The sequence below is a fragment of the Prunus mume genome, linkage group LG2 (assembly GCF_029339155.1).
Source record: "Prunus mume cultivar Tortuosa linkage group LG2, ASM2933915v1, whole genome shotgun sequence".
NCBI classification, from domain to species: domain Eukaryota; kingdom Viridiplantae; phylum Streptophyta; class Magnoliopsida; order Rosales; family Rosaceae; genus Prunus; species Prunus mume.
Window position 1 is genome coordinate 3,076,429 of NC_142699.1, and position 64,309 is coordinate 3,140,737.

The following is a 64,309-nucleotide window of genomic DNA, read 5'->3' on the forward strand; positions in this document are numbered from 1 at the left end:
AGGCGGCCGATTTTTCGAAAACTTGAATGGCTTTTTTTTTTTCAGATTTCTTTTTTCCTGGCGGGTCTGGCATCTCTGCAAATACATTTTTGCCAATTCTCAGTAATGTAATCTGGGTGAAATGTAGCTTTTGGATCCATAAGATGGGCAAAAAGAGTAAATCAAAAACTCCCAGAGAGATGTAAGATAATACAGCTGGTGTAGAAGAGGAAAAATCCTCATCTTCGGCCAAGAAATTGCTGAATCATTGGTTGAGCTTCAGTTCAAGTTTTACTATGCATATATTTTGGTTTTGATTTATGTTTCAATTACTAGGCATATGAAGCCTCATCTGATCCTACTTTCTGCAACAGGAACACTTGGAGAGCAATGAGGGTGATCCTGTGCTACTTGTTTACATTCCGTGAGTATCCACTTTTGTTGTTTTATGCGTTATCTTCAGGAAATGAGTTAAAGAATGCATGAACATGAAATGGATGGGGACAGGGAGATCCATTGGTTGAGTACTTGTACCCATTTTTCCATATTTTCATTCAATTTCAATGCTAACATGTCTTGTTAGATCTCCATAGTCCGATCTCTATCAGTTTGAGTATGGGATTCAACCTTAGTAGCATCTCCAGGTTCACCTAAAACAAACATAACACTTCATTTGTGTGTCATTTATAATTATCTTTTGTTCTTGTGCTCATCTGCTATATCTGATGTTAAACATAGCTGTACTTATTTCTGAAACATTTGTGTTGCATCTTGAGAAATTTATTAAAACCTACCATTCTAAGACCAAGTTATCTCTGATGTCGTTATTTTACGTTCTGATTAAGTTATATTTTGTTCATTTATTTCTGATAGATTTACATCAGATGTCAAGATCAATAGCATTTCAATTATTGGTGGTGCTGATGGAACAAGTCCTTCCAAGATGAGGGCATAAGTTCGAACTTTAATATTTTCTTTTAGCTCCTTCATTTTAGGACCTACCTGATTGGAACAATGAGATTGTCTGTGTTCATGAGTTTATTTCAGTGGCATAGTTCTTGAAGGAGGTATGCATTCATCTGTTAAAGACATGTAGAGAATCATTTTGTATTTGATATAGCACATAGGATTTTAGGACATGGAATGCTTTTGCTTATGCTTTCAAATTTTCTTTGTGTTCATTTTTTAAAGCAATCTGTATTCTGTGTGTTGGTTGTAGTTGTGGTGCTTGAAGAAACATAGCCCATATTCAGGGACTATGTTAGATGCATTCTCTGTATAAATATTTGGTTCTAGTCTTGATGTTTCTGGTCTAAGGGTATTCTAATAATTTGTTTTCCCCTGTGTGCGGTTTGATCCTACTGATGTTGCCAGAAATATTGCAGGGTCAAAACCAGAAACTATCCTTGAAAGGCATGAAGTTTATTTATATCACTAAATATTGACTTTTGTAATCTAAGCTCTATGTGGGGTTTCTTATCGTTCATTCATATTCTTTTGATATTTGCAGTTGTGGTAGTTTCGAAGACCTTTACAATAGCTGAAACTATGTTCAATGCTCGAACCCCTAGGGAATGGATTTCATCTTCTCTCGGGTTAGTGCAGCGCCAACACTTCTTCACGTATATGAACAGGTTGTTTCAGTTCAGGATTTGCTTAATAATCTTTGGGTTAATTTAAACAAACGTGAATGAGCTTGGGAGTGGGTGGAATGAATCATATTTGGAATAGCTTAGTAATTTTATTATTGAATAATTTAGTAATCAAGATGGTATGATGGAGTGAAGGGTTGTTATGTCTTTGTATTTAATCATTGATTTTGTCAGATAAAATGTAGGTTTCGAAGATCTGCCTGCGTCTCTTTCTTTCTCATGATTGAGCGTGACAATTTCAGGCCTTATGTAGTTGCAAAGCATATGGTAGTAGTCAGCACTATTCTTACAGTATGGCTGTTTCCTTTGTTCTGTTGCCTTTAGTTGCAAAGCACAATCTGTTGAAATATTCTATTTACAGCGTATAGCCGCGGCTATACAGTAGAAAATTTCTATTCATAGCGTCTAGCTGAGCGGCTGTACTTCTGAAAATTCTATTTAGACCGTATAGCCGCGCGGCTATACTGTTGAAATATTCTATTTACCTAGTATATCCATGCGGCTATACTGTTGAAATTTCTATTTATAAAAGTATCGCTGCGCAACTATACTGTTGACTGTTGAAATATTCTATGCTCGAAAGATATTTCCACATTGCACCAACAATAAAATATGAATTTATATTTGCCAGATTAGACCTCTCAGGACAAAATTTCTTCGGAAGAGGTTTCTTTTAAAAAGAAATAATATACTTAGTATCTTTAGGTGAGTACGGTTTTTTTAAAATTTTTTTAAACTTTCTTTTTATTAATTAAATTATATCTTAGCCTTATTTAATTACTTTCTTAGTAATCATGTTTTAATTATTTTTTAAATAATAATTAGTACTAATTATTTTAATTAACTTTACAAATTATATTACTTAATAAATAGTAATTAATTTTTATTTTATTTTTTCTTTAATAAAATATTTAAATACTAATTATTCACTAGGTAAATAATAATTAAAACATAACTACTAATTAAAGTAATTAAAAAGGAGAAAACCACATTATGATATTTATAGGTTCTAGCCGAGCGGCTATACCCAGTTCGTTCTAATTTTTTAAAAGAAATCGTACAGCCAAGATGCTACATGAATTTTCCACCCCATTTTTTGTAAAAAGAAATAGTATAGCCGGACGGCTATACTCGGCTTTTTCCTAATTTTTTAGAAGGCAAACGTACCATACTCATATCGAACATGTAAATAAGAACACAAAATTAACGGATTATACACATAATTCTCAGATATTATTGAATGCAAATAATATTATTAAAATATTATATAGTCGCCGAACTTTTAAGTTGCAATTTGCCAAAATTTTGTCCAAGAAAACAATTACGTATTTTATACATATAGCCGTGCAGCTATACCAAATTAATATCTATAAGTATAAGCTAATGCAATTAGGAGGGTACTTCTTTCTTAATATATATTTTTTTATTAAAACGTATAGCCGCATGGATATACTTAGTTTTTTTTTAAAAAAATTTAAATAGTACCGCCGTTTGGCTATACTCTGTTTTTCTAACTTTTAAAAAAAATATTATAGCAGTGCGACTATACTCGAATCAACATGTATGTACGTATATTTCGTATTTAATACACTTATTTTTTACACAATTTTAAATTATACACACAAAATTCACATATTATACACATAATTCTCAAACATTATTGAATGCAAATAATATAAATTAAAATATTATATAGTCGCTGAATTTTTAAGTTGTAATTTGTGAAAATTTTATAGAATAAAACAATTACATATTTAATATGTATATAGCCATGCGGCAATACCAAATTAATATCTATTCGTTTGGTACGTCGGACTGTACTCGACTAATTTCATTAGATAGTATTAATTTATTCCGAGAGTACTGACTGTTTATCCATAATATTATAAGGCGTTTGGTGTTGTTCGGATAAATAGTCCGACTAAGTTATACTGTGTTTGGTGCTGTTCTGGATAACATCGGATCAGACTATTTTTATAAATAAAATAATAAAAAATCTTTGATAATTTAAGTGGAAATTGAAATTCAAATGACATGAAATATAAATAATCATGCATGAATTAGATGTTTAGCACTATAATTACACAACATGTAAAATTGGAATAGTACAATAATAAGTAGGAGTTTGCACATGACAGAAGACTACAAAATAACATCCCGCTTGCATAAACCTGACTAGAATCAATTTCCTAACAAGTGCAGACTTCTATATATTGTTCACCCGTTTTGTGTTTACTCCTATGATGGAAGGGCAAAGTTCCCCAACGCCTTGAGAACCATAGACTGGTCAACAAGTCAGCTTTCTTTGGTGTGCGAGCGTGCACGCTAGTAATGAAAGTCTAGCAGACTTAGTCTGGAATGGATAACTTGCGCCTAAGTTACTGATTTCTTAAACAAACGATTGTGAATTTGGGTGAGGAATATCTCCCAAGTAAGTTCTTTTCTTGCCTCAGACATGGTGAGGACTTTAATAATTTATCTCAGTATAAAGAGGTTGTTCCGCCGAATAGTTGATGAAATTTAAGTCGCTTTTTGGGCGGAAGTGCCTTTACAAAACTACAAAAATATATGTCGATGCTAAAAAGATAAAAGGTAGCTGGATCTCCATTTACTGGATGGGCGGCTCTGTGATGGTCGGACTGGGAATGTCTGGACTGGACCGTTGACAACTCGATTGCCCAATTTTCAACTACAAATCGATACCAAAGGTTGATTCTGCAGAGCTTTAATGTACCTTAAGCTTTTGTGAAGTTTCGAGTGGGCGAATCGCGGTTTCTTCAAAAGGGCGTATGGTCGCTTGAGGGCGTTGGTGAGCTAGAGGCTATTCCGTGAATTTTGCCGAGGTTTTCCATACTTGGAGGAGATTCAAACTCGCTTGTTTTGGTTTTTTGCTGAACCAAATTTGTAACGAGAGAAATCTCTTTTGAATGACTTGCTTCTAAATCTGGATTCGGCATTCGATCCGAGTCGGTTTTTCACTTGAAATTCAAGTGGGCTTGTTGGTTGACTTTAAGCTTGCTTATTTGACGGTTTACCTGTGTAGGACCTTTGTTTGGTTGAGTGATGAAATTTTTGTTGTAAGATTGATTGTCTTTTGCCCTGTTCACTCCTTCTTGTATTTATAAGAAATGTCTTCTGGAGTAGGGCAATTCTTTTAATAATGGGCGGCAAATCCTTTCAAAAAGATCTTCCTTTTTTAAAATGGAAAAGAAAAGGGGATTTCATCAATTTTGGTAGATAGGTTCTCAACAGATAGGCAGTCACTTATCTGATTTTCTTGAAAAGGAACCTAATCTCTTTCCCAATTTCAATTGCCCCTTGTGATATTTTGCCCGTGATGGTTAGTTTGACTCCTTTTCTGACACTGCTTTCCTGCTTATCCTCTCTCGAGATTGTAACTTGCTTATCTCCTTGGGAGAATTACCTTCTCAAAAGACAGAAGAAAAAATCTCTGAATATATATATATATATATGTATGTGTAAGAGGATTTGATCTTCAGCTTTTTCAGAATCGATCTTGATGTCATGAACCCTTCAATCACTTCTCCTATGACAATCGCCATTGCGACTTTTCTTCTTCCGAGATGTCACGTGGGATTGTTCCTACTGGCTCCTTCTTTCTTTGGGCTGTGAGGCCCAGATTAGCTTTGTTTGCTCTGATGAGCCTTGGGCTGGTCTCTTCTTTCTTGGCTTCCATCTTTCTTTGATTTTTTGCACCATTCTGGCCCAATTTTACTGGTGTGTCAATTTTATTAAACATATATATATATATATATATATACATATGTATTTCACTAAACTACCAACACTAGCACTAGCATGTCTGTTTTTGGACGAAAACTAGCACTACTCTGTTTAATACCAACAATCTGTTTTCCTACCATTCATAGGTTTAATAAAAAGTATGGCAAAGTTAATCTTACCAACACAAAGCTTGCATGATATATACTATATGATTCGAAATAATATGAGGAAGAGAAGTTTGATATAGGATATGTTGGTTAATTCATGTTAGCCAATGAAAAACATAAACAGTATGCATAAAATGATGAAAAGAAAAAAAAATCGAAGACAGAAAATAAAACAAAACAAATTCTCTCTCTATATATAATATATTATTCTTTTCAATTGTTGTCTTAGTTTCTAGTTCTCAACAAAGTGGAAAAGTGGAAAATAACAAACAAAAAGTAAAACATGGACAAAGAAATAATTCATAACCTAATTTTCACAAAACTTTAATAAAAGATGAAATATATAAAGAAGAGAGAAGAAGCATATTGGAGAGAGTATGAAAAAGAGAGAGTGAGAGATGGATAACTAGTGGAGAAGAACCCTAGGGAGAAGAAGATGAAAAGAGTAGAACGCGTGTTCTTTTTCGTTAACCGTATAATTAAGCGTGTATTATCTAAACCGGGGTGTGTAGGTTGTATTAGTTAGTCAGGTAAGGAGAGTATTAAAAGCCCAACCCGTATAAAATAGTCAGGTAATTAAGTAATACAAGTTAACACCAAACACCTGACATTGACTATTTACTCATATCCAGAGTCTAATACGGTGTACCAAACAAGCAAAGTATAAACTAATGCAACTACGAGGGTCCTTCTTTCTTAATTTTATTTACTAAATAGTATCGCCGCCCGGCTATACTCTGTTTTTTTTATTAATTTTTAAAATAGCCACTCGGCTATACTAACTTCTCCCCTAAATTTTGTAAAAAAGAAACAGTAACCGCACGGCTATACTCTGGTTTTTCCTAATATTTTAAAAATCAAACCTACAGTACTCATATCGAACATGTATATACGTATTTTTCATATTTAATATACTTATTTTTCATAAAATTTTCAATAATAAACACAAAATTCACGTACTATACAAAAAATTTCACATATTATTGAATGCAAATAATATATAGTGGCTGAACTTTTAAGTTGTAATGTGCCAAAATTTTGTCGAATAAACCAATTACGTATTTTATTCGTTTAGCCGTGCGGCTATACAAAATTAATATCTACAAAGTATAAACTAATGCAACTAGAAGGGTCATTAATATACAAAATCATGGATGCAAATAAAAGAAGAAAAAAAAAAGGCAAGTAATTAATATACCAAAATCATTATGGTCATAAGCACTTAATTTGTTTATTAATTATGGTCATAAACAATTCTTTTCCGTAATTATCACATAAATTACAATTATTCAATTCAAGGCACAAGGGACAATATTGGAATAAAAAAAATTACATCATAAAATATTAAAAAAGGAATGTAATTTTATATGACTCAAAAGTCAAAGGACGTATCAAAGTCACCAACTCCGAGGATTAAAACAAACTTCTCAATAGGAATTTGGATCTATATCAACTTTTTTATTTATTTTTATTTATGGATCAAATCGTAATTTGCAGAAAGTATGGAAAAGAAAAATAATAAGAGGGATATAGAAGGTGTGGAAGAGAAAAAAGAAAGAAGTCACGTTTTTTCTTTGGTAAATTAAGAAGATAAGACGTGTTGGTGGCCCGGCATTATAATAGTAAGTCAATATATAGGTTGTCTTTTGCCCGTGATTCCACGCACCCTCCTCCACTCTGTGCCCTGCTGGCCCTGCAAACAAGTAAACTTGAGTTGACTTGCGTTCTTTTTAAGGGAGGAGCCGGACTCATATTGCAATTCTTGGAAGCACTTGCAGTCCCTAGTGCCAATGGCTACCAGCACAACCCAAGAATCCTTCTCTTCAAAGCAATGGATTTACGACGTGTTTTTGAGCTTCAGAGGTGAAGACACTCGCAAAAACTTCACAGGCCATCTCTACATGGCATTAAAAGAGGCCGGAATCAATGCCTTCATTGACGACAATGAACTGAGGAGAGGGGAAGATATAACAGCAGAACTGGTGCAGGCAATCCAAGGGTCTAGAATCTCTGTGATCGTCTTCTCGAGGCGGTACGCGGATTCCGGTTGGTGTCTTGAGGAGCTGGTCAAGATCATGGAGTGTAGAAGAACAGTGAGGCAAATGGTTTTGCCAATATTCTATGATGTTGACCCTTCAGATGTGAGAAAACAGAATGGCTGTTTTGGGCAGGCATTTGAGAAACATGAAGAGCGGTTCCTGTTAGATGTTGATAAGGTACTGAGGTGGAGGTCTGCTCTCACTGAAGCAGCCAATTTGTCTGGCTGGGATCTTCGGAATACCGCAGATGGGTAAAATCACTAATTTCCTTGGCCATTTCCTGCTCTCTTTGATTTTTTTTTTTTGCTGACCCTGTTTTAGTTAGTTGAAGCCTCTATTTTTGAAAATGTCATTTTAAAACCACACAACCCCCCTCCCAAAAAAAATAATAATAATTAGAAGCTGAAGTTGTTAGGTTGTGGCCAACATTGTTCAATGTCCTAACAAGATGAACAACTGTAACATGAGTGATATTTGTAGTAGACAGAATCTATTGTCATAAGGAATAAGTTTCTGATTAAGTTTAATCTTCTAGTTTCATAATGAGTCTTAGTTTGTTCTTCTGAGTTTCATTAACAGGCATGAAGCAAGGTTTATCAGGAAAATTATTGCCGAGATTACTAGACAGCTGAACAACGCGTACTTGTTCGTTGCTGTCTACCCAGTTGGAATAAATTCTCGCGTGGAAGATATGAGTTCTTACCTAGGTGTTGGATCGAATGACATTCGCATGGTTGGAATTTTGGGGATGGGAGGACTGGGTAAAACAACGATTGCCAAAGCCATCTATAACCAATTTTATCACAGCTTTGAAGGTAAAAGTTTCGTGGCAGATGTTAGGGAAACGTCAAAGCAACCAAATGGTCAGGTTCGTTTGCAAGAACAACTTCTATCTGATGTTTTGAAACCAGCCAAGAAGATAAAGGTTGGATGTGTTGATAAAGGGATCAATATCATAAAAGAAAGACTTGGATGTAGAAAGGTACTTGTCATAATTGATGATGCAGATCAAATGGAGCAACTAAGGGCAATAGCTGGAAAGCGTGACTGGTTTGGTTCAGGAAGTCGGATTATTATAACAACAAGAGATCAACATTTGCTAAAGCAACTTGAAGTGGATACAGTGTTTCTGGCTCCAGAAATGAATGAAGAAGAAGCTCTCGAGCTCTTCAGTTGGCATGCCTTTAGAAATAGTTATCCTAATGAAGGATATCTTGATCTCTCAACAAGTGTAGTTTCTTACTGTGGAGGTTTGCCACTAGCACTTGAAGTTTTAGGCTCTTTTTTATTTGGAAGAAGCATACCAGAGTGGACAAGCGCATTGGAGAAATTGAAAAGAATTCCTCATGACCAAATTCAGAAAAAGCTCAGAATAAGCTTTGATGGGTTAAGTGACGATAAACAGAGGGATATTTTCCTTGATATATCTTGTTTCTTTATTGGAAAGGACAAGAACTATGTCAAACAAATATTGGATGGGTGTGGCTTTTTTGCAGAAATAGAAATCAGTGTTCTCCTTCAACGATGCCTTGTAACTGTTAGTGAAAGAAACAAGCTCACGATGCATGATTTGCTTCGAGACATGGGAAGAGAAGTTGTCCGTGAAAAATCCCCCAAGGAACCTGGAAAATGCAGTAGATTGTGGCATAAAGAAGACATAAAAGATGTATTAGCAAAACACTGTGTAAGAACTTTCTCAATCAAATTCTTTGCTAAATTAAATGCACGTTATACAACAGAAGCACATGCTTCCCACATCTAACAATTTATCATCTTTCACATGCTTTCTTGTTCAGAGGATATAAATCTTGTTCAGCTTTTGATCATGGATTCATGAATATAAATCATCTCACATGGAAATAACTCCTTTGTTTACTTTTTTATTTTTATGTACAGGGGACTGAAGAAATTGAAGGAGTATCACTGAATTTGCTAAGATCTGATGATGTAAGTTTCAGTACAAAAGCATTTGCAAATATGCAGAGACTGAGATTGCTCCAACTCAATTACGTACAACTCACTGGAAGCTACGAATATCTTACCAAAGAGTTAAGATGGCTTTGTTGGCATGGTCTCCCTCTAAAGTTCATACCAAACAGCTTTCACCAACAGAAACTAGTTGCTATGGACCTGCGTTATAGCAACCTCACGCATGTTTGGAAGGATCCTGGGGTATGTATCAGTAAAGATTTCCTTTGGTTTTGTACATTTTCTTCATGTTCTATTTAAATTTTGATTTCTATCTTCCCTTCTGTCTAACAGTTGCTAGACAAGTTGAAGATTCTTAATCTCAGTCACTCTCATTACCTACAACGCTCGCCAGACTTTTCTAAACTTCCAAATCTTGAGAAACTGATGCTCAAAGACTGTAAGAGTTTGTTCGAGGTGCACCCGTCTATTGGACATCTTGAAAGACTTCTTGTGGTAAATTTGAAAGATTGCAAAATGCTCAAGGATCTTCCAAGGAGTTTCTATGAGTTGAAATCTATTGAAACTCTTGATCTTTCTGGCTGTTCAAAATTTGCAAACTTGGATGATGATTTAGGGAAGATGGTATCATTGACAACTCTTCTTGCAGACAACACAGCCATAAGAAAAGTACCTTCTACAATATTACGACTGACGAACCTGAAATATTTATCTCTGTGTGGTTTGAAAGCATCACCATCTAACTCATTGCCCTCTCTTTTCTGGTCTTGGATATTGCCTAGGAAAATTACTAAACCAACTAATCTATTGCCCCCATCATTACGAGGCTTAACCTCTTTACAAAGATTATCTCTTGAAGACTGCAATTTAACTGATGATGCAATTCCTAAGGATCTGGGGAGTTTATTTTCCTTACAAGAATTAAATCTACAAAGCAATAGTTTTCGTAGCCTGCCATCGAGCCTCAATGGCCTTTCCAAGCTTCGAAGGCTAATATTGGATTATTGTGCAAACCTTAATGCAATCCCAGAGTTACCAAACAATTTGAAATCCCTGGAAGCGAGAAACTGCACTTCACTGGAAAGAATACCAAATTTATCAGAAATCTCGAATATGGATACTTTGAGTCTGACAAACTGCAGCAAACTCATTGAGATTCCAGGGTTGGTTAAGTTGTTAAAGTCCTTGAGATTCATTCGAATGGAAGGCTGCAGCAATATCACTGATGCTCTTAAAGAGAACATCCTGCAGGTTCTCTCTCTCTCTCTCTCTCTCTCTCTCTCTCTCTCATAACACTCACACAAAAACATGCATTGTTTGCTTATACAAATCTTACTCTGCCTGTATAGGGATGGACTGTGAGTGGATTTGGTGGCATTTTTCTCCCTGGAAATAATATTCCTGAGTGGTTCCCCTATGTTGATGAGGGCGCCTCAGTCTTTTTTGAAGTGCCTCAAAATATTGGTTGTAATTTGAAGGAGTTGATTGTGTGCATTGTTTATTCTTCATGTCTCGACAACATAGTATCTCAATATCTTACTAGCATTTCAGTTATAAACTATACCAAGGGCACAATGCGTACCTCGAGGCCAGTTGCAATAGACGTGGTAGCATCTCATGAAGATCATCTTTGGCAGGGAAATCTATCAAACAATGTGTTCAATTTGGCGGCCTGTGATGAAGTTGAGGTTATCGTAGATTTTGGACCCCAATTTAGTGTGAAGAAAACAGGGCTCAGTCTAGTGTGGGACAAAGTTATCAATGACAAGATGATACAATATGCTTCTGGCTCCAATGAGGATGCTAATGTTCTTGGCGAGGACAATGCTCAGGCAGACATTAAGTCGAAGAGAGCGCTTGCTGATGGCGATGCAGGACCAAGCCATGGCTCGTCTGACGAGGATCGACCTCCCAAACGATTGAGGTCCGATCCCAATACTGAAATGAGCATAGATGAACATGTGGAGCATCAAGGCTGAAAGGGTGGTGTGTGTTGTGTAATATTATTGCATTATATTTCGAAATTACAAAGCTGCTTCTATTTTGCTCTTAAATGTTGCTACATTGTAGAGCTCAACAGATCACTTGGGAAAACTATGTAAATAGATGTAAACAAATTTGGGGATAATTTACCTCAAGTCATAGAGCTCATCCTCAAGATCATGAAGGCCGAAACGGTTCGTTAATCTGACGCCTACAACTGAAGTTATGAGTTACACAAGATTTGATGAATCTGGAATGGTTTTCCATTTCAGGTCGCGCCAAGGAGGAGAAGGCAAACCAGCAATTATGGGATATTACCCACTTCTCATATCTTTTATTCTATTCAAGTAGGCCAATCACCATCTGCCACGTGGCACACTACAAATGGACCAATTTCAGAAATTCCTTAAAAATACATCCAGGACTCTTATTCATCCAGGACAATTTGGATATGAACCCACTTCTTTTGTCTTTTTGTGAAAATATATAACACAACATGATATGGATATGAAGTCACTTGTTTTTTTTTTTTTTTGTTTTGTTGGGAGAAAGGATATGAAGTAACCGAGTTGGTGTAAAATTGAACCATCCCTTTTAGGTCTCATTGGTTATCTCTCCTATTTATAAGTAGTAGAAATCAGGCATGACAGAGGAATCAGAGTATAAGAAGATTTATATGCTCTGAAAATGGAGACCGATGTTTCTATCCGTCGCAACTACACTAATATATATTATCATTTTGCTTCTCTGTCCTTTTCTGTATAACTACTTGAAGAGTTCAATTATCAGGATTGCTAGGGTTTTTGTTTCGAGATTGATGATCACAATGAATCTGGTCGTGGTTTTGGTGGTGTTTCTGTTTGGGCAATTTTCTATGACGAAGGCCAACGTGGTGCTGATCGGGAACAATGTCACTCTCTCTTTCGACGACATTGAAGCTAATTTTGGTGAGTTCTTGATTTTCTTTTTAATTTTTAATTTTGGGTTTTCTTTTCTGGTTTTAATTTCTGTTTGTTTGCTGAGAAATTGTGGGGAAGGAAGGGGAATTGGTGTTTGGGGTATTGAAATCGTGCGTCTTGTTAACTTTTTCATGTGTTTTAAGAGGAACAAAAGTAGCTGGAGGCAAACTAATAATGAGTTTCTTGATTTTTGTGGTGGACAATGATGTTTGTTTCAGCTCCAGCGATTAAGGGTTCTGGGGAATGTGGAGTATTGTATTTGGCAGAGCCTGTGGATGCATGCTCGACATTGACTAACAAAGTTGAAAAAGGCACGAATTATAGCTCCCCTTTCGTTTTGATCATAAGAGGAGGGTGTAGTTTTGAGGAAAAAGTTAGAAGAGCTCAGAAGGCCGGGTTCAAAGCTGCAATTGTCTATGACAATGAAGATGGCGGCGTCTTGGTTTCAAGTAATGACCTTTTTCTATTACAATTTTCATGCATAGTGTTTTAATTTGGAAAGTTTAATATTTGTTCAACAATTCCGGATCAATTAAATTTAGGTGCTAGTAAAGATGTAAAAATACACTAGTCTGTCTAGGCTCACATAATTCTTATTGTGGGAAAGAAGAAAAAATAGAAAGAGATTCTGTTGGTTTGTGAGCATGTTTGTGGGATGAACATCTCTGCTAATGCTAAATTTAGTGATGAAGTATCAGCCTAGAACACATACCTCTGATTAGTTTAGTTCATCTGCACCATATACTTTTTTTAATTTTAGAATTCCATGTTGAAGAGCCATTTGGGAAGTCAAAAAGGATCATTTGGTGGGATTTACTGTCTTGCTCCCAAGACAAAGGAGGATTCCGTGTGGGAAACTTCATCAAAGGATCATTTGGTGGGATTCACTGTCGTTTAAAAGCTGCTCTGCTTGTTATTTTCGTTCATAACATTTTGTTTCATTTATCACTCGATGGCCCTCCAAGCTCTTGCTCCCCTCCAACCCCAAATTTGGTTTTTTCTATCCTTATTTCTCTTCCCAGCAGACGCAGATTTCCTACAATCCTAGCCTACCAGTTCCAGTTCGTGCCTCTCTCTCTCTCTCTCTCTCTCTCTCTCTCTCTCATTTATGCTTGAATAATAGATTAACACTTTGTTACAATAATTCAATGCCCTGTTAAATATATTATATTTTTACATTACAATAATTCAATGCCCGAATGGCTCACGTCTCAATGCCTCAAGGCTCACACCTCGCCTTGAAAGATATGAAATGCCTTGCTGTTGAAAACAATGGGCACTACTACAGTTCCTTCTTGACAAGGTTTTACCTTGTAGACTCTTTTTTTGTTGTAATTTTCAAGTCATTCCAGGAAAATTATAAATGCTGGCATGATGTATCCCTGAAAGAAATTTCCATTGATCTAGAACAGAACTGTACTTTTAGCCTTAATGATGAAGGGTGGAGAACTGGAGTTAAGGGCAATACTATTCTTGACCTGCTAGCATGGTATTTTGCAGCTCAGCACCCAATCTGCTACTCTTTGTAGTGCTGTTGAACCTTCCATGAGTAATTTAAGAATACAAATATGCAGTAGAAGATACACCGACGCCCCATCTTCTTGTTCTGAGATTTGTGATCACATGTTTATGTGTGTGCGCTTTCTTGTCTATTTCTATATAAACATTTTTGTCCTCCCAAGTGGTATAACTTTTAAATTCTTTAGTTTAAGTGTAATTTTATTTTTCCCTTTCTAGAATCTCTAATTCCTATTTTTGTGGAAATATAGTGGCAGGAAATTCAGCTGGTATAAAAATACATGCTGTTTTCGTTTCAAAAGCTTCTGGTGAGATACTGAAAAAGTACGCCGGACTTACTAACATGGAGCTGTGGCTAATCGCAAGTTTTGAGAACTCAGCGTGGTCAATCATGGCGATCTCTTTCATTTCCTTGCTTGCCATGTCTGCAGTGTTGGCTACTTGTTTCTTTGTTCGCAGGCATCGAATAAGACGAGAAAGGCCCCAAGCTTCTCGTGTCCGAGAATTTCATGGGATGAGCAGTCGTTTAGTAAAAGCAATGCCAAGTTTGATATTTACCGCTGTTTTAGAGGACAACTGTACTTCAAGAACATGTGCTATATGTCTTGAGGACTATAGTGTTGGAGAGAAACTCAGAATTCTGCCATGTCGTCATAGTAAGTTTCTTTTTTGGTTCTTATACCATATCAAAATATTGTTCTTTACAGTGCATTTTTTGTTTGATTTGGTGGCCTGGTGTTTCTAGCATTAGCATTTTGAGCGCATGTATGATATAGCTAATGTTTATGGGTTGGACACATTTGGTTGCTCGTTGTTTCCCAATTATCATTATTCAGAAGGTTGCGAAATTGTTAATATGTGACCTACTCCAATTGTATGGTACAGCTGGTCTGTCTTGATGGGCTTGGTCTTAATGGGATTTCAAAGTCACTTATCTATTTGAAGAAAACATGTAGGATCTCAGAACTTTATCTAGCTGAGGAAAGAAGAGCTTATTTTCTGCATTCTACTAACCCTAATTTTGGCGTCTTACAAGGCTGGAAATTCTGATACAAATTTTGGGCAAATATCTATTGTTATTTGAAGCACTGGATAGTGGATTCCTAAACCTGGAGAGACTATAAAGGGTATACTAGGGGTCTATACAGTGGCACAGGAACTAATGTTAACATATTGTGGCAATATTAATTTGTTATTTGAATGAAGTTGTATGCTGAAATGTGCAAATTGGGTCCTGTATGATACTGGGAGGTAGTTTAATCTTACTATGGGAGTTATTGTTAGTAAAAACATTGAAAAGTTTAGGATCAAATCCAGACCTCAACAGAGTGTTGGTGAAAATTATGTATTGCATATTCATGTTTAATTAGGCATGCTCAGAATTTATTGGACATACTTTGTAGATTCCAAGAAAGCATTATAGTTTTGCATTTGTAACATGGTTAGAGAAAGTTGACACTCGAAGATTAGGATTTTTGAAACGGTTTCAACACTAAAGAAGTGTTGAAAAGGAGGAAGCCTTCCTAAATTTTATATCATTAGTATGTTATTTTCTCTTTCAAATTTGGCTTCCATTCGTGTATCATTTTCATAGTTGCAATTGCTGCATACAGGCTAGCACCACCGAGTTCATTTACTGCATTCTGTAGTTGATTCTAGAAAAGATATTGAGGCCCTGTCGCCTGTGTCTTGATTTTGTCAGTCAATGTCTCTGTTTGCATGAGTCTATCCAGAAGTAGATTGATTAGGAAAATTGTGATAAATTGTTGATTTATCTGGTGTCTAATTATATGACTTATTTAAAGTTTAGTAGATCAAAAATTTCTGTTTACAAGTTTACTACAAAGTACAAACTCTTGATAATACTTTTTGAAATGGCAATTTAAATTTCTGCTTATGCTGAGAGTTCAGCTACCTTTCCAGTAAAGTGAACGTTGTTAGTGGTGAACATTGAATAGTGATAAATGTGAAGTAGCTGTTAGGAAAAACATTTTAAAAATCTCCCACTCTGATTACCTGCTATGATATAAATCTAGATTAATGCAAGTTGTTCAATGTCGAAGGTACTTGTATACAATCTGTAGAATATTGAACAACTCTCTTCAGCTGTAGATTTTCATTAATAATAATCTGACAGTAATTTTCCTTGGATTTTGACAGAATTTCATGCTTTCTGTGTGGATTCTTGGCTTACTTCATGGAGAACCTTTTGCCCAGTTTGCAAGCGTGATGCAAGAGCTAACACGAGTGATCCACCAGCTTCAGAATCCACACCATTGCTTTCATCCAGCCCATCATCATCTGTGGCCTCTTCTGTACTTTCATCTATGAGATCATCTCTAGCATCTTCTTCAGCCATGCAGATAGTTCCAGCTTTGTCGCAGTCTCCATATTCTCTTTCTCACTCTCATGCTAGCTCAACTCACATTCAGCAGTCTCTTAGGTCCTCCTACCGCCAGTCCCCTTCTATTAGTGTCAGCAGAAGCTCAGTGGACCTCCGTAATGCCTCGTCCCAAAGATCTCATGCTTCCTATTTTGTCTCCCCCAATTCCTTTGGTTACCCATCTTTGTCACCCCTGAACTCAAGATACCTGTCTGTTGCACACATTCCAAGCCCTAGCAATGCGTCACCAAGCTTCATCAGCTCGTCCAGTCATCAACATCATCCACTACATTGTAGTGAGTCAGCTGCAACATTTTCTCCTTTTGCTTCGGCCCAATCTCTTCCTGAATGTTGATCGAAATTTACAAAATAGTCTGAGAGGGAAGTGAATCCAGATGCCTTTCATCACTCTGACCTCACGTTACTTTTTGAAGTATTGTGATTGGGGTCATATGATGTGAATGCTTGTATGCTAGAATTTATACCTGAATGTGTCTTGTTACCACCTCACATGTATATTAAATATTTACGTTGTCTATAAGTTTAATTTGCAAGTTATGTTTATGGTTCGTATTTCTATATTGGATGTTTATCAAATTTTCACAAAGTCAAAGAGTGAGTTGTGTTGTGCTGTGTTCGATATTGTGAACATTGCGTTTGATATTCGGCATTGGTGAATGTTATTAGGGGGCATTTGGGATTGTTTTCAGAAGAAATAATCTACTTGCTTTAAAAGTGTTGATAATTCCAGTGTTTGGTAAATGAAATCCCCTTTCTCTCACATTAGAGTAGTCGTCTTTGTTTGTGGGTATGGTGTAGCTTTCACTAGTTAGCAGACGACTCTTCTTCTTCATCTTCACATAGTTGCTGCAGATCTTTAAGCTCATCAGAGACAAATTATTGCTAACGGCGACTACCCACTCATCAAGTCATCAGTAAGTTTATTAATCTCATTACAGTTTTTATTTTGAAGGCATGGTAGCTCTCAATTTTTCTACAATCTATGAGATTCAGGGGAGGCTACTTCATGATTAGATAAATGACATCTTCCTCTCAATTAAATTATTTAAGTTTCAATTGTGTATGCCATCTGAGTTTGTGCTTATATCCTAATTGTTGTTTACATCGGGTTCACTAACTTCATGCGCTTAACAAAAAACCATACTTTTGTGTCTGTGAAGTGTTGTAACCTTTGTGGCTTTTCCTGTATTTCTCTTGGGTTTTGTTAATATGACACCTCCTTTGCTCTAGTCTACTTGGGTTATCATTTTATTGTCCTGTGGGATTAACATGTTCTAGTTGTCAAGTTTGACTTAATTTTTTGGAATTGAATTTTAGCCTAGTTCTGGCAAAGGTTTTATGGTGTGAACGTAGATGGTGCCTTGCACATCCACATGTATTTGTGGACCTAATTTCAATTATAATTTTTCTGCACTTCATTGATTAAGTGAGTTATTTGCATTACCATATTTATGCAATTATTTTGTGGTTGATTCTGCACAACTAGTTATTCTTCTTATAGTTTTCAAAATGATATACGGCTGTACAGGGTTACTATCAGAAAAGTCTGTTATACTGATATTCATAACTCAACAGTGGTTTGAATTATGTGTTGTTCTCTCTCAAGACTTAAATTTTACATTCTCAAAATCTTTACAATGTTATGCTAATAGTCATTCCTAGATGTGCCAGGCTTCCTGTACCACCTTTTTTTTTAAAAAAAATTGCAAAACATTGATACATTCATTATACATCGCAAAGTAAGCATATACGTGGGTTGATTGATTTGCATGCAAATATTACATTTTGTTTCTGTTTCATGCTTAGGTTAAGTTTTCTAGAGAATTCAGGGTTTAGTCATATTTATCTAGAAGCATATACCAAATGGGAAGGAATAACAATGTGGCAAATGGATCAAAAGTTGCGGCTCATGGAATAATCGTAGTGTAGCTATATTCTGTAACCTGTGTATCAAGGAGGTGGAGGCAGGAAATCGTCACGGCACTGTTTGAAGAAAGTGGGATGGAAAAAATGAAAGGTTAAATCCACTAAAGAGACAGGAAAATAGTATGATAAAACAGAATGGAAAAACAAATGGGATGCTCCCAAAGAGCAAAGGAAATTGTGGAAAGAACTAATTGGGAAGGAAATTGGCTTTGGGGGTGAAATCCCAAACTTTGTACAATTGACGCTTCTGATGAATGCTAGTGCAATAAAATTCGGGTGTGTAAACTTCTTTTAGTTTTCTTTGTTATATTTTGTAAATTATCATGAAACTCCTTATAACAGTAATGCCTCTTTAAACTATAGGTAAATAATTGCGTAACAAGGTCATTAGTCTTAAATTGGACGAGCAGCTCGATAGGATGTTCATAAACACGACGACGACTGGTGGACATGCTTGGGCACCCAGTTCTGGTGTACTTCCATCTGACATTCCGGAGGCATCTAAAGTTGACGACTTTCTGCAAGAAAGCAGTGGTGATCTAGATGATCTGATCGCAATAGAATAAATCTACCAACACTAGTTTCCATTAACATGTATTATAGAGAAGCTATTTGGAAGGGTTCCGGGGTACATACAATATAACCTCAACCAAATTTTTCACCCTTTCCTTCTGTTGTTATACATAACCTCATGCCCCGTTTCTCTTCTTTTTTTTAATTTTAATTTCCATAATTCTTTAGGTTTTGTACAACAGGTGCTTTAAAAGTTGAAGGTTCCCAACCTGATTCACATTGCCTAACATGATGGCCGAACTTTTCAAAAATCCCAAATCTTGAGAAATTGATGCTACGGGATATAGGAATAGGAGTTTGGCTAGGTTCACCAGTCCATTGTACATCTTGAAAAATTTGCTTTTGTAAATTTGTAAGACTGCAAAATGCTCGAGGAAATCCCGTGGATTTTCTCTAAGTTGAAATCTATTGTAACTCCGGAGAGATAGCATCATTGTGAACTCTTTTTGCAAATAATAAGGCCATAAGGAAGATACAATCTTCCATGGTACGGCTTTAGAACCTTGAATCCTTGCCTATATTTGGTCTAGAACGTTTAACGTCTAATTACTTGTATGATAAAGTTACCAATTGATTGTTAGAATTAGAATTGAATCATTTGTGTCAAAGGGGTCTAGCCTAGTGAAAAAGAGTCTTGATTTGTAAATGGGGTCTAGTCTAGTGGGAAAAAAAAACACCTTAATTTGCATACTAGTGGTCTCATGACACTTTGATAGTGTGAGAAACCTCTTCCCATGGCACCATTGTAGTTTAGACTATCACTTGAAGTAAAAAATAAAAAATAAAAAAATTATTGAATCATTTGTTGCAGGTGAGCAATGTGATGAAAATACATTATACGGCAATTAGGCACCATATGCAATACTGCAAAAATACGTTATACGGCAGAGCATTTTATTTTTCTTGCAAAACCTTTGGGACGGAACATCAATACAAGAAAACGACTTTGCTGTCTCTCGGAAAACGAAGTGTAATCCAGTAAACACAAAATTGCAAAAGGGAGGTTGAACTATATTTGAATAAATTGTATTTACATGCATTATCGTACAGCTACTTTCTTTGATCCTAGTCATATATACAAGCATGATTCACTCAGTGTTTGCCTCTTAATTTCATTTATCTTTACAGTTAATAGTCGAAAAACAATGAAAAGCATAATATATCTGAGAGCAGATTTCATAAATATAAGCTGAACAGAGTATTTCTTCAAACCCTTTGCACCTTCTCTTCCCCAATGATCCACCTTGTCAACCAGCTCGGATCTTCAGCTAAGGATTTACACGATGTAGGGATGCTCCCAAGATCACTGCCAATTTGATCGTATTCCTTGAGAGCGGCTTCCATCTCTACCTCAACAGCAGCATCATCTACAATATTGATTGTCCCCATATGAAGAGCATCGGCATAGTGCTTCTCCATCTCACGATCATTTTTGAAAGGCTCAATGCCGGGGCCCTGCATTTCAAACATTTCACAAAGAATATCAAGGAAATGGAGACGTACAAGAAGTAGGAGAAAAAGAACATGTCCTCCAGGTCTATCAACTGGATTTCCAACAAATCAGTAACATTGATCATTTTATTTACTTGCATAGGATTATTTTGTCATAAACTTTGTTGCAAACGCCAAGAATGCTCTATAATAATTGGTTAATCATCAATGTAATTTAAAGGCAAGAAACAGGTCTTTTGTTTTGTATAATCGTGATAATTAGATGTCATAAAGGACAAATAAGTAAATCAAAGCTCAATAGAACAAGAGCATCAAACTACCAACAAAATATACCATCCAAGAAACTAAAACTTCTATACTGCATTTGAACGAAGAAGATAAAGGTGGTGTTGGGGGAAAACCAAATTTTAAAATGATGTTCTAGAGAAAAAGACATTATAATTATGTTTCTTCTATTTTGCTATGCATGCACTGATAATAGGAGATATTTCAAGATATATACAAAAGCAGAAGCATGGAGAAATTGGAAATGTACGCATATTTTGCAGCTGAACAATCTGAGAGAAACCCTTTTTTTTGTCAGAGAACAAGAAGAAGAGTAGAAAGTGCTTTCATTATTTTGCAGAAATTTATGTCAAACTCTAATGTTTAAAGGAAATAATACCAGACTTGTCCATGTTTGGAAAATTAGAAGTACTCTACCTGACATAACTCAGCATAGTGCTTATATATCTCACTGCTTTCATCTTGATCACCTAGCAGTGTCCCACCATACCACCCATTCGCTTCATCCACTGATGTCATTGAAAGGTACCTTGGAATAACAGCAGAGAAAGAAATGATCAATCATACGCTCCATAGGATACATCATAGGCTTTTTAAAAAACAAAATTAAGTTCTTTCGTTGAACACAGTTGATGCCAACAAGGTAGTAACATAGAATTCCAAATCAACTTAATTACCCAGATTAGTCTACTCAATTATCTAACTTTCTTATGTTCTGGTTTGTTTTATCATAAATATGATATATACTTCTCGTATTTCTTCTTAGCATCCCACTTACATTGGAGGTCACAGTGGTAACAACCATGTATAAGCTAATGAACCAGACAAATCGAAGGAGTTCTCCTATGTCAACCCAAAAGCATTTTCATATAGCCTACCTCTGGAAGATATCCTCCTCATTATCATTGCCATCAGAAGAAAGCCAATTTAAGTCACAAAAGCCACCAAACCCTGTCTCATTACGGGATCCTCCATTACTTATTTCATGTGAAGTAACTTTTGGTGCAGACCCACTTTCTTCGTATTTTCTCTGGCCAAAAAGCCAATTTGGGCTTTTCAACTGTATTTCACTGAAAATTATAATTCCAATGTTCAGTGACTATTAATAGAATTTTCCTTGGTTCCCAAGTGGACAGGATAACCAAAGAGAGAGGTAGAGAGATTAATATTAAAAATCACAAATAGGATGCTAAATAGTGGGGTAAGAACTGCATAAGTTGAGATATAATTACGCTGCATCAGGCGCCACACTAGAATTTGTAGTACCACCACCTGTTCTTTGATCTGGTTCACTGCAAAGTCTTACATTCTTTATTGAACTACACGTCCTTTCAATCAATTTATCAAAGGATGTCAACTTCATCCTCAAAAAATCTTCTTTGCAAGCAGGGATAGGGGCAAGAGTGTTTCCCAATCCTCCCAAGTGCGTATCATTTTCTTGTGAACTGCAAAGTTGAAAATCAAGTATCTTATTGTAAACAATGGATGATTAAATTGAAACATTAACTGTACAAAAGAAGTAGAAAAAAGGATTGGAACAGGAAATGTACAAGGCACATCTATGCATGTGTACATGTGTATGCGTTTTGGATAGACCTGTCCAAAGTATTAAGTCTAGATCATATAAAGAGGCATACAGATTTTACCACGCATCAAGGAAAAGGTCATCAATCCCAGATACATGAAGATAGTAATCAGAATCCAGCTCCCACAGAGCAGGTTTCCCTTCCTGTGGTTTGAAGTAACCCAAAAATCTGGTAAAACCCACAGCAAGATCAAAGCTTTAGAAGATATTTTAAGAAAGGCAAAACACAGTACAACAATGTGCCATATGGCATTGCACAATACCATGAAATTTAATATAGTACAACATAATGACAAACTATAGTATAACATTGTTTTAATCTATATAATATAATACAATACAACTGCCATCAGCAACACAGAGTTCCCATATATCCAAAGATGCATCTATTTCTCAATGCAGAAGTGAGATGCTATTGATGGAGATGGAATTTTATATTTTTATTTTATAAGAAATGATGGAGATCGTGATAGGTAATAATAAGTCTTATCTTCTGTGTCAGGGAAGAGAAGATGCTATTTAAAAATAAAAATTTATATCACGAGAAACTACAAGAGAGGAACAAGTACAAATTTATGGCGTCTTGCTTTTCACCATCAGTGTAAGCATTGCTGTAGTATCGCTTGATAGACTTCAGAAACTCCCTTGATTGGGTAGTGGCCTTCCACTTTCCCTGCCTCTCAGGAAATACCTGCCATTCATGACAGACGAATGGTTTCAGGAAGCAGAAACAAAGCTAAACGTGGAAGTTCTACAATCTCTCTGTACACATGTGCTAACAAACTTCCTACACACACACACAAACACAAATATATATATATACACACACACACACATACACATACCGTGAATCAATAAAAAATACCTCATTGAATCGTTTGCAGCTGAAAGTGACCAAACTCGAATCATTACATCTAAGAGCTCAAGATTGGTTACTTAGTTTTGTTACAAAGAGGGCGATCTGATTAATGGTTGTATTGTTCTTTTTGTTGTAGATTGTATTTTAGGAGTGGACTCCTTCTCCACTGTATGTATTCTTTGTTTTTGTGTTTAATAGAAGTTTCTTTCTTCGCAAAAACGACCTAAGTTTATGTGTTTGTTGTAGACTGCGTTTTAAGAGTGGACTCCTTGTCCACTATACATGTTATGTGCTTTTGTGTTTAAAAAAAGTTTATTTCTTCTCAAGAAAAACCTTAAGTCGAGAACTTGAAGACCACATTACTGGCACCCTCTCTGCAATGTGGTCACGTGATCTGAAACATCTATTTTTCATGTTCCCCAATCAAGGATGATCCTCCCATAATGACAGCCCAGTCGGGATCATTTAACCATCTTAGTATCATCATGATCATTTCAATGTTTTTAGGAAGCATTGTATTTGTCTATTTATGCACCACAATTATAACACAAAATGGTTTCCAATATATATACAGAAAGCTTCAGTTGAGGGATCCCTCACTTGGGGCCCATGCCCAATGGACATCTGATTAGAGTTTTGGAGTTTTATTTCCTTTTTTTCAAACTTCAAGTTAAAGTTTTAGGGGCTGATCTACGACATCCAGCAATTGATAATATGCATACTCTAAACTATGAATAAAACATAAAATTAAAAAAGAACTTCAATCTAGATAGTAAACAACATACAGTGTTGTGAGCTGCAGAGCCACCATACTGCTGCGCAAGAGCATCCCCCATGCTCTGGTACATATCCATGAGAGCTGCAGCAATAGTGCTGTCAGGATCCACTTTGGGCAGGTTCGTCAAACCCATGGCATGAAGTTGGCGCCCCAAAGCTGCAAGGCCATAAGCATACTGTGCAACATTTGTACGGTCCAAGCAATCAATGCAGTTGGTGCGCAGAACACCACTTTGAAAATGTGGTGGTTCACTGCCAGAATTATCATTTTTCTTGTGTTGACTAGGAACAGACTCCCTATCCCGATTAACAGCAGAATTTAGAGTTTCATTACTGCTTCCAAATCTTGGAAGGTCCCCCGAGTTTGCTCTTAGATCTCTAAGAGAAGCTTCCCTGGAAGAAAAAGGGAAATCTAATTTAAAAGAAATACCATTTCCACGTTCTTATACCAGAGTAATTGGTAGTAAATAAAACAATTGATTCGTTTTGAAATAATTCTTCCATGTGCTAGAGTGTTCAAAAATCAATGCTAGGCTAAGTGCCTTGTACAAGGCTACCTTTTTAATATGCTGGACATACCAGAATATCATCATCAAGAAGACCTTGACCCATAACATTTCTCCACATAAATGACCACATAACAAAATCCATACCTTCTGAAGAAAAGTGAAAAGGAAAAACATTTATGTGGTTCATAACATGATTGCATACTTGACACTATCGATATAGTTCAGGGGGAAAACGACGTATTACTCTAGAAAACACACTAGGATATGTTTGGGAGTGCTTTAAAAAGTGCCAAAAGTGCTTATGTAGTGTTCGATTTAAATATGTAAAAGTACGTTTTTTGAGTTCAGATAAGCATTTTAGTGCTTCTTGGAGGCTTCTTGGAGAAGAACTTGATAAGTCTTCTACGGAAGTATTTCCAAGTAAATATGCATAAAGCATTTTAAGTTTTTTATATGCTTCTAATTAAAATGTTATGAACAAAAGTACAGTACTTATACAGGACTCCCAAACAAGCCCTAGAAGTAAGTTCACAGTGACATTATATTACAAAATTCTTTTAAGGGAAAAAAGATTTGGTTTCCTGAATAGGACATTTGGCACTCATGTGCCTCCTAGCATTTAACTGATGCAAATTCATTCAAAGATAGCCATCTATGTGCAACTGAGATTAGGAATAAATTTTGAGAATAGTGTTTGGAAATCACTGAACCAACATAGAAATTGCATACCTTCCATTACTTGTCCGACTAATTTGATTGAGCCTCCGTTTAACAATGCTAGGTTTGCCACTGTAGTAAAAACCAGTCAAATCAAGTGCTTCACTTGCCACAGCACCCAAAACTGCTAAAACGTTGGCGGACTTGCTTTGGAAGAAGAAGAAATAGAGAACAGTAAGACCAAAGAAAACAAATATTACACAAATGGTTAGAGAATGGTTAAATCGAAAGCATAGTATATAGATATTTATTGAAAAAATAAGTATAATTATTTGCAAGATGACAAAGTGGGAAAAAATTATACACATGATATATATACATATGAAAAAATAAATAAATATGTATATATATGTCTATGAAGCAGGATAATTCAATCCTCGTAGATATGTAGTATCGGGTCCCGATACATATCCAATACTCCAAATGGAGTATCAGTTGAAATTGGAACTGACTTTTGTATATGCAGTTATGCAGTGTATGCATATTCAAGATATGCATGGGCCATTTTGCAAATTTTAAGAAAAGAGTGGTCCAATTGTGATCTTAGAAAACAATGAGAGGTCAATTTAGAGTTTTATAAAGAATATTTAGGGTTCAAAAGAGAACCCAGTCCTTTCCACATCTTTTTCTTACTAGTTTTTTACTGAACAAAAATAAAGGCTAAGGGTTTTCATACTTTTCAGGTTACAACCATAGAAAAGAAAGAAAAAACCATAAAACAAATAACTAGCCTGCACAACACCAGATATGGATGCCATTTACCTTACTATAGTAAATATATATATCATATAACAATTTTTTTCTTGGCCAATCCTTATCCTAGTTTTGTAGACTTTCTGTATCATACTCGTCCTATATCTGTATATGTGCAAAATAAGTGTGTCTGTCCACTTCACCAAAAAGAAAACAAAAAGGACAAGGAAAATGAAACCTCAGATGGTTACCTTTTCGCAAACTTGTGAAAGTCCCAGTGGATAAATTTAAGATGGTTTTCTTCAGAAAGAATTTGATTCAAATACCCAACCGCATTTGCAAACTCACGCCTCAGCATCATCTCTCGAGGCCTTTTCTCAACAGTCTACATTGCAATTGTATGAGATACATGAAAATAAAAATATGAAGAAAAAAGAAAATGCATGATGGGCAACTGAATAAATATAACTTAGTCATAATGCCAACAAAATATGAGTTGATATGCATGTACGTATCATGAGTAGGTTATAACTCAAAAAATTCTTAGTAAAAGAATTTCAATACCAAAAAAGTTTTTACCGATTAACATCTCTGTAACAGCAACTTCCCTATGACAGAAACACACACACACCCACAGTGATATGCACAGTACCTCACGAGGACAGAAGAAATCTTCAACTTAAATTGATCACCAGACAGATGCGATGAACAAAAGACGCATTTAATTTTCAACATTGCCCCATGAAAATACACCATGCTAATGTAAGCCCCAAATAGGTATTGAAGAGACAACTCCATGATAATGTAAGCCCCAAAGGGGAGTGAATGATAGGCGTATTTATAAGCAGTATTAGTAACAACTAACAAATTGAGATTATGTTTATTGCCCGCAGCTGTTAAGAAGGCATTCTGAAATAAACCTTGATCAAATTGAGCACAATAATTGGGTTGCCATATCTCTTGGCGAGGTCTTCAAAATGTAATTTGGTAGCCTGATATGTTGGGTCATATCTCTGTACTAAAATCAAAATGGAAACATGCAAAAAAAGATCAATTCAAATAATCCTCGTAAACAGTGTATGTGAAATAAGCATATGATTCAGCACCAATGAAATCAAAATGCATCACATAATGTTCTTACATATTATATCAGGCTTAGGACTAAATCTTGAAGCTTCCTGTGACCAGAAAAGGGGAATTGAGCCACGCATCTGGACAACAGAACTCATTTTTCCTTTGCACGATCCAGCTTCCTCATCAAGGATAATCTGCTCTGTCTCAACATCATTTGCAACCCTTCCCCTATCATTCACTCCCCTTTTCAAGTAACTGCAACCCAATAAAAAAATTATTAAATCTTGACATCCTATAGCTACAATAGTTTCTAGTTAAAACGTATACAATTCAATGAAACAATAAGAATTTGCTGTCTCCCAAAACATAAACTAAAATTGATACCAGTAAAACTTAGCCTGAAACCCCGCCCCCAGCTAAAATAAAATAAAAGTTTTTTCGTCTGCACCAGCTGCTGTCTACCCAGATACTATAGCTGTGTACACTCACATATAGTAAACCCCAGGCAACTACTCTAAATGATAAGTATCACATTTTCATATATAGTAAACCCCATGTGAGAGTAGAGCACAGAGAGAGAGGTCCTTTTTATTCAACCAGAACAAACAAACCCAAATGCAAATATTTTTCCTCCTAGGCAGGATAGAAGAATTTAGATTGTGGAGCCATCTGAAGTTTTATCTTGTACATCATTCTCAAGACAATTAGTGCAGCTTGGGTTGCTGACGGAAGGTGCATGCTTGTGACACGGTGCAAAGGAGGAGACCTGAGTGGTGTCTTTCTCCTAGTGGTGACTGGTGTGGGGTGTCCAAAACAGACACCAAATGTTTGAAACATTTACTGCTTCAGTGTCCAAGTGCATTCCTTGTTGGATAAGGCTGACTAGAGCGGCTGTTTTGAATTGGATGATTCCAGCTTCTTGTGATTCTCTTTTATGTGAAAAGTTGAGTTTTTGGAGGGAGGAAAAGGAGTTTAGTGCTAGGGAGGAGTGCTGTGTTGGAAATTTTTTGAGTGGTTTGGATGGAGAGGAATAATTTGTGTGTTGAGGTTGTAACGGGGGAGGACGTGGATAATTTGTGGGACAGAGCTCAGTTCTGGACGGTACAGGCTTCGATCGCCTCTGAGTTCTGGAATTAGTCTCTTTCATGCTATTCTCCTATTGCTGTTTTCTTGTGGTACAGTTTTGTAGTTTTGTTTTGTTTGTTGATTGTCCTTCATTAGATGTAACTTAGATGTTTGTTCTTTTAGGGCATAAAAGCTGTGATTCAGATTTAAAAAACATAATTATTCCTTGTTTGCACAAAATAGAACCTGTGAAATTGAGGTCTTATGTGTATCTGTGTATATATAGTGAGAGAGAGAGAGAGAGAGAGAGAGAAGCAGAAAGAAGAAATCTAAATAACCATAAAACCAAGCAGAATAAAAGAGACTACTTAGCTGGACTTTGTAAAAGAAAGCATGAGAGAGAGAGAGAGAGAGAGAAGTCTTGTGTTGAATCTTTTAAGGGGAGGAACAAAACAAAACAAATCTTCTCCCATATTCTGTCACAAAGGAATGCATTGAAAAAGAAATCCAATCCGATGTGACAAAAAGAGAAGCTGACCTTGTTTGTTGCTCCTCGTCCTTCAGTCCTTCCCTGAGTACATCACAGGGGATAATTCATAATTTCCATCAAGGAAGAAGCAAAAGATGAACTGTTTATGAGATATAATCATTTTTACATCAGACTCGGTCTTGAAGACATGTTGCACGTTATATATGTTTAACTGAACATTATATTTCACTTGAAACAATTATTGCTGCTCATACTTCATTGTTCAAATAAGTATTCAATTCAAAATATGAAAGCTAAAGAAATTGAACTTCACATATTTCACGAAAGAAAATGAACCATTTTAATCAATACCATACTAGTAAAGACTACATACAATCAAAAGAACCCTTCCACACAAATATTTAAATTATAACAAGAAAGTATCAGATAACTGAACTAAAAAGGAAAAACTGAGTAACTCTTTTAACCCAGGTCTACTAGCATAATCCTATACCATTAAAATCCCATTCCAAAATACCATGAACCACGTACATAAAACTTACAAGACAAAAAAAAAAATTACATGCCATATGAACTGCTTTCTGAATAATTGAAGAAATGAAGACAGTGTGAACGTGATATTCAAAACTATAACATACCGTGTCCCTGCAAAATGCCGAGAGCGCCTAGAGACCAGAGAAACACTGAAGTCCCTTCCAAAGATTGATACCCTAATCTGCCATCATCAAGAAAAATAAACTCCATTCATATATTTAAGTCTTTAGTTAATTAGATTTTTTTTCATAGGAAACACAAGTTTTATCAAGAAGAAACATAAGGAAATACAAGAAACATGAATAACCAGTGAATCAGACACCTAAAACATCAGTCAATACACCAAAAGTCAGAAATCCTTTGGTACATGATATATATACATATGTCACGAGAAATAAATACACAAGGTATAACCAAATTATATCAATTAAAAAATGTAGAGTACATGGATTCCCTGAACCAAATAAAATCCCATTACCACATTAACACACATACACATACGTGAGAGTGAGAGGGAGAGAGAGAGAGAGAGAGAGAGAGAGAGAGAGAGAGAGAGAGAGAGAGAGAGTTGCATACCTGCTTAAAATGGCCATGCACTAATGCTATTGTCCAGATAGTGTTATTGCACCTTGATCGAATAGCTTGTGTTAGATAGGCATTCCATACAAATATATTATCATATGGCATCCCTTCTTCACCCATTGATAACACATTTTTTTGCAAACTTTGCATTATAGGATATGTATAACTATAGAAAAAATCTTTGGTCAAATCAACACTGGATAGAAGCTTCTTGTACCTGCAATTAAGAGATAAAAATATAAGTAATATTCTATACAAGTTGAAATGCCAAGTATATTAGCTGGTAGGTATGAAGCTGCGAAAGTTGAAGCCTGCAGAGTCCCATTACAATATGTTCGCCTTTCTAAATATGAAACCACCTACTGATTAAATAATGGAAAGAACACTCTTATAAGCCCATCCACAAGTGGTACATGAAGCAAAAAATATATATGTATCTTCCAACTAATATATTAAGTGCAGAGTTCTTACCTCAACGGTCTCCACAGGAGATGGCATTTTCTTCACCAGTCACTTTACATCTTAAAACATATACATCCCAATCATACCATTCTCCATGTACTAACATGTAGACACTACGTAGATTGTAAATGAAATCATTACCAGGGTCATTTGTGGACTGTATATTTGTGCAACCATCACTTGGTTTGTCTAGGTAAGCCAAATATGTAAACTCTAAATCAAGCTTTCTCTTTTCTTACTGGACATTAGCAAATACAAATCAGCGTTCTTTCTTTCCTGTGCTAACACTGTTGTACTGTGGGTATCTGTCTCAGTGTTAATGACTTAAGTGGCTCCATGAAACTTCAAGGGAAACCTCACCCTAGTGTCCCTGAGATACACGTACAAAACAGGTTTTACTTTGAACGCTTTGTTTTCTATCCTATTCTTTTTGCCCTCTTGTTAGTGTACAAGCCTGATGCATGAGCAAAATGGTGAGAGACCATGTTGATTATACCATTAAATAACCCAGTGACCGTAAACGCAACCAAATATCTTTTAGACTTGATATACCTCTGGCACATTAGGCTATTATTTAAATATACACAGAACAGAGAAACATCAGAATAAGGGAAGAAATTACCGCAACTCGGTCTTAGAATGAGCGATATCAGTTTGCATTGATACATGCGGAATAGTAATCAATTGGCTCTCGTCTATACTATAAATCGCATGCCCACATATACTTCCTATTTGCCGACGCTTGGTGACCAAAATCAAGTAATAAGATTCCAGAAACTTAATGCAACCTAGAAAACACCAAAAGCCCATATAAAAACATAACACAAGGGTCTTCTTAGAGTGAACAAGGACGTGAATTTGAATTCATACAAGCATGAAAATGAGGTCTCTAAGACACTAACCGGCGATCCCAAAAACCTTGGCCACAAAGGTAAGGCCTCCGGTGGCACGGTTGCCCTCAGCGATTCTCTGAAGCAGGCTCTTGATCTCCTGTGGCGAGTAGACGACGGGGTCTTCGCTGATGTTCAAATCGTCGGGCTCCGATCTGTCGATCTTCAACACCCGGAAGAACCTCTTGTTCCGATCGCTCCCAATCAAGTAAAACCGCTGATCCAATGCACAATCAAATAGTCTCAGAAGAATGAAGAATTCGAAACCCTAGAATTTGGGACAGATTGAGTGGGCACCTGTCTGGTTTCGTAAAGCTTGAATTTCTCGAGGGAGTAGGAGTTGGGGTCGGCGTCGAAGTCGTTGGAGGGGTGGACTTTGGCGGAGGAACGAACGTAGTGGGGAATATTGGGCTTCGAATTCTCAGGCTTCGCCATTTCTGCAGAGTAGATGAAGCTTCGTTGAGAGTTCAACGAAAATTCGAAAGAACTGAAATTTTCGATTTTCGATTATATATAGTGTTCGATTGGGAAGCTGAAATGAAAGACAAGTTGTTGAACTATTTTGATTGATTTTTAATTTTCTGTTTCCTTGTTTTTATTTTTTATTTTTTATAATAAGTAGCGATACAAGGCATTGGCGAGGGGGGGACTTTTATAATAATAATAAATAAATAAAATTTATAATAATTAGCGATAAAAGATACCCTTGTATAGAATGAGTCCTAAAACTCCAACAATCAACGTTATTGCAAGAGGTTCATCAAGTTGAGGTGCATTTCATGATGTTAGTTCTTATTGTAGATTTTTTTTTTTCTGTTAATAAAATACTATAGCCACGCGGATTATAACCATGCGACTATACTCTTTCAATAAATTTAAAAAATCAATCAATCAATCGGCCGGCTAGGTGCTACTAGGCAGTCTTTTAAAAAAAAACAGTACGGCCACATATAATGGGTTCTTTTTTTCTTAGTTCTTTTCAATAGTATGGCCGCACGGCTATACTTTTTAAATATAATATATTTAAAGAATAAATAGTATAGCCGCATGGCTATACTTTGTAAATATAATATATTTACAACGTATAGCAGCGCGGCTATACTCGTAGAGGAAAAAAATTACGTCGTATAGCCGCACGGCTATACTCTGCAAATATATGATATTTAAAGGGTATAGCCGCACGTCTATACTGGCCTAACTTTTTTAAATAAATAGTATAGCCATACGCTTCAAATATATACTGTGATACTTTTTTTTATATAATTTTTTTCTCTGATTTTCGTTTATCGATAAGAGTAGTTTAGAGCATTATTCACCACAATTAGGCCATTACCCAAGTCTCTATTGTCCCCTTTTAATTTTTTACTTTTCTAAAGTTATTGCCCATATAAAGAATTTAGCATTTTCCGGTTTAATACTCGTATTACACACATATGTATGTATTTTTCAATAATACTTTTGTTTTTTGTACACATCTTAAAGACTCGGTAAAATACACGTTTTTAAAAAAAGTAAATATACAATACACGTATGTACGTATTTTTCATGTTTAATACATATGTTGTTTACAAAATTTTCAATAATACACACAAAATTCGCGTATTATATACTTAATTTTCACATATTATTGAATGAAAATAGTATATATTAAAATATTATACAATGGCCAAAATTTTCAATTGTAACTTGCCAAATAAAACACGTACGTATTTTATTCGTATTTTCCCGTTCCATATTTTACTAACTATAAAAGAATTTGAGAGACAACAATCCAAATATCTTCATCTTTAATTTTGAAAATGCAAGATATTAATTTTGCAATCTCTTGGTCAACTAGAACAACAATTTCATAGGTGTAGATATGTTACATCTCCAATTTAAGGGAAAGATAAAATAGTTGTGTACTTATAATTGGGAGAAAGGAAAAAAAAAAAAATGGGGTCGCGCTCCAGTCATGATTGTTACATTCATTTCTAACCCTCTATACTGAGGCCCAAAAGAAAAGAAAAAAATAATCCTTATCCATTGAAGTATGTCCAGCAAAGATTGCCAAGTATATAATTACTTGTAATTATTTGAATGGTCTACTTGTCTTGTCTTGTGGAAGGCCAAACAGTGGACCCATCAAATAAAAATTTGTGGGTGTGGTGAGATTTTTCTAGTTCACTCATTCCACCTCAATAATATCTTTGGAGAAGAGACAGCCTACTGATTATAAGTGTGGAGAGTAAATCTCATGCATTTCTTCTTGGTTTGATAAGAAAGAAAACAAATGATGATCAAACCTTCCATGTCTTGCAACAGTTTGACTCCTCATCCTCATCCTGCAGTGCCAATTAGCCCTCAGCTTACCTCAACCATCATAGAGCAGAAGAGGCCCAGAGCAGTTGCAGTTTTTGCAGCAAAATCTGGAGGATTTTCACTCAACTCTGTATGCCCTTTTTCCTTCCTTTTTTTTCAGTTATAATAAGATTTGAAGTTATATTCTATAAATCACTTCTTTCTCCCAGTTATACTATGAACATATAATGCCTTAAAATGAAAATTAATTGAGTACCAAGAACATTTTCTAAATTATTAGCATAAAAAAAGTCGAAAGCAAACTTCGAATTTAAGTACCTTAGGTGATTTGCTGTTATATTTCATATATATTTATGCAATAATTCTTGTACTCTTTTTCTCGCATGTAGTTCTTGAAAAAGTGTGAAACCTGTGGAGGCAAAGGTGCAATTGAATGTCTAGGATGCAAGGTGCTCTCTTAATTTCACTTCATTTTCATCTCCTCGTACTAACTGTTTAATTTAATCTTCTTCTTTTTTTTGTCACAACTAGATCGGCAAAGAATAAGGTTTAAGGTTTAGCCCAGTTCAAAATTAACAACTCACCCTTAAGATAAATCGCCCACATCATTTTGAAATCCAAGATCCGTACCCCTGCTTTTGTTTTAATGGCTGCTATGAGCATTTTTGTTTGGGACGCAATGCCACTATATCATCTCACCCCCTACTTACTTTTCAGGGAACGGGAAGAAATAAGAAGAATGGGAATATTTTTGAGCGATGGAAGTAAGTTATTTATGGCTCTAAAATATAAAAAATTAGTTTGGTTCTTTTTCTATAAAAAAAAATTTAATGAATAGAACAATTTTTATTTGTTATATCTTTTTTATATTGTCTCATATAAATGAGCTTGTTATGCACATGGATTTAGGTGTTTTGATTGCCAAGGATTCGGACTAAAGGGTTGCCCCACCTGTGGACAAGGAGGACTAACACCAGAACAGAGAGGAGAAAGATAAAAAAGAGTTTGATGAAAGAAAAAGTTACACAACTAATTGTACTTTGCCCTATATATTTCCTTATAAACTTCAATTAGTGAATTTTACACGATGCTGTTGATGTAAGACTAACCGATTAGACTGATTCTTGAACGATTATCCAGTAATTAACCGTTACCCTATTTCAGAGGCGGCCCATGGCATGTGCAGGTTGTGCAACTGCATAGGACCTCCAAATGTTTTTAAAAGCCCAGCATTAAATTATATTTTCTGCTACTTTTCGTTCTAAGCAAATTTTATTCCAAAACATTATTTTTTTATTCCTAACGTGCAGATTTTTGTTCCAAGCATTAACAAATTTTAAAAAAAATACTCGTGAGTCATGCGTGCATGCGGCATGCTCTCCTTGCTATTCCCAAATCACTTTTTCTTTCATTTGGCCCCAAATTCACTTCTTCCCAACTTCTTCTTGACTCTCCCATCCAAAAAAAAATTATTCTTTACTCTTTGGCAAGGCAAAAAGCGTGCTATGTGTGCTCCTCCACCACATCTCCCTCTCTCATATTAGAATTTAGAAATTATGTGTTGCATTTGGAATTAGCCATCATGTGATTGCAAGAAACCTAATAAATCATGTTAAATCTCTATCCCTAAAAAAAATTGAAAATTTGTTATTTTACTTATACATATAAGGCTTCATCAGCTCTTTTCGCACATGACCTTCATATCTAATGGCCCGGCTTTGCCCTATTTCAGGAAAGTCGAAAATTATGTAAAATTCTAAACCAGATCAAAGTGGAAGATTCATGCAGGCTATGCAGCTTGCACCAAGAGGAAAGACTCCATGCTGCATGCACCAAATATATAGTCATAATAATGCCTCATGCTTGCTCCGAATATTGCCAACATAACTATCAAATTTCATTTTTTCGGTTCAAAACTACACACTTTCATTGCGATTTTTCCATCTTAGTTGCAATCTTTGAAATTTGAAAGAATCTCAAGGCTCGATGTAAGACTTACACTCATGGATTTACGTGTTAGGCTCGAGAGTCACACATACTCCTCACTTAATATAAATTGAAAACATGTTTGGATGAGGAAATGCCATATGTGAAGTGCGAGTATCTCACGATTGAGAAAGCTTTGGTTAGTGCTCTAAAAGATCTAAAGCTTCTATAATTATATTGCTAATTAATTTTTAGTTGAATGTGTACATTCTAACAAATAAAAAGAAGTGAGTTGTTACTAACGTTTTGTTTTTGACAACTTGTTCCCAGTCTCAGAGGAAGCAAATATACATTAGTGGAAGCATTAGGCGTCAAGGAAAGCCCATTTATTATGACCATATATTATTCTTCATCAGTGGCAGCATGGATATTGCCACTTCAAAACCATTCATGGCAAACCATAATTATTTATATCATACAAGGCATGCCCCATGCTCACTCATTTTAAGTACCAGTACAGATTGAAGTTCCGTCAGCTCTGTAAATGGTGCAGCCTGCCGGAGCTAAGCAACAATTGCAAGATGGTGAAAGCTGCGTATTGCCTGAAGATGGACAGGTCATATAACCTGCCTGGTCCGTACAATACTGAGGGCAAATTTTGGCTGTGCTTGGATTGATTCCCAGTAGGATTGAACCTGCATAGTATCATCATAATCAAGAAAAAAAAACTCTCATAAAACCTGAAACATGTTATCGCCGGGGACGATTTTACCCCCCAAAAATGATTCTATATTTCAATATGATAAAGGCAGCATGCATGAACTCTTAGCCTACGTTTCGTGCCTAGGATTGAATTGGATAATTTTCAAGATATGTTGGAAAAGATGGATGCAAAATTTTGTCCAGGTTAAAGGTATTAGAAGATGGATTAGTCATGAAAAAAACTTACTCCTTTCAGTCCTCACAAAATGGTAGGATATAAGGAGAAGAATAGGAACAATAGTTGAAGAAGGATGTGAGATCATACCAAAAACAAGGAGAAGAACCATTGGACCAATATTCTTGTCTCTAGCCATCCTTTGCTATGAGTTTGGAGATGGTGTAGACCTTGGCATACTTATACCAGCTTATTAGAAATAAAAAATAAACAAGAATCTTCCATCTCCTACGGGGAATCAAGTTAATTATTTTGGTCTGAACACACCAAATGATCAGCCTAATCAAAGTTATATCCAAAAGTCAAGTTTTAAAAGAGAGCTTTTGTATGACTTTAACAATCATATATACTTTATAGTGTTAAATACTTGGATATAGGCATAGTCCTGGGGGGTATACATACGTATGGGTTGAACGGTGGAATTAATAAACAGTTGAATGGCTAAATGGAATAGAAAGTCCACAATGGAGGGAAATGATTATCAATTACGCACTCACATTAGATAATCACTAATTTTTATTTTCTTTAACAAAGCAATTGTTTACTCTGAAAATGTTAACAAAGCCCAAGAGCAGACTTTGGGAAAAACGTGAATTGCGAGAGTGCCATTATTATCAGATAATTAATTTTAATAGATGGAAATATAAATAAATAAAAAGTTTTGCGCACCAAGTAAACTGATTCTGATCAAAAGATTGTAAACTAAATAATAAACTATTCAATTGAGATTCTTTTCTATGCCTTAAGACAAATAAGAACTTTATAATTTCTCTAATATAATGGAAGGGGCAATAAAAGTAAATAAAAACAGTGAAAGCAAGTAAATAGATTGACCCGCATAATCATTAAACCCACATAAGGATTCCATAATTTCTCTATTCAAATTTGTTATGAGAGAAATCATGTGAGAGAAAACAGTTTGGCTTTTAGTTGACTTTTTATTAAAAGTGTAGTTGGTACTGATTCCAGCATAATTATTAAGCTCAATGCCTCTTCGAAAATGATTCCCGCATAATCAGAAATGAAAGCACCTCATTAGTTGCTTTCCTTTATAACTTTCTCTCACATCAATTTTTAACAATAAATGATTTTCTTATAGTTTACTAAATGGGCTGGGCTTCCCAAATTTTTTTTAAAATCAATTATCACCCTAAATAAGTAATGTCAAACGGGCACTAAGGAATAGGTGGCAATCAAAATTGATCCTAAGACTAATTGTTGATTTTGGAATTGATTACCTTTTTGGTGTATTTTGCTTGGCTGTAAATATGCGAAATATCTTGTAGTCATCTCTTGAATTATTAAGGGAGAATAATTTCTTTATTCAAGGAATTATCCCTTTGACAAAGGAGATGGATAAGATTCATAAGAACATGAAAAATTGAATGCAACTAATTTTTCTTGATTTGTGGAGATAAGCTTTATTTTAGACCCCATTAATTAGCTAATGTGACCTAGGACAAGTTTGACCTTTATTTTAATTTCCATGTGACGTCACTGAAGTGGTCTTGAAATTATTTGCTCCCACAACCACATCTGTAATGAACTATTTTATGTAGTTTCTTTTTATAGATTTTGATCTTTACATTGCAACAAGTGCAAGACCAACATGGAGACATGGAGTCATTTTAAATTTTTTACTCTAGAGTGGATATGAATAGTAAATTTTTTACCAAAGGGGACGGAGAGACAAGATTTCATGCGCAATATATCAAGCAATAAGGAAAAAGCTCGGCTCTTTAAAATTGAGGAGGAGCTCCTCCCTCATAACCAATGTTGTTTTGACACATGTTACATTTTTTTAGTATTCTTTTTTCCTTTTTCATGAAACTTTGTCAATGTTGCTTGAATTTAACGAGTGTCAAAACTGATTGTAAGGAGGAGATCCTTCTTAATTTTAAGCCTTTATAATAAATATAATTGATTGATAATTCAATTCCCTTTACTATTTCCACAAGGAACTACGTAGAATAAATGTCAGAATTATCAGCATATGCCCTTGATGGAAGCAAATATGAAACTCAGACATCGAAGTCTGTTTATTTTTATTATTATTATTATTACTGGAAGCATTAATATGCTAGGTAAGGGGAAACCATAATTATTTATTTATAGGCACAACTATATATATATATATATATATATATATATATATATCCAAGCATATTCAAGTACTGGTACAGATTGGAGTTCCATCAGATTCGTAAAGGGTGCAGCCCAGGGCCGGAGCTAAGCAACAATTGCAGACTGGATCAAGCTGCGTACTGCCTGAAGAAGGGCAAGTCATATAAGCAGCTGCTCCGTAACAAATCTTATTGCAAACTTTGGCTTCAGTTGGATTGATTGCCAGTAGTAGGATTGAACCTGTCATGAATTTTTTTAACGTAGATGGATGATTCATCATATAGTGAAGAATACATCATTCAAAATTGAAAACAAATGAAATTTTTACGTATATATAACCGAAACAACACATGTCATGAGGATGAGGTGGAGTTTGCCGAAAGATATTTCTAAGTTTTGGGGTATGGTAACAATAAATATTCACATTTGTTATAACACTTGGATGAGTTATACAACATAGCCGTGTGTGTCACCAAAAACTTATAATAACAAGGTGAGTTGAAGAAGAGATCACATACCACAAACAAGGAGAAGAACCATTGCTCCAATATTCTTGTCTGCAGCCATGCTTTTCTGTGAGTTTGGAGGCTATGAAGATTGCTCTACTTATACTAATTATTAATAATAATAAAATTAAAGACCAATGTCTACATCTCCTGCTGCATGCATTTCGTCGTGTGAATACACCAACAGGATCAGCAGTGTCATGGTTATCTCAAAAAGTCAAATGTTTAAAGGAGAACATTTGAATTCAAATGAGCTACTTCATCAATACATACTTTACAGTTGTAATTGCTTGCAGAAGGGGTTAGGATGAATTATGGAAAAATTAATATGGAATTAAAGTCAACAATGGGGGGGAATGATAATCTAGTTAGTAAGTGCGTGGTCGTTCACACGATATAAATCTAATTAGTCAATGTTTAAAATCTCAGAATATTATTAGAAGAGGCATAAGCTTTTGTTTTTCAATCTGCTGATTATCACAGGGTTTTTCAAATAACTAAATTCTTCTAGTCTTCTTTCTTACACGAATTTATTTGTGCAGGGGACACTAACTGTTTTATGAACTATTTAAATCCCAACTAATGTGGTAGTGTTTATGGTTTACGTATTATTCTCAACTTAATCACCTACGTAGCGCAACAGTTAAGAGATTTTACGATAAATATAGCAAGTTGCAGAAAAAGGAAAGAACCAACTATACGTCTAGAAACCAAGAACCCGATACAATTTGATTCTGCAGGACCAGAGAAATTGGACGTATGGACTATAAAGAAAGTGTCATTATATATTGCTGTGTTTATTTATTAGTTAGTCAACATTTTATTTCTATATTCCAATGATATTGCAATATATCATGGTCAAACAACACCTTTGCTAAGTTTGAATTAGTTATTGATCCTTGTTATATTATCAGCGGTTGACTGAAAAGAGATCGTTGACCAACAAATGGGAGGTAATGGGAATATACAATTTTGTTGAGAAATGTTTCACGCAATGTTGTTAATGTGTTATACTCTTGGATTAGATTCAAGTGGTCTACACAAAATAGCCTAGGGAAAGGCTAGGAGCCACCTACGAGAACGACATCTCACTTCTTGGCTTTGTCTTAGGAGTTATAAAACCTTATCTCAAGTAAGCTGGATGCCTAATGGTTAAGAATTTGGCTAAAAATCATTTTTGGTCCTTATAATTTGACACTTCAACTACTTTTGACATTGTAATTTGACTCTGAAGTTTCGTATTTGTAGCAATTCAAGGACGAGTAAGTATTCTTGTCCATTTCTCTGACTGTGCAAGGGGTAATTTCATCAACCCAAAACCCTTGAGCATCTTATCTAAAACTCTCCCCATTCCATATTAGGGCTTGAAATTAGCCATTTAAGTTTAGAATTTTTCAAAATTGGGATTAGTGGTTGAATATCGAATGAAGACCTATAGATGACATGTTCAGAGATGGTCTAAGCATTCAACAAATCACAGCCATGGACATAGTTGACCCTTCATTGCTCATTGAAAGAGATGTTGCTGATGTTGATGATGGAAGATACCAAAATGACATGCGAGCAAGACCAATTACAAGCTACCAGGATGGCAGCCCTATCCAAACAAAAATATCGGAAGATTGCTTGGTTTCAGTGATGCAAATAGGACTCTCATGCTCTGCAAGCAATATCACCAACTGAGCGTATGCAGATGCATGTTGTTGTCAACAAAATGAAGGCAACTAGAGACTCATATCCCAATTTGAGAAGAAGAAGCCAGCAATATGCAAGATAGGGCTAAGTTTGTTGTCTGATCTCATGCTCTGCAATATCATCAACTCCCTGCATGTTTGCATAGCTCTATCAATAGTGAGACGGGATCAACTTAACGGTTTGCGGCAGAGGATTGGCCCCAATTTGTTCAAAACTTTTGTTGGCCATTTGGCATTGGATCTGTCAAGCCTGCATGTAGGAAGTATCATACACTTGCTGATTGAATACATCATACATACACGAGAGGGGCACTGTGATGAATTTTGTTTTACATGTTGCCAAAATTTAATAACATAAACCATGATAATATATAAATGGAAGGACTCAATGGTAAAACAAATAGATGACTTGAGAACGGGTAAGAGTTATGGCCTCCATCTCCTGCCCCGTGACTAAGTGACTCTATCTCCAACTCCACCATTATTATTCTCAAAGGCCTTTTCATGATCTGCTTTAAGCTTTGCAGCTGTATCCTTGAAAAGTTTCTTCTCTTTAAGACATTCGACATGTGCTTCCTTTTTTCTGAAAAAATAGCAAATATAAATCAAGCATTTGATGGCTTCGTCAGCAGCTTTATCCATATAAGCTTCTCCTATTTACGTTTCCCATACACAGAAGTTGCAAAAAAAAAAAAAACAAACCACATCAGTCATAGGCTTCCACTTCTCACCACCCTCTTTTGCAACTAAAATTAAATTTGAAGGAATTGTAGTTATTAGAAACAATATGGCTCACAACATACTTCCAATCTTTACCAATGGGATCCTTAATTACTAAGGCCTCTGAGGAGCTAAATTGTTATTCACGGTCACATGGCTTTGAATCCAAAGGGATTTCATTTTGGAATCAAATGAAATTTTCATGGGGGTTTGCCCCTGTACCCAGATTTGATCGCAAGTGTTCCTGTTTTCTTTTGCCTGCTCCTCACACTAGTTTGTCTATGTGTCCATTTAAGATTCATAATTAAAATTTATTTTAATAAATTATTCATGCCTTGGTTTCTTAGTAGGGTTAGCTACAATATAATTACTCTACTCAGGGAGGAGAGGACAAGAGTCGGAGTGCATCTTCTCCTCTTCATCTATGACAAGTTGCAACAAGTTCAGAGACATTATATGACTAAGAACATGGGACAAAAGAAATATTAACACACTCAAAGTTGGGAAACTCCACCACATTCTTCCATTAAAAAGTGCATCTTTGCTAAGAAATAAGAATTCCGAAGCTGAAATGATCAAATTGGCTCTTTGTTTTGTAATTGACCCAGTGTGATTTGAGATGGCAAAGAGACTGTTGAACAACTGAACAGTATCCTCATGGAAGACTAGACCATGGACTTGACCATTTCAATAACATGAAAGATTGGATAGCTAGAAGCACAGCATCATACCCATTTTAAAACATCCTAGGATTCTCTAGTCTTCCAAACAGTGTATATTTCTAAAAAGTAGGCGATTTTCTGATGTTATGAAAACGCTACTCTTTTTTGTTTACATCTTACTAAAAAATTCAACTTCAGCACAAACCTGTCATAAAACCCAGCACCTGCATATCCTTCCAGGTCCTCAGCATTTGAGTCTGATCCGAATATGATAGACTGCTTACTGTATAATCCTATTGGCTTGCTTGGATAACCATTAACCTGAAGTCATATTCATGTCTGAGATGCAAAGGTTCACGAAATCTACCACATTTAACTTCTGTCCCACAATAAGATGAGAGTAAATTTTGAGGATAGATCTCATAAAAATAACTGAATATTGATGCAAATATTGTCATATCATAAAATTAATAGTTGGTCTTACTGTTGGAGAGTCTAGATTGGATCTTTTGGTAATGAAGCTCATGGCACGTCCAGGTAATGCACCCACCTATGTCTCTCCCAATCCCTTAACTATCTGTGTTTCCATGAAGAAACAATGATGATAAGATTGTATTGATTTAAAACCCATACATCCAGCTGAGAGAGAGAGAGAGAGAGAGAGAGAGTGATTTTAAACTCAAAGACAAGGCATACCTCTGTATAAATCTCTGAGGTACCCCTGGGTAAGGGATTCTTCATGTGAATTTCAAAAGCATAATCAGCACAAATAAGATCTTGAATCAATACACATACAAGTTACAACCATGCATCTCAAATGACGTAATATCTTCAATTTATGATTAATATGTGACAACATAGACACAACCGGAACCATTTTACAGTGCAAAATTAAAAATCAAAATAATTTATTTCCAGTCTCTGTTTGCTTGGGAATGAAATGGAGCAGAAGCGTTCCATAGTTACAAATAAAACCAAAATTTATTTGATTCTCAATAACAGTTAAAATTCCCGTAGCCAATGACCTATGGTAGCACCTCCAATTATGATCCTTTATTAGTAGGATCCAACAATTCTTTAATTTGACTTTCTACGTTCTTCTTCATCCAAGCGTAAGGTAATCTTTCAATCACCTCTGCACCAAAGGAAAATAGGAGAGCCTTTCTCGCTGCCTCTAAGTCAATGCCACGTGCCTGGAAATAGAAGAGTTGGCTTTCTTCTAGGTCGCTAATTGCAGCTCCATGCGAACACTTGACATCATCAGCAATAATTTGAAGATTGGGTTTGACATTTACAGTTGCACGAGGTGCAAGAAGAAGACTTCTTGTCAGCTGCCCTCCGTCTGTTTGCTGAGCATATCTGCAAAATATAAGCACACATTTTGTAAAAGGCATACACTGTTCCTAGTCCAACCTTATTGGTGAGCAGCAAATGTGAAGAATCTAGTTAACGATACAAGAGGTAGCCTCAGAAGTTTAGGAAGCTGTCAGGAATTTTATTCAGAAAATCCCATAGAATAACATGGCTTTCATTGCCCTACACTAGAGCCATCTAATTAATTCCTTGGTTTGGAACTACATACATATGTAAGCTGAGAATCTCCAAGAACAAAGAAGTCACATCGGTTGAGGAAATGGGCACAAAGTATTGTGAGGCAAAGTTAACAAGCCCACAATAACCTGGACAGTCATAAAAGAGATTTACCTGTTGACCTTTATGTTCCCATCAAATACGGCTTGTCCTAGAGAATGAGACACAATGCATTTATGAAGTTGTCTGGAATAACCCCGTGGATGGTCCAAGACAATGCTACTATGTAGATCTTGTGTCTGATCACCGACAGACAAGTGCAATGTTGATAACTCGGTGGTTGTGTCTGGTCCCAGTTGCTGAACATGGAGATTATGCCTGCTCAATTTTCCACCAGTACTAACCTCTACAAGCTCATATGCACTAGCTGATTCCTGAAAAGCAATCAACTTCATAAATTTGATGCAAAGGGAACTGCATGATCCATAGAAGGATAAAAGTTAAATATGAGGTATGGGATCATGGGCAGTTACCAAAATTGAGAGTTAATTTTCAAGTAAGATTCTATCAAATAGCATTTTAAAACAAATGTCACTCATAAACAAAAACCAAATCATAAAGGGAACTAGCTGCAATATATTATTTCAAATAATAACACTATAAACTCTTTTTAATTAACTTCAGTCCTTATAAAAAAAAGGCTTCTCGTGCATTCCACAGGTTATCAAAATACCACAATGATCATGCTAAGACCTACTAAATTATATGCACACATATATATTTGTAGAATTATTGGTTTCTTGCCCATTCTTCCATATGCCATGCTAACAACAAATCGAACCTAATTATCATTTCTAAAGTCTCCTCATAGATATCCAAGCAATACAAAAGTAAAAGGCCATGGAACATGTAACACAAAGAAACAGAGAGATAGAACAAGAACTAACCTGGCGGACCCAAGTCCACTTTATGTGGGCAGCATTCATAGATTGATTCTGAACATAAGAATGCCTAACTTTTCCTCCTTCTCGAACCACTACCTCGAAAACAGAATTCGCCCAATAACACTTGTCACCATCCCCACCCAAGAACTCCTCAATTATACCAATCTCCCCTCCCTTCTCCACCAACACAAGCACCCTCGGATTCGATAACGGGAGTTTATTCGACCCCTCATCTCCGCCCTCATTAGCAAAGTACCGCAGATAAACTGGAGCGTCCACCCGGCACCCAGATGGTACATAAATCACTGTCAAATCGGGAGCCCCAATTCCATTAATGGACCAAAATAAGTCTCCATCACAACTACTAGACACAAACTCAGAGACCCTTTTCATAATGGTCTCTTCTGTGAGCTCCAGCAAGCTACCCACATAAACCCCATTTGGCAATTCGGTCAAATTTGAGAAATTTACGACAAACCCATCAACTATAACTAGAGTTGGGAAATGGGTATCTTCCAAAATGCTTGGAAAGCTCGGTGGGCGAGAGATTGGTTGGATTTGGGAGTTCTTGATGAAGGAGGTGTCTGTGAAGCGAAAGGGCTCGTCTTTGCGAGAAGGCCATGGGGTTGAGAGGAGGGCCTCAGAGGAAGAGTCTCTTAGATTTTGGAGAGGTAAAGGAGGAGAAGAAGAAGAAGAAGAGGGTAGCGAGTCCTCGAGAGCTTCAGCTAGTTGAAGAACAAAGGGGTCTGATAAGGCCAGCTGTGAGGTTGGAGAAGCTTGAGTTGAAACTCTGGGTTTGGTTTTAAGGGTTCTGGGCTTGGAAAGTAAAGGTATCGGAGGTCTTTGAACGTGGGGTGTGAATGATATGGCAGCCATGGACGGTGGGCTGTGGAAACTACAAAAAGGTCGAAGGTTGTGTGCAGGCACGGAGCCAGAATTACATGGTGCGGATTCAGAAAAGATTTCTATTTTCGACCCTTGGATGGCTTGTGCGGTGGAGATGTAAACCAAAAACTAACCCATTATAAAGACAAATTTGCAATTGAGACCAAAAGGCAGAAAATACAAGAGACCAACATTTTTGTTCGGTCATACAACAAGGGACCAACTGGGTTATGAATAGGGCGGGCATTTACACCGAAAATCCAACCAATCTAGATGAACCGGACTGATTTTGGCGGGTTAGTTTGGTTTTTTAATGAATACCATTGAAATTGATAGGAAAATTGGCCGAACCAGCTATGAACTGATTTAAATTTTCCTAAACCAACGACAACCCAAATTGGACAACCACCATGTAATTGCCTAATAATGCAAAATTTTGGTACGCTGATGGGGACTCAAACCTTAGCCTTCATGTTCAGATAAAGTCCAAATACCAATAGACTAATTCTTCTTCTTGTGTAATATAGGTATAATCATCGTATTCATTACTTTCTAAAAGAATAAAAAAGCATTAAAAAAAAGTTATCCTCCCGTTTGAATGGAGGAAAATAACTCAAGATTTAGCTAAAGGTCATGAATTGAAGAGGAAAAATTGATATTTCCATTATTTGACAACTTAAACATGGAACTTATCGCAGGCCTATTAGTGTAGTGAGTATTTACTCACCTCTCTCTCTCTCTCTCTCTCTTTCTCTCTTCCTTGGCTTCTTCTTCTCTTTCTTCTCTTCTCTCTGTCTTCTTCTTCTTCCAACCTATACTCCAAGTCACGAAGCCGCAGCCTATTTGTCTCAGTCCTCTAACATCGACGCTCACTGAAATCGTACCGCATCGATTTCTTAGCGCTCAAATTGAAGTCGGACTCTCATCTCATCTGCACGGGCAACGGTTCGCCAAAAAGTAGTGACGACGACATCCGATTCAATGGTCAGCAACTCCTCGATGGCATGATAATCAAATCGTGCCCAGCCTTAGTCGTGGATGAGAGGATGTGAAATCCACCACTTTTTGTTTTTCCCTTAAAATGGTCATGGAAGCAAAGATTTGTCATGGTCTAAAATTAGTCTAAACCAATCAAAATCCACCACTTTTTGCATTTCTTTTAAAATCAATGAGTTTTTTAATACACCCAAACTTTATAAAGTCTTTTAAAGTTATAATTGAATACATCCAAATTTGGATGGAGTTTGAAAATTTTGGATTGAATACACCCATAATCTTATAAACTTCTATTAAAATCGTGATTGAATACACCAAGAATTTTATAAACTTCTATAAAAATCGTGATTGAATACACATGGACTTTAAAAAACTTCTTTAAAATCTTTCAAAATCTCAATGAAAGTAATGTTGTTGATGGAGATGCCTAGAATTGAATAAAAAAAATTCATTGGAGAGATGTTGGCTGCTGCTGAGTTTTCATTCACTCCTTATGGTAGGTCTACATGTCCATCCCACCACTGATTCGCCATGATCGATTAGCATCGGTGTGAGTGGGTTTTGCTGTGTATGATTGGTATCGCGAGGACTTCGTCACATATGTACATAAAAAATTTAAAATAAAAACTTAATAAATTAACTAAATGAGTTGCCATTTCATGTATCACATGAATTGATAAAGTATTATTAAAAGTTGATAAATAAGTTGGTGTCGTAATGTTCTAAAAAACTATTTTGTTTACATACTCCTAAATCCCGTAAATTCCAATCATTAATGAGTAGGAATGTAAACATTACAAGACTACATATCAATGATGAGGTTGTACGTATCTTCAGGACTCTCCATATTTGGCATGTGACAGATACATATTGCAATATTCGAAACCTTAATTCCGAAAAATAACCTTAAAAAAAAATCAAAATTTATGGATATCTCCAGCAACATTGCGCCGAGCCCTACTCGGTTATCACATTAATATCCCTAAAACCCGGTCGCTAAAATTAGCATACAGCATCATCATCATATACGTCCTGCCTGCTCAGACAGAAACATTGAACGACCAAACAAACACTTAGTACATGAAATACAGGCAGACATGTCGGCTCCCAAATTCAACTATTAAAAAACCAACGCAATATTACGAGCTAGATCTGTTTCTCTCTCTCTCTGGTTGACGGTGGTCGTGGAATATCCATTATGAGTTGTGCTGTTGCTGCTGCCATCTTCTCCTTTGCCTGCTCCTCCTGTGTTTGTGACTGCGCGAAGAACACGCCCTACACCTCAATCATCCCTTCTTGTCCTCCCGTAAGTTCGTTTATTTTTCTGTCTCAACTATGATTGAGATCGGACGCTTAATCTATCATAATCCTAAACTCATATCTCCGTTCACTGTTATAGTTCGTTTATTTTTCTGTCTCAACTATGATTATAGCTCAATGCTTAGCAGTATTAAGAAGCAGGGTTTCTGGGTTTCTCTTGGTGTTTGATTTCTAGTTTCCATATTTGCATGCTGACCTGTTCACTTTCATATTCGACTCTCGAGCTTTTCGGACGCGTATTCGTTTCTTTTGTGCTTTTTCCAATTTACTTTTTTTTTTCTTCGTTTGACCAACCAAAAATAGTATACCCCTCGTAGATGCCAGACAATTCATGCATTTGTGAGTTGTTGTGACCGTTGATCATGACGACCATTGACCATTAAGTAATTGGATGATATTTACGGTGCACAAGATTCAATTTTATGGTCTATATATAGTCTTTTATTGGTTATATGTAGTTTTATTATTATTATTATTTTACATTATTTATTTATTTAATATTATAAATTTTACAACTTTTTTTTTTCTTTCTAACAATAACATGCTTAATTTGATTTGTTTGGTTGAAATTATCCAGGTGATTCAGCTGATTCCCGAATAAACCAATCAACCTTCAAGTCACAGATAATATACACTTGTAAAAGTCTTTGTATGTAAAGCAAAACTAACACTATGCAGATCTCCAATCCAAGGATAGCCAGACCCATCCTCCTCTAGAACTAGAATTGAATCTCAAGCCCCTCACTCTTGAACCCCAACAAACCCCATCTGATCATATCATGATCTCCGATGACGACTTTTCTCCACCCACCTCCCCCTCTCTATTAACGTCCGGGGACTACATTGGCATGCAGTCCTGCGTCGACGTTCTGACTGACGAAGAATTGGGTTTCGGTCGCCTCCGTCATAAACCTAACCGTTTTAGCAAGAGAGAGGAAAGATCGTTAAGGTGGGCACCCAAGAAGATGAAGATGAAAGACTATATGGAGGTTCCACCTCCCATCCCGTCGCTGGCGAGAACGGAGAATCTTCCTTCTCACATGCCTTGGATTTTGAAGAGGCATTACACGACCGATGGACGGTTGATTCTGATTGAGGAGAAGGTGAGGCACCATGAGTACTTTAGGGCACACAGATCCAACGGCCGTCTTAGGCTGCAGCTTGTCCCGCTTGACGACGACGTTTTAGTTCCACCAGTTGCTTGTGATGGTGATGATAATGATGATGATGATGATGAGTACTGTAGTGAGTATGATGACAATATAGATGCTTATGATGATTATGACGATGAAGACGATGATGATGCTTATGGCTATGATTATGATGACCATGGTGATGATGATGATGATGATGTTGAAGAAACAATTAGTATCGTTAATACATCAAATAGTTCAGCAGGGAAATGTTTGAATATCAACAGTGTGGGAACAAGGCCACCGTCTATCTTGGATGTACCAGTTCCAGCGATCAGGTATGTACATTAGGTTTTTAGTTGTCCTTTTCCAAATTCCATGAGTTATCATGCATTGCTAGAGAGTAGAAGCTAGGTTAAGGACTGCAGATTGATTAAGGCTAATTAATTTATAAAAGCAGATTGATTAAGGCTACTACAAATGGACCAAGAAAAGGTTTTCTGGGGCAAGTTGGCTTTGGTGGTCTCTTTCGCAACCATGCCGGTCGTGCTGTCAGTGCTATTTGTGAGCCAATCGGTATCCCCGCTGCGCATGTGACTAAACTTGCAGTCCTCATGTTCGCTATAATCACAGCTTGGGAGAAGGGCTGGTTTCGTTATGGTTGGAAACAGATTCTCAGTTGGTCATACATTTTTTCCCTAAACCCCTTTCTGCTCCTTGGTCTTTGTGTCCTCAGCGGAGACATTGTCTTCATCGAAGAATAAGTTTCATGATCAAGCTTCAAAGTTTCTCATATAGACAGAGAGGGCAATGCATGATGTGGCTAATAAGTTTTGCCAACCATGTAGTTCTTTGATGGTTGACTTAGTAGCTAGCCAGGAGTGGCGAGCCATTGTATGGTCTTTTTTTCATTGCCCTTGTTCTTAACTCTCATCACTTTTTTTCTCTTGTACTAAATCCACTTGCTTTATTAAATAAATAAATAAATAAGTTTTGTATAATATCAAGGATCCTTCCAACAAATAAATATCACATAATATTAATGTTATGTTATTAAACCGTCATTTTCTTTTTCGAGTACTAACATGTACTCAAATTTTGGGGTTACACTAATTTTAACCATATACATATGGACTATGATGAAATCATCGTCAATATCGGCTGACATATTGGAAAAATAGGGGACGGACATGGAAGGTCAGAATGATCAGGGCCTGAGGTCAACTATATGAGTCTATTTCCATGGATTTGCTGTTTATTTCCTTTTCATTGTATTAGATAAATTATAATGTCCTAATTTGTCTTGAGCATAGAAAAGAACCTCAATTGGAGTAGTTTACTATTTCAATTCACAATCTTTTGTTTAATTCAGTATCTTGGTGCGTAAGTTATTTATTTCATTAAAGTTTATTAGTGATTTTTTCACTGCTAATAGTTGCACACTCACAATTCACATAATCTCAACCCTATCTCTACACTACAGCTTGAACATTTTAGGGTAAACAGTTATAACACAAGTCTTGCAAGAGAGTTGAAAAACTAAACATGAAAAAAGTAAGCACGTGTATGTTTGGAACTGCTATACACATATACAGGGGTGGGGGCCACATACAGGATTGTAGTGGCCGTGGGCTCCCCAAGTTCTATGAAAAAGCCAATAATTCTTAAATACCTGATACTATATCAGTTGAAATATAAGAACTATAAAGCCTTGAAGTACTACCCCCGAAAGATAAGCTACTAGCTCCGCCACTGCACATATATACATTCTTTGATTTGAGAGGGATCCCAATTGAAGCTCACTTTGTATACGTGTCATGTGTTCATCAATTTAGATATATAATAAGATGATAACATGAGAATCTAGAGCTCACTCATCACCATGGAAATTTTTGGGGTTGAGGACCCAGTAATTTCTCAACAGAACGCGTCTCTGCTGGTAATTTTATTAAAACATAATACACTACTTAATTACACGCGGCACTTATGGAGTTTCTCCTCTCCAACATTTTTTACCTTCAAACAACTTATACTCTCATTCATTACTCCTCCTGAGAGCGTTTCTGAGGATATAACCCTTCTGCTATAAATATTTTCGTTCAGGTTTTGACCTATATATTTTCCTTTCTCTTCAATAAGACAGGAGAAATTCAGGTATTTTCTAATATCATATGTTTTAAAGTTTTCTTACTTTCTCTTTCTGAATCATTTGTCCCATATATGAATATATATAGTCCTCAATAGAGGGACTGATATGCAAGTATCAGTTCACGAACGAGTTTATTCTATTATTATTTAATTATATAAATCTGCCTTTGTTTGCATCAAACAACCCTTATTTTTGAAAGGTGAATTAGAATATGATTTGTTGCAATAGCTATTCATTACTGAATGCTACTCTATCTATAGGAAATGTCTGTTCTGTCATCTAGAATTTATTGGACTTTTCTGGATTGAATATCTGATGAGGTTTCACTTACTGAACAAGATGACAGCCAAGAAAAATGTCCTCAAGGTAGAGATGAAAAAGTATAGATGAGAAAAACGAATTATATAGTGTTATATTTTAAAAGTTCCTTGGTTTTCTCAAGGTAGACTTAGTTCTTTCCCTTTTTCAGGTAGCACACTTGCCATGGATTCCGTTCGAGGACAAGGCGGCATCCAGATGCTGCTAACAGCAGAACAGGATGCTCAACACATTGTTAACAGTGCCAGAACCGGTAAATCCATAAGCTCTCTTTTTTTTTGTGTTCTTATCATTCTGTTCTTTTTCCTTTTAACTCTTGACAACAAAACAATCTTGCATTCTTCAGCAAAGACGGCGCGCTTGAGGCAAGCTAAAGACGAAGCTGAGAGGGAAGTGAAACTCTATCGCACCAATATGGAGGCTGAGTATCAAAAGATGATTTCAGATGTACCACAACATGAGCTTCTATAAAGTAATTTGAGTCCTTATTCTGTATATATATACGTTTCTGTGATTAGGTTTTAATTTTTTTTCAGACAAGTGGGAGCTCTGGCTCCAATGTAAAAAGGCTTGAGGAGGAAACTGATGCGAAGATTAAAAACTTGAAGGAATCATCCTCAAAGGTCCGATCGGATATCGTCAGCATGCTCATGAAGTATGTCACAACTGTGAAAACTTGAAGCATAAGCAGGTCTGTGCAACTCATTTGTTAATTCTAATTAACAAAGGGGTATTTTATTATAGACCGATTTCATGCTAAAAATGTTGAAAAAACACCCTTATATTACGCATATTTGCATTTAATATTTATTTTTTATGATTAATTTTCCTTTTAAGGTAAATAATGGAAACAAACGCACACGGGTGGCACCACAGTCAAAAAGTGTTCATATTTAATCAATTGTAATAATAAGGATGTGGACATGTCATGGCCTCATTCATGATTTCCATAACACAATTACAAAATTCATGTATATTTTGTGTAATTATGACAAGCACATGTTACAAATTTCTAATAATCGGTTGCTAACTAATATTAATTTGTATTTTCGGCTTGTCTTATCATGCAGTCACAGTGTATATGCGAAAGGCAAGGAGAGAGATAAACTGGAATAAAGGGGTCTGAAACTAGCAGATCGGGATAGAATTCCATATGGATTGTTTGTTTATTGCTTCGATGTGTCTTAGCTTACAAAGTTCTTTTGAGAGACATTTAGTTTCTTCCATAATTATGATAAGTTATTTAAGTTATATAGCATTTGGAATTTTTATATATAAATTTCCAAGGATGTCAATATAAACGTTCCAATACAAACTAATTATGTCACTTATTTGTCAACAACACAAAAATTGCAACCAGCATACATGTCATTCAAACTCCCATTCTTTTCTAAATAAACTAGGAGATATATATATAGCTAGATCCAGATGATTGTGTGTTTGTGGACTAGTGACTAACTTGGAGTTACTTTTTGTGGAGTTCCATGAACAATGGCGGAATCAGGAATTTATTTAGAGTATGACTAATTATTTTTTTTCATGGCTTCTTCTATAATATGATATATAATTATTCAAATTGTCTATTTTTTTTTTTTGGTAGGGGGCTAAAGCCCAAAAACAACATAACTAAATGTGAACGAGGCCTATAGTCTAGTTAAATTTAGAAATTCGTTTTCCAAACACTAAAACAAATAAGTACAACCAAATCCAAAAAAAAAACACACACACACACACAAATCAATAGAACTAAAAAGTTGGAGCCAATTAATTAGCAAACAAACAACTAATGAATAAATATCAGAAACTTGAGAAAAAAAGGTGAGGTAATCCCTTAGATTGCATGCAGATTCTTGAAGATTTAGGGCATGTTTACGTATTAGTAATGGGTATGAGAGGAAAGGGAATGATTTCCATTCCTGACTTCCCATGTGTTTACTTGCAATCAGGAATGAAAAAATAAGTGGGCCCCACCTCAAAATCCGTAATCACATTCCTCAAAACTGGGTATCGATCAACTATGGGAGTAGTCGAAACGATTCCCATTCCTGTTTTCTCTTATTAACTTCCAAAAATACCCTTACTACTTTACTATAATTCCAAAACAACTCAAACCCTAAAATAAAAAAAATAAAAATTACACGCTAGAAGGAGAATACACGCCAGAATGAGTTCAAACAACTCAAACCCTTAACATTGCAAACACAGCCTCCCTGAAGCAGCATAAACTATGTAAGTCACTCCATCTATCTATCTATCTACCTTTTTCTTCTTCTTCTATCTTCTGTCTTCACAACTCAACCTATAGTGATTGTTGCTGTTTGGAGTTTCAATCAATGGATATGTGATAATTACTACATACATGATAATTACTAGAGTCTCCCTTCCACTCTATAATTCTACATACGGGATATGTGATAATTACTACTCTTACCACTTTACTATTGTTGTCATACAGAACAAGGATTAGGCTTAGGTAACCAATATTCGCATTGTGTTGATCAGAAAAGGAAAAGAGAAAAAGCCTTCATGCCATAGATCAATTGTTTCTTTTTTGTTTTAGTTTTTGGTTTTTCCCAATATCCTTTTACAGGTTTCGATGTATTGTGTTGATCAGAATCTTTTCACATATGTTAAACTGTTTTTCATATCATAGATATATTTTTGCATGTCTACAGCAACAAAAAAAAAACAACAAACTTTTGTTGTAATACGTAGGCTTTACAATTTTACTTCTTTACAGGTGTCAGTGATTGTGAGTATATCTTGTCAAGCACGAAAGCAACGTTTGCAAAGCAATATCATATCCCAAATTAGGTAAGATTCTTAAAATTCAGCTTTCTTAGATATTGAGGTTTTGATATCTTGAATAATATATATATATATATATTTTAATGTCATGCAGACAAATGGCTCGATTAAGTTTGTCCACAAAGAGGAAACTACGTGTTACTATAAATGCTTTGATTGTCTACCTTCGAATAATATTTGTTGTATGTGCTGTGGGTTATGTCTATGCACGCTTAGCTTATCGAAAAAGTCGTCGACCAAGTCTTCCTTCGGTGATAAGAGTTTACAAACAACTAGAATACCTACATGGACTAGTTTATGAGAGTGATACTACATGTATTGACCAACTAAGGATGGATAGACAATCTTTTCATAAGCTTTGTCAAATTTTGGTCACTAAAGGAGAACTACGATCGACCCGAAACATGTCCACAGAGGAGATGGTTGCAATTTTTTTAAATATTCTTGCACACCATCATAAGAATCGCGTCATAAAATTTAATTTTACTGGATCGGGACGAACTATTAGTAAGTATTTTCATGAGTGCTTGAAGGCAATGATTCGATGCCAAAAGGATTTCTGGAAATCACCAGAACCTGTACTTGAGAACCCAACAGACTATAGGTGGAAGTGGTTTAAGGTATGCACTATTTATAGCTATGAAATTATTCAAAACAAAAATACTTATTTTCTTTTAAGAACCTTATTAATAATTTTTTATATTTTAATATAGAACTGTTTAGGAGCATTAGATGGAACCTATATTAGAGTGAAGGTACCAGAACGAGAGAAACCAAAGTACAGAACAAGGAAGGGTGAAATAACAACGAATGTTTTGGGAGTTTGCTCTCAAGACCTGCAGTTTATATATGTTTTGGCTGGATGGGAGGGTTCTGCACATGATAGTCGAGTCCTTAAAGATGCTCTGAGTGGGAGAAATGGATTAAAAGTCCCTAATGGTAATATTTAAAAATCAATATTTTAATTTAGTGCATTTTCCATTATGCATAAAATATCACTTTATGTTTATGTCTCTTACTGTTTTGTTTTTACATTAGGTTATTATTACTTAGTGGATGCTGGTTACACCAACAGAACAGGCTTCCTTGCACCTTTTAGACGACAACGTTATCATCTTAATGATTGGAGGGATGGCCATCGACCTGAGACACCAAATGAATTTTTCAATATGAAACATTCAAGTGCTAGAAATGTTAATGAGAGGTGTTTCGGTTTATTAAAAATGCGTTGGGCAATTCTTAGGAGTCCATCCTTTTATGATATTATAACACAGCGTTGTATAATTTATGTGTGTTGTATGCTCCATAACTTTATAAGAAAAGAGATGGCTTTGGATCCTATTAAACATCAAGTGGACAATTAGCTTGTAGATGGAACTTTGGAAACAAATGATTACATTGGTACAGTTGAGTCCTCAGACGATTGGAGTGTACGGAGGCAAAACCTTGCAAATGAAATGTGGAATACATGGAATGGAAATAGGGAATAAAGACATGTGATGAGCACATTATTTGTTTGTTTTTATCGTGTCATTTAATGTACTCAAGACATTATTTATTTATTGTGCTTGTGTAATGTATTGAATATGAACAACTAATGTGAGTACGTGTTTTTAAGATCCTTTTTATTCATTCATTCATTCATTTTTTAGAGCTGGAATGTTTTTCATCGCTTGTATAGCAGATTCATTGTTTTTCATCACTTATATCTTTTTTTGGTTTATTTTTTGTAGTAGATCATTTATCGTCATGAGTTCTACTACTACTTCAAGTGGAAAAGTAAGGGGAGGAAGGGGACAAAATAAGCGCTATTGGACAACTAAGGAGGATAACACATTGATGGAATGCTTGATGGAACTCCATCAGAATACCAATTGGCGAGGTGACTCAGGCTTTAAAAATGGATACTTGAATAAATTAGAAACTATGCTAGAAGTCAAACTTCCGAATTCTGGGTTGAAGGCATCACCCCATATTGAATCAAGGGTGAAGACTTTGAAGGGAAAATATGGTGTTTTAGCTGATGGATTATCTCAAAGTGGTTTTGGGTGGAATGAAGAGGAGATGATGTTGGTATGTGAGAAAAGTGTATTTGATGCATGGGCGAAGGTAAATCCAAGCATATCCTATTATGTGCATATCAAATGAAAAAAATACATATGTTATGCTATGTCTTTAATATTTATTTAAGAATACTAATGCAGGTATATATATATATATATATATATGTAATTGTAGAACAAAAAGGATGCAAGTGGTTTGTATGGCAAGTCCTTTCCACATTACTATACACTTGGAGAGATATTTGGAAAAGATTGTGCTATTGGAACAAATGCTGGAAATGCTGATGATGATGAAGAAGACGTTAGGCGAGATGATGCAAGTGTTCATCAAAATAGAAGTGTGGGTGATGATTTTATTGAGGAGATGTTTTCACATCCTGATGGTGGGTCACAATATGGGGGTTCAGAATATGAGGGATCTCGATTTGATGATGTTGAGGATTTAGAAAATGATGAAACAACTTTTACACAACCAAATCCCCAACCCTCAAGTGCCCAACAACGTGCCCAACAGAAGAGACCCGCACAAGATGTAGCAAGTGGTCCAAGTAATCCTCGTAGGAAGGTAAATGTTTTGAATGAAATGTCTAACAAATTTGGACTTATGACTGAAGCTGTAGCAGGAATGGCACCTCAACTTGCAAGCTTGGTTAATGTTCTTTCAACAGAGAAGGATCTTGCTGATATGCAAGCTAAACTTGGTGGTAAACTGAGGAAAATAGAATTCCTATCTCCTTTGCAAGTATTTCGTATCACCAATATTTTAGCCAAAGAGCACGATTTGCTGAGGGTCTTCTTTACCATGACCGATGAAGAAAAAAAAGATTATGTATTTAATCTTATGGAGCATGGCTTACAGTGATTGTTATTGATGAGTAATGGGCAAATGACTTACTAGGTTCATTATATATCTCTTCTTTTGGTAGTATAACTATTATGTATTTAATCGTATGAAGATTATGCAAGTTATTATTATTTGATTGTTTACTAGTTACGTAGGTGAAAGATATTTGTTTATTGAAGTTTATTTTTTCGTATGAAGATTTCTTTGATAACGGATTCCCGCTTACTGATAAAAAGCAAAAAGTGGTGTCTAGGTCTAGTGCCGAGGCCAAGTACCGTGGGATGGCTCAAGGTGTGTGCGAGTTACTATGGTCGAGAAGATTGTTGAGAGATCTTGGGTTTGGATCCCAGAAACCTTTTCTTTCAGCTGCGACTCGGCATCTTTGAGCAACCTTGACCTGTCTTTCTTGTCTGCTGCCTTGACTGCGCAATTAGCTTCCCTGCCTTGCTTTCCGCTTTTGGCACTAATGAGTGAGCTTCCTTTACAGCCGACTGAAGAAAGATAGGATTAATTACTTACTTTTTTGTTTAAACTTTTATGAAGAGCTAGCTGAGGTAATCCGATAGGTCCCAATTCAAAAAAGATTAAAAAGATTAGAGAAAGACTATCCTTTCTTTACACTTATAGGCTAGCAATCATCCTTGCTTCCTTCGGCTTGATTACGAACGAAGAAAGAGGCTTAAGGAGGGGCACGGCTTGATCATGTGTTACAGGCCGCGGAAGTGAAATGCCATTATTATCAATGATTATTGAGTTGATCCCCGTTCCCATCTTTCAAAGAAGAAAAAATGTGACCCCGGGGCAATCTCTCGCACTTGAAAAATAGATGCCATATAGCCGATGGAGAAATTGACTATGAAATTAAATAGTTGATTCATTCAATCAGGACCGCGAAATAATATCATAGTAGATTTAATCATGCCCTTCCTTTAATGAAAAGCAGCTGATTGGTAATTAATGTGCGCTCCTGTGGGAGTCGAACCCACCACATAGGCTTTTTCCTTGTTCTACCAAGATGAACTAAAGAGCGTGAGGAAGATTGGATTACTTATTCGATTTGTGAAATCTTTTAGGTGTCTTAATTAAATTTCTCCATAGCCCAAGAGCCAAATCCGTTACTATTAGGCCATTACTCGAGTAACTATTGTCCCTTTTCGATTTTTTAATTTTCCATGATTATTATACGTATAAAGATCTTGGTACTTTCACATTTAATATTGTATTATACACGTCTGCATGTATTTCTCATGTTTAATACGTGTATTTTTTACAAAACTTTCAATAAGGCACACAAATTCACGTATTATATACATATTCTCACATATTATTGAATAAAAATAATATATATGTATTTTTTTAAAGTATAGCAGCACGGCTATACTCAGCTTTTCTTAATTGTCCAAAAAAATAGCACTTTGCCCTTTTGACACGTGGTCCTATGCTCTGAGCTGGTATTTTTTACATTATAAATAGTATAGCCGTTTATAAACAAAAAAAATAATGTTTTATGAAAATTAGTTTCTTTACCTTTTGTTTTTGGGACCACTTCTTCAATTTATTATATGTAATTAAGTAATATGTTATCCTTTATGAATTACTTTACTTTGTAATTATATTTTAATTACTATTTAATACAACAAAATTAAAGAAAAAATGCACAAAATAACTAATTTCTATTTATTAAGTGTTTTGTGAAATCTTTTGGGTGTGTTAATTAAATTTCTCCATAGCTCAAGTACCCAATCCATTACTATTAGGCCATTACTCGAGTAACTATTGTCCCTTTTCGATTTTTTACTTTTCCATAATTATTATACGTATAAAGATCGTCGTACTTTCACGTTTAATAATGTATTATACACGTCCGCACATATTTCTCATGTTTAATGCACGTATTTTTTACAAAAATTTCAATAAGGGAAACAAATTCATGTATTATATACATATTCACACATGTATTTTTTTTTAAGTATAGCCGCACGAATATACTTAGTCTTTCTTAATTGTTTTTAAAATAGTATAGCCACGGCTATACTCGTTTTCTCCCTTTTTCCCCCAAAAAAATATATGACTCTGCCCTTTTCACACGTGGTCCTATGCTCTGGGCTGGTCTTTTTCATATAATAAATCGTATAGCCGTGCGCCTATATTGTTTATAAATTTTTTTTTTAATGTTTTATGAAAATAAGTTTCTTTACCTTTTGTTTTTGGGGCTACTTCTTCAATTTATTATATGTAATTAAGTAATATGTTATCCTTTTTGAATTACTTTACTTAGTAATTATATTTTAATTACTATTTAATACAACAAAATTAAAGAAAAAGTGCACAAAATAACTAATTTCTATTTATTAAGTGTTTTGTGAAATCTGTTGGGTGTCTTAATTAAATTTCTCCATAACCCAAGAGCCCAATCCGTTACTATAGAACATTACTTGAGTAACTATTGTCCCTTTTCGATTTTTTACTTTTCCATTATTATTATACATATAAAGATCTTGTTACTTTCACATTTAATAATGTATTATACACTTCAGCACGTATTTCTCATGTTTGATACACGTATTTTTTACAAAAATTTCTATGAGGCACACAAATTCACGTATTATATACATATTCTCGCATATTATTGAATAAAAATAATATATATGTATTTTTTAAAACGTATAGCCGCACGGCTATACCCAGTTTTTAATTGTTTTTAAAAGAAGTATAGCCATGCGGCTATACGCTTTAGCACTCTGCCCTTCTGACGTGCTCCAAGGCTCTGGGCTCTTTTTATAGTACAGCCGCGCGGCTATATGGTAAAAAATAAATAAATTAATGTTTTATGAAAATTACTTTCTTTACCTTTTGTTTTTGGGCTTACTTCTTCAATTTATTATAGGTAATTAAGTAATATGTTATCCTTTTTGAATTACTTTACTTAGTAATTATATTTTAATTACTATTTAATACAACAAAATTAAAGAAAAAGTGCACAAAATAACTAATTTCTATTTATTAAGTGTTTTGTGAAATCTGTTGGGTGTCTTAATTAAATTTCTCCATAACCCAAGAGCCCAATCCGTTACTATAGAACATTACTTGAGTAACTATTGTCCCTTTTCGATTTTTTACTTTCCCATAATTATTATACATATAAAGATCTTGGTAGTTTCACATTTAATAATGTATTATACACTTCCGCAAATATTTCTCATGTTTGATACACGTATTTTTTACAAAAATTTCTATGAGGCACACAAATTCACGTATTATATACATATTCTCGCATATTATTGAATAAAAATAATATATATGTATTTTTAATACGATAGCCGAACGCTACACCCAGTTTTTAATTGTTTTAAAAGCAGTATAGCCATGCGGCTATACGCTTTAGAACTCTGCCCTTTTGATGTGCTCCTAGGCTCTGGGCTGGTTTTTATAGTACAGCCGATCGGCTATACTGTAAAAAAAATAAATTAATGTTTTATGAAAATTACTTTCTTTACCTTTTGTTTTTGGGCTTACTTCTTCAATTTATTATATGTAATTAAGTAATATGTTAATCTTTTTGAATTACTTTACTTAATAATTATATTTTAATCACTTTTTAATACAACAAAATTAAAGAAAAAGTGCACAAAATAACTAATTTCTATTTATTAAGTGTTTTGTGAAATCTGTTGGGTGTCTTAATTAAATTTCTCCATAACCCAAGAGCCCAATCCGTTACTATAGAACATTACTTGAGTAACTATTGTCCCTTTTCGATTTTTTACTTTTCCATAATTATTATACATATAAAGATCTTGGTACTTTCACATTTAATAATGTATTATACACTTCAGCACGTATTTCTCATGTTTGATACACGTATTTTTTACAAAAATTTCTATGAGGCACACAAATTCACGTATTATATACATATTCTCGCATATTATTGAATAAAAATAATATATATGTATTTTTTAAAAAGTACAGCCGCACGGCTATACAAAGTTTTTTAATTGTTTTTAAAAAAGGTATAGCCATGCGGCTATACGCTTTAGCACCCTGCCCTTTTGACGTGCTCCTAGGCTCTGGGCTGGTTTTTATAGTACAGCCGCGCGGCTATACTGTAAAAAAAATAAATTAATGTTTTATGAAAATTACTTTCTTTACCTTTTGTTTTTGGGCTTACTTCTTCAATTTATTATATCTAATTAAGTAATATGTTATCCTTTTTGAATTACTTTACTTGGTAATTATATTTTAATTACTATTTAATACAACAAAATTAAAGAAAAAGTGCACAAAATAACTAATTTCTATTTATTAAGTGTTTTGTGAAATCTGTTGGGTGTCTTAATTAAATTTCTCCATAACCCAAGAGCCCAATCCGTTACTATAGAACATTACTTGAGTAACTATTGTCCCTTTTCGATTTTTTACTTTTCCATAATTATTATACATATAAAGATCTTGGTAGTTTCACATTTAATAATGTATTATACACTTCCGCAAGTATTTCTCATGTTTGATACACGTATTTTTTACAAAAATTTCTATGAGGCACACAAATTCACGTATTATATACATATTCTCGCATATTATTGAATAAAAATAATATATATGTATTTTTTAAAACGTATAGCCGAACGGCTATACCCAGTTTTTTAATTGTTTTTAAAAGCAGTATAGCCATGCGGCTATACGCTTTAGCACTCTGCCCTTTTGATGTGCTCCTAGGCTCTGGGCTGGTTTTTTATAGTACAGCCGCGCGGCTATACTGTAAAAAAAATAAATTAATGTTTTATGAAAATTACTTTCTTTACCTTTTGTTTTTGGGCTTACTTCTTCAATTTATTATATGTAATTAAGTAATATGTTAATCTTTTTGAATTACTTTACTTAATAATTATATTTTATTCACTTTTTAATACAACAAAATTAAAGAAAAAGTGCACAAAATAACTAATTTCTATTTATTAAGTGTTTTGTGAAATCTGTTGGGTGTCTTAATTAAATTTCACCATAACCCAAGAGCCCAATCCGTTACTATAGAACATTACTTGAGTAGCTATTGTCCCTTTTCGATTTTTTACTTTTCCATAATTATTATGCATATAAAGATCTTGGTACTTTCACATTTAATAATGTATTATACACTTCCGCAAGTATTTCTCATGTTTGATACACGTATTTTTTACAAAAATTTCTATGAGGCACACAAATTCACGTATTATATACATATTCTCGCATATTATTGAATAAAAATAATATATATGTATTTTTAAAACGTATAGCCGGCTATACCCAGTTTTTAATTGTTTTAAAAGCAGTATAGCCATGCGGCTATACGCTTTAGCACGCTGCCCTTTTGATGTGCTCCTAGGCTCTGGGCTGGTTTTTTATAGTACAGCCGATCGGCTATACTGTAAAAAAAATAAATTAATGTTTTATGAAAATTACTTTCTTTACCTTTTGTTTTTGGGCTTACTTCTTCAATTTATTATATGTAATTAAGTAATATGTTAATCTTTTTGAATTACTTTACTTAATAATTATATTTTAATCACTTTTTAATACAACAAAATTAAAGAAAAAGTGCACAAAATAACTAATTTCTATTTATTAAGTGTTTTGTGAAATCTGTTGGGTGTCTTAATTAAATTTCTCCATAACCCAAGAGCCCAATCCGTTACTATTAGGTCATTACTCGAGTAACTATTGTCCCTTTTCGATTTTTTACTTTTCCATAATTATTATACATATAAAGATCTTGGTACTTTCACATTTAATAATGTATTATACACTTCCGCACGTATTTCTCATGTTTGATACACGTATTTTTTACAAAAATTTCTATGAGGCACACAAATTCACGTATTATATACATATTCTCGCATATTATTGAATAAAAATAATATATATGTATTTTTTTAAAACGTATAGCCGCACGGCTATACAAAGTTTTTTAATTGTTTTTAAAAACGGTATAGCCATGCGGCTATACGCTTTAGCACCCTGCCCTTTTGACGTGCTCCTAGGCTCTGGGCTGGTTTTTATAGTACAGCCGCGCGGCTAGACTGTAAAAAAAATAAATTAATGTTTTATGAAAATTACTTTCTTTACCTTTTGTTTTTGGGCTTACTTCTTCAATTTATTATATCTAATTAAGTAATATGTTATCCTTTTTGAATTACTTTACTTGGTAATTATATTTTAATTACTATTTAATACAACAAAATTAAAGAAAAAGTGCACAAAATAACTAATTTCTATTTATTAAGTGTTTTGTGAAATCTTTGGGTGTCTTAATTAAATTTCTCCATAACCCAAGAGCCCAATCCGTTACTATTAGGTCATTACTCGAGTAACTATTGTCCCTTTTCGATTTTTTACTTTTCCATAATTATTATACATATAAAGATCTTGGTACTTTCACATTTAATAATGTATTATACACTTCCGCACGTATTTCTCATGTTTGATACACGTATTTTTTACAAAAATTTCTATGAGGCACACAAATTCACGTATTATATACATATTCTCGCATATTATTGAATAAAAATAATATATATGTATTTTTTAAAACGTATAGCCGAACGGCTATACCCAGTTTTTTAATTGTTTTTAAAAGCAGTATAGCCATGCGGCTATACGCTTTAGCACTCTGCCCTTTTGACGTGCTCCTAGGCTCTGGGCTGGTTTTTTATAGTACAGCCGATCGGCTATACTGTAAAAAAAATAAATTAATGTTTTATGAAAATTACTTTCTTTACCTTTTGTTTTTGGGCTTACTTCTTCAATTTATTATATGTAATTAAGTAATATGTTAATCTTTTTGAATTACTTTACTTAATAATTATATTTTAATCACTTTTTAATACAACAAAATTAAAGAAAAAGTGCACAAAATAACTAATTTCTATTTATTAAGTGTTTTGTGAAATCTGTTGGGTGTCTTAATTAAATTTCTCCATAACCCAAGAGCCCAATCCGTTACTATAGAACATTACTTGAGTAACTATTGTCCCTTTTCGATTTTTTACTTTTCCATAATTATTATGCATATAAAGATCTTGGTACTTTCACATTTAATAATGTATTATACACTTCCGCAAGTATTTCTCATGTTTGATACACGTATTTTTTACAAAAATTTCTATGAGGCACACAAATTCACGTATTATATACATATTCTCGCATATTATTGAATAAAAATAATATATATGTATTTTTTAAAACGTATAGCCGAACGGCTATACCCAGTTTTTTAATTGTTTTTAAAAGCAGTATAGCCATGCGGCTATACGCTTTAGCACGCTATCCTTTTGATGTGCTCCTAGGCTCTGGGCTGGTTTTTTATAGTACAGCCGATCGGCTATACTGTAAAAAAAATAAATTAATGTTTTATGAAAATTACTTTCTTTACCTTTTGTTTTTGGGCTTACTTCTTCAATTTATTATATGTAATTAAGTAATATGTTAATCTTTTTGAATTACTTTACTTAATAATTATATTTTAATCACTTTTTAATACAACAAAATTAAAGAAAAAGTGCACAAAATAACTAATTTCTATTTATTAAGTGTTTTGTGAAATCTGTTGGGTGTCTTAATTAAATT

General features: G+C 35.1%; 9 protein-coding genes across 12 annotated transcripts; 6 read left to right on the forward strand and 3 right to left on the reverse strand.

Annotated features, from left to right (window-relative positions):
• Positions 1-7,231: 7,231 nt before the first annotated feature.
• LOC103343075 (Disease resistance protein (TIR-NBS-LRR class) family) lies at positions 7,232-11,564 on the forward strand. The gene is made up of 5 exons (XM_008246754.3): positions 7,232-7,832; positions 8,161-9,265; positions 9,478-9,753; positions 9,844-10,761; positions 10,860-11,564. Exons 1-5 carry the CDS (start codon positions 7,333-7,335, stop codon positions 11,487-11,489), a joined length of 3,429 nt encoding a protein of 1,142 aa, XP_008244976.2. The 5' UTR covers positions 7,232-7,332; the 3' UTR covers positions 11,490-11,564.
• A 445-nt stretch (positions 11,565-12,009) lies between these two features.
• Positions 12,010-16,932, forward strand: LOC103343074 (receptor homology region, transmembrane domain- and RING domain-containing protein 2). The gene is made up of 4 exons (XM_008246753.3): positions 12,010-12,440; positions 12,671-12,901; positions 14,222-14,626; positions 16,131-16,932. The coding sequence occupies exons 1-4, from the start codon at positions 12,191-12,193 to the stop codon at positions 16,706-16,708; spliced, it is 1,464 nt and encodes a 487-aa protein (XP_008244975.2). The 5' UTR covers positions 12,010-12,190; the 3' UTR covers positions 16,709-16,932.
• Positions 16,933-19,863: 2,931 nt separating this feature from the next.
• ATSAC1 (Phosphoinositide phosphatase family protein) lies at positions 19,864-31,424 on the reverse strand. 3 transcript variants are annotated; one of them, XM_008246755.3, is made up of 17 exons: positions 31,145-31,424; positions 30,860-31,064; positions 30,580-30,745; positions 29,490-29,712; positions 29,018-29,094; positions 28,428-28,460; positions 26,892-27,079; positions 26,671-26,768; positions 26,002-26,135; positions 25,070-25,204; positions 23,840-24,224; positions 22,765-22,886; positions 22,257-22,364; positions 21,843-22,055; positions 21,489-21,680; positions 21,028-21,139; positions 19,864-20,328 (listed from the first exon to the last, which is right to left on the reverse strand). In XM_008246755.3, the coding sequence occupies exons 1-17, from the start codon at positions 31,280-31,282 to the stop codon at positions 20,080-20,082; spliced, it is 2,778 nt and encodes a 925-aa protein (XP_008244977.1). In that variant the 5' UTR covers positions 31,283-31,424; the 3' UTR covers positions 19,864-20,079. The 3 variants fall into 3 exon arrangements, with proteins under 3 accessions (XP_008244977.1, XP_008244978.1, XP_088901622.1); XM_008246756.3 differs by lacking the exon at positions 28,428-28,460; XM_089045496.1 differs by lacking the exon at positions 22,257-22,364.
• Positions 31,425-32,974: 1,550 nt separating this feature from the next.
• LOC103343078 (SSUH2-like protein) lies at positions 32,975-34,250 on the forward strand. Its single transcript, XM_008246757.3, has 4 exons — positions 32,975-33,278; positions 33,538-33,597; positions 33,866-33,912; positions 34,058-34,250. Exons 1-4 carry the CDS (start codon positions 33,120-33,122, stop codon positions 34,143-34,145), a joined length of 354 nt encoding a protein of 117 aa, XP_008244979.1. The 5' UTR covers positions 32,975-33,119; the 3' UTR covers positions 34,146-34,250.
• A 6,301-nt stretch (positions 34,251-40,551) lies between these two features.
• On the reverse strand, positions 40,552-42,453 carry LOC148919428 (alpha-glucan water dikinase 1, chloroplastic-like). 2 transcript variants are annotated; one of them, XM_089045866.1, is made up of 4 exons: positions 42,414-42,453; positions 42,202-42,294; positions 41,923-42,038; positions 40,552-40,918 (listed from the first exon to the last, which is right to left on the reverse strand). In XM_089045866.1, the coding sequence occupies exons 2-4, from the start codon at positions 42,241-42,243 to the stop codon at positions 40,789-40,791; spliced, it is 288 nt and encodes a 95-aa protein (XP_088901992.1). In that variant the 5' UTR covers positions 42,244-42,294; positions 42,414-42,453; the 3' UTR covers positions 40,552-40,788. The 2 variants fall into 2 exon arrangements, 1 of the variants encoding a protein (XP_088901992.1); XR_016124102.1 differs by lacking the exon at positions 42,414-42,453 and having other exon boundaries at positions 41,923-42,096; positions 42,202-42,401.
• Positions 42,454-42,524: 71 nt separating this feature from the next.
• ABCI7 (non-intrinsic ABC protein 6) lies at positions 42,525-45,295 on the reverse strand. The gene is made up of 3 exons (XM_008246761.3): positions 44,195-45,295; positions 43,422-43,681; positions 42,525-43,076 (listed from the first exon to the last, which is right to left on the reverse strand). The coding sequence occupies exons 1-3, from the start codon at positions 45,065-45,067 to the stop codon at positions 42,761-42,763; spliced, it is 1,449 nt and encodes a 482-aa protein (XP_008244983.2). The 5' UTR covers positions 45,068-45,295; the 3' UTR covers positions 42,525-42,760.
• A 2,680-nt stretch (positions 45,296-47,975) lies between these two features.
• LOC148919429 (uncharacterized) lies at positions 47,976-49,409 on the forward strand. The gene is made up of 2 exons (XM_089046770.1): positions 47,976-48,863; positions 48,986-49,409. The coding sequence occupies exons 1-2, from the start codon at positions 48,172-48,174 to the stop codon at positions 49,287-49,289; spliced, it is 996 nt and encodes a 331-aa protein (XP_088902896.1). The 5' UTR covers positions 47,976-48,171; the 3' UTR covers positions 49,290-49,409.
• Positions 49,410-50,542: 1,133 nt separating this feature from the next.
• On the forward strand, positions 50,543-52,305 carry LOC103343083 (V-type proton ATPase subunit G 1-like). The gene is made up of 5 exons (XM_008246762.3): positions 50,543-50,679; positions 51,144-51,245; positions 51,339-51,439; positions 51,529-51,683; positions 52,063-52,305. The coding sequence occupies exons 2-4, from the start codon at positions 51,158-51,160 to the stop codon at positions 51,670-51,672; spliced, it is 333 nt and encodes a 110-aa protein (XP_008244984.1). The 5' UTR covers positions 50,543-50,679; positions 51,144-51,157; the 3' UTR covers positions 51,673-51,683; positions 52,063-52,305.
• A 3,244-nt stretch (positions 52,306-55,549) lies between these two features.
• Positions 55,550-56,739, forward strand: LOC148919430 (uncharacterized). Its single transcript, XM_089047147.1, has 2 exons — positions 55,550-55,909; positions 56,039-56,739. Exons 1-2 carry the CDS (start codon positions 55,550-55,552, stop codon positions 56,723-56,725), a joined length of 1,047 nt encoding a protein of 348 aa, XP_088903273.1. The 3' UTR covers positions 56,726-56,739.
• The last annotated feature ends 7,570 nt before the right edge of the window (positions 56,740-64,309 follow it).

Bases quoted from the DNA above. Each gene is read 5' to 3' on its own strand.
- LOC103343078 (XM_008246757.3), top strand. From the start codon at position 33,120: ATGATGATCAAACCTTCCATGTCTTGCAACAGTTTGACTCCTCATCCT. The intron at 33,598-33,865 runs GTGCTCTCTTAA...CTTACTTTTCAG, and splicing joins TTGAATGTCTAGGATGCAAG to GGAACGGGAAGAAATAAGAA. The intron at 33,913-34,057 runs GTAAGTTATTTA...ACATGGATTTAG, and splicing joins AATATTTTTGAGCGATGGAA to GTGTTTTGATTGCCAAGGAT.
- LOC148919428 (XM_089045866.1), bottom strand. From the start codon at position 42,243: ATGAGCTTCATTACCAAAAGATCCAATCTAGACTCTCCAACA. The intron at 42,039-42,201 runs GTAAGACCAACT...ATATGACTTCAG, and splicing joins CCAATCTAGACTCTCCAACA to GTTAATGGTTATCCAAGCAA. The intron at 40,919-41,922 runs GTTTGTGCTGAA...CTATTTTTTCAG, and splicing joins GGTGCTGGGTTTTATGACAG to AAAAAAGGAAGCACATGTCG.
- ABCI7 (XM_008246761.3), bottom strand. From the start codon at position 45,067: ATGGCTGCCATATCATTCACACCCCACGTTCAAAGACCTCCGATACCT. The intron at 43,682-44,194 runs GTTAGTTCTTGT...ATTGCTTTTCAG, and splicing joins AGTGGACTTGGGTCCGCCAG to GAATCAGCTAGTGCATATGA. The intron at 43,077-43,421 runs GTAAATCTCTTT...TATATTTTGCAG, and splicing joins GGGAACATAAAGGTCAACAG to ATATGCTCAGCAAACAGACG.
- LOC148919430 (XM_089047147.1), top strand. From the start codon at position 55,550: ATGAGTTCTACTACTACTTCAAGTGGAAAAGTAAGGGGAGGAAGGGGA. The intron at 55,910-56,038 runs GTAAATCCAAGC...ATGTAATTGTAG, and splicing joins TATTTGATGCATGGGCGAAG to AACAAAAAGGATGCAAGTGG.
- LOC103343083 (XM_008246762.3), top strand. From the start codon at position 51,158: ATGGATTCCGTTCGAGGACAAGGCGGCATCCAGATGCTGCTAACAGCA. The intron at 51,246-51,338 runs GTAAATCCATAA...TGCATTCTTCAG, and splicing joins TGTTAACAGTGCCAGAACCG to CAAAGACGGCGCGCTTGAGG. The intron at 51,440-51,528 runs GTACCACAACAT...ATTTTTTTTCAG, and splicing joins ATCAAAAGATGATTTCAGAT to ACAAGTGGGAGCTCTGGCTC.
- LOC148919429 (XM_089046770.1), top strand. From the start codon at position 48,172: ATGATCTCCGATGACGACTTTTCTCCACCCACCTCCCCCTCTCTATTA. The intron at 48,864-48,985 runs GTATGTACATTA...TTATAAAAGCAG, and splicing joins GTACCAGTTCCAGCGATCAG to ATTGATTAAGGCTACTACAA.
- LOC103343074 (XM_008246753.3), top strand. From the start codon at position 12,191: ATGTTTCTATCCGTCGCAACTACACTAATATATATTATCATTTTGCTT. The intron at 12,441-12,670 runs GTGAGTTCTTGA...TGTTTGTTTCAG, and splicing joins CGACATTGAAGCTAATTTTG to CTCCAGCGATTAAGGGTTCT. The intron at 14,627-16,130 runs GTAAGTTTCTTT...GGATTTTGACAG, and splicing joins AATTCTGCCATGTCGTCATA to AATTTCATGCTTTCTGTGTG.
- ATSAC1 (XM_008246755.3), bottom strand. From the start codon at position 31,282: ATGGCGAAGCCTGAGAATTCGAAGCCCAATATTCCCCACTACGTTCGT. The intron at 30,746-30,859 runs GTTAGTGTCTTA...GGTGTTTTCTAG, and splicing joins CAAGGTTTTTGGGATCGCCG to GTTGCATTAAGTTTCTGGAA. The intron at 21,681-21,842 runs GTAATTATATCT...TATAATTTTCAG, and splicing joins AGTGTGGCGCCTGATGCAGC to TGAAATACAGTTGAAAAGCC.
- LOC103343075 (XM_008246754.3), top strand. From the start codon at position 7,333: ATGGCTACCAGCACAACCCAAGAATCCTTCTCTTCAAAGCAATGGATT. The intron at 9,754-9,843 runs GTATGTATCAGT...TCTGTCTAACAG, and splicing joins ATGTTTGGAAGGATCCTGGG to TTGCTAGACAAGTTGAAGAT. The intron at 10,762-10,859 runs GTTCTCTCTCTC...CTGCCTGTATAG, and splicing joins TTAAAGAGAACATCCTGCAG to GGATGGACTGTGAGTGGATT.